Source organism: Apium graveolens, chromosome 1 (assembly GCF_009905375.1).
Source record: "Apium graveolens cultivar Ventura chromosome 1, ASM990537v1, whole genome shotgun sequence".
In the NCBI taxonomy this organism is placed as follows: domain Eukaryota; kingdom Viridiplantae; phylum Streptophyta; class Magnoliopsida; order Apiales; family Apiaceae; genus Apium; species Apium graveolens.
The window spans coordinates 194,532,832-194,604,920 of NC_133647.1; the positions used below are offsets into that span (position 1 = coordinate 194,532,832).

Here is a 72,089-nt window from a genome sequence, read left to right on the forward strand (position 1 = left end):
AGGCTATGAAGGAAAGATTGATATTATACGTTAAAGTTATAAAAAAAAATAAAAAAAAAATTATTAGGTTGAAAGATTCAAATGAGAAAAATAAAAGTGATATACTTAAAAAGTATCAGTATTATTCCTTAGTGTGATTCTGAGGACAGAATCCTTTTAAGGGGGGAAGGATGTAACATCCGGGAAATATCATATAATTATTTGTATCAATATATGATTATTATGTAAATATTATATGATTTTTTGGTGAATTATCTGATGATTGATAATAATATTTGGATGTTTGTATATAATAAAATGTGAGTATGTTAATTTTAATATGTCCAGAATAAAATATGGATATTTAAGGTATTTTTCAGGTAATTTATGGAGTGTTATATAATTTTATAATGATTTATAAATTTATTAATTATTTTTCTGAATAATTATAAAATTATTTTATAAAGCCGGGAATCGTCCGACTTCAACCGGTTTTACGTTTTAACAACCAGAAACTCTTTTGAAAACTCCTTCCTAACCTAATCTGGTAATTCCGGACATTTTCCGTGTTTTGACATTTTCGATCCGGATTATGATTTGACCCGTTCGCGGCCCGGCGCAAAATTTTCAATACGATAATCATTTTGATAAATCAACAAAACCCGTATTCTCAAAAGACGGGATAATATTACATTATTTTCGTATAAAGTATTTTATAAAAAGCCCGGTTGAGATAATTATCAAAAACTGATATCAAATCGGATCGTTATTGCAGTTACTTAGTGGCTAAGCAACTAATTTAATGATCCAGAACGATCCAGAACGAACCAATATTCCGTAAATATAAATAGAATATTTCTTATTTTATTTTATTCGTTTATTCATTACAACCAGCAAAAAATACAGTAAATACAGAGAAAAAACCCTAGAAACCGATATGTTCCTGAGAATCAAACGCACAAACGAAGGCGTTACCGAACTCCGATTTAAGCGTGTAATATATCAAAATAAAGCTCTCGAAAAGTACTTTCTGGATCAATCAACCATTTTAGTTCAGAAATTAAGGTAATTTTCTTTTTTTTTTATTTATTTATTTATATTCGAATTATTTGATGATTAAATTATGAAAATTTGTTCTTGGTGTTCTTCAAGAATTCTGAAAATCAAAGTCAAATTTGAAGGTGATGTGGATCTCATAAATCAAAGTATGAGTAACCGTTGTGAAGCCCTTGATTTGTTCTATTCATTTAAATCATCAAAATCATCTAACAACGGGTAATTTTTAATTCGAATTTCTAGGGTTCATGGGTCGAATTAAGTTTTTTTTGATTTTGTAGTTATTTGCTTGTTTTGATGATATGTATAGCTTCCTTGCATCATTTTCAATTGATTCATATACTTAATTGCATCAAACAATTACCAGAGGGTATAGATCGAGTTCTTGAATTTTAGAAAATTTTATTTAATTTATTTTTAATTATATTGTTCCTTGATTTTCGTCTAGAAACGATATAGTTCATCGTTCCGCCAGAAGTAGCTCGAACTCGCCGATATCCATGGCGTTGTGCCGGAATCGGGGTTCGATAGGCGAGTTGTGGGACGATTGGACTGCTGGATTGTTGTCGATTGCAGTGGGAACCGATCACAGGTCGTACCTGTTGCACTGGGAGGTCGAACAGAGTCCTCCGGAATCCGAGAATTCGCCAGATTCTACACATTTTCCAACGGGTTCTTCGGGTTTTTGTTGACCCATTTACCCGTTTTCTGACCCAGAATTAGACCTGGTTTCGATCCCCAGAACCCCAAACTTAATTCCTGAATTCAGTTCTTGAATTTTCTGTTTTAAAATAAATCAAAAATCTATTATTTAATTTCTAAAATTCATTTTTAATCCCTAAAATCATTATTTTTATTCCAAAATTCATTTTAAATTCAAAAACAAATCTGATTTATTTTATTAGTTAATTTTAGTTAGTTTTTAATTATTTTAATTAATCAATTAATTTAATATTAATTGATTAATTAACTTAATTAATTATTAATTGATTTTAATTGATTTAATAAATAGATTTAATTATTTATTTTTGGTTTAAAAATTTTGAAAAATAGTTTTGAGCTTTAAAATATTATTTTAAATTATTTTCAAGGCTCGATAATTATTATTTTCAAGTCAGGTTCGGGTATTGAACCCTATTATTTAATTATTAAATGATTCGGAGACTCGTTTAATTTCGAAAAATGTTCAAAAATTCATAATAAATCAACCGTTCGTCTGTTTAATACGAAATGAACGCCTCTAGACTCAGAAAAATAGTTTGCTTTTATTACAAATATTTTCAAGACCTAAATTCCTTTGTATCTAAAGGATGTCTGTTTTATGGATCATTCCGAGTCAAAAATTGATCGATAAAGTATTATTTTTGACCCAATTTCAATTCTAAACATATCGAGACCTACCTTTTGACGACTCAACTTATGTGCTACATGAATTACGTGATTATGTGTTATATGGATAATATGATTACATGCCCGATGTGTACTTATTATGTGAACAATGAGTCAGCATGTTTTTTAAATGTTATTTGAATGAGGTGTGATTCTTATCTATTATTATCGGGTGGGTAGACGATAGGGATAATTGTATAGACTAGTCAATTATATATTGTCAGTTCATTGAATAGTATTATTTGTGATAGATGCAAATAGTGCGAGACGTTCAAAGCCAGATAGAGACTGTAGAAGTAAAGCCTGATTGCGTGTAGTACTGAAACGAGTGGATTCAGAATAAAGATAAACCTAAGAGGGTAAATAATAAGAAAGGTCAAGTAGCCCATCAAGGGTAATACATATGCGACAGGACTGAGTGATATGGCAGCTAGTTAAAGATCGGAGGATTATCAATTGAGGCAAGTATTCCTAACCTTTCTCCTAAAATACTGCAAATATTTATTCGCTCTAATTCTAAGTTCAGAATAGTTAACTGTTTTATATTTTGCTGCAATTACTCTTATTATGCCAGTTCTTTTCAATATTGTTCCTATAATTCGATTGCTCTCTTGAGCAAATACCCATTCTTTTGGGTTATTTGCGAACCCTGAATTAGGATGTTTGAAATCAAAATGATTTGACATCAAAATACTCCACGGACTGGATGGTTATGATGCAGGCCGGGTATGAACCGGACCCCTTTAGGCCATAGTTGCCTGGGTGCCCCATATGTTAGTTGGGTCTATGCAGGTTGGGTATAGATCCGCACTATATCCTGACTGATCAGCAGGTTATAGTGCATATGTTTATTCTTGTGTCCATTCTAATTTATTGTTGATCTCCATTAATGGCATTCCTTCCCGAATAGTTCATAATTACAAACTTCAAAAGGATGAAATATTGAAACGATCACTGTGCATTTACAGAAAAATGTGATTTATGATTAAAGGCCAATGAGGGCCGATGTTTTGTTCGCTCAACTATTTAAACATGTAAAGATGTTTTTAAAATCATTCAACAATCGTTTCCAGGAGTTTTCTGATCTGATACCTGGAATCCATTTATGATACTTGCTGAGCATTTTTTGCTCACTCTTGCTTTGTGAACTTTTATTTCTTTCAGTATCAAATGAGAAAAAAAAAGTGAGTAGCTTTAACAGACAACAAAAGTAGTGAAATTCCAGTTGAAGAAATATGGAGGCGTCGGAGTGATCAATACAAGGAACATAGTAATAAGGTAATGAAATTATATCTAGACGATGTAAATTTTAGAAGGTTAGATTCTTGTTTCATACTATAACCTGTAAGCGATCCTGATTATAAGGGGTTATCTGTATATTTTTATTTATATACAGGTTTTTATTATTATCTAAAGTTGTGTAGTGACACCTAATCCTGACCCCGGATTTGGGGGCGTCACATTGAGCATACCAGAAATTTTATCAAGAGTAGTTTCAGCAAGGTCATAGTTGTCTCTTATGGTAGTAGACTTCAAATCCCAATTTTCATGAAGAGCTAAAAGGAATTTTAGATTTGAATCTTCAAGATCATATTCCTTGTCCACCAGTGACAGATCATTCAAGAGTTTGGAAAACCTGTCATATAAATCAGTTAATGACTCATCAGCTTTTGAGTCAAAGTGTTCATACTCTTGTGTGAGTATAGTCTTCATGTTATTTTTGATGGCTTCAGTTCCCTAGCATCTTGTCTCCAAAGCATCCCATATCTCCTTTACAGTCTTGCATCTAATTACCCTGTTTGACATAACATTGTCAATTGCACTATGCAGTAAATGCTTTACCCTTGCATCCTTGGCAATAGATAAGATGTCTTCAGTTCTGTAATCACCTTTCTCCTTTGGTATCATCTTTGCTGGTTGATCAGCAACTGCAACATTGAGCTTGGTAGGCTTATATGATCCATCATTAATTCTGTCAAGGTATTCTGGATCTATGGCTTCCAGAAACATAACCATCTTTACCTTCCACATAGGATACTCGGATGCTCTAAGTATGGGAACCCTAATCGTTTCATATTGACTGTGGGTTTGATTATTTTGAGAGTCTTGAGTTTTGGTGGGCTAAGGTGGAGTTTGTGTTTCTTCAGACATGATTGTAAACTGGATCTCACTGTTGTATATTAACAGAGAGGCTCTGATACCACTTGTTAGGTCACACAACGCTATAGAAGGGGGTTGAATATAGTATTTATACAATTAAATTGATTTAGAACACAAGTATGTAACAGTAATCAAGTTTATTCAATATAATAAGCTCTGTTACAAAGTAGTTTAAACTACTCTCTCAGTGATGAACAATATCACTAAGAGCTGCTAGGTTACAATGTATAATCTTTCTCGTGAATGATAACACATATAATGTAAACCCTAAGCTGTGTTTATATAGTACACAGTTACAAGATATCTTCTAATTGATATGGAATATAATTTGTCTCCTAAAATATATCAATTAGATATTATCTTCTGTAGTCTTATAGCTGTCCAACTTCTAAAGCATATCTTCCTTTGTTTTAGTCCAGATCCTCTCATGTAAATCAGCCGCATTCTTTATCTGAAGTACCCACACTTAAGTCCTGATATAAATCCCGACGACCTTAAATTCTGATATAAATTCTGACTTCAGTAAGTTCTGATTTCCAATAAGTCCTGATAAGTCCTAATATTAAGATCTGAAACTAAACACATCAGATTAGACATGACATCACAAATATATCTAACATCTAAGATATAAATATTTTATATCTCCCATATAAACCATACAACCCATCTTTCCCTTTATTAACCATCCACTAGGCATACCTAAACTGGGAAAATCCCTAATTGTCTACATTAATACTGCCTTCATATTAAAATTTTGCTTTAGCGATTGATCATAGGTTTTAACTCCATTTTGCCAAAAAAAATAAATAATTCATCCATGACTGGTCTTAGAAATATATTTAGATTTTTTGTTGGAGAGTTTGGACCCGGAATTAGAAGATTCATGAAAGGAAAGGGACTTTTTATACACATAGAAGGAGGAAGGTTATAAAAAAACGACTACATTGCATAATATGTACACATTACTTCCCAAATTTTTAAATAGATTAAAACCGTCACTTGACAGTCCAAGTCGAACATTACAGAACTCCTTAGCAAAATATGGGTATTTCTTGTCAAAAATTTTCATTCGTCCGCGGTGTTATTTAGTTCGCCTTCTTTTATTTCCCTATTCTTATACCACATTGTATATTTAGCTGTACGATCTGACATAAATAACCGTTATAGACGAGGAATAAGTGGAAAATGTCTCAAAATATTTTTCAGAATGTTGTTTCTATTTTTTCCATTATATCTTTATAAAGACTCAATTGCAAATGTCACACACAATTTTCTTTAAGTTGTTACCGTAAAATAATATAAAATCATTCTTACGTACATCAATCTTTTAAAGCCACATGGTTGATTAGTTATGGTTAAATTTTCGGTTAATGGAATTCCAGGGAAGTATTCTCGATTATCCAAGGTTCCGAGATAAAAATGTGGAGTGGGAGCCGCTGTGGCTTCGAGAGTGAGAGACACGCGGTATCAATTATTACAAATAATAGTGTTTTAAAGAGTTTCAGTTCATTTAGCTTATACTTGAAAACCCGTACATTATTATAACCCTAATTGAAAATGAAAAAAATGATACATAAATTTAATTAGATAATTATAAATGGATGCATACATAGGCACTTGTTGAAATATATTTTGGAATAAGTTGGTAAAAATACTTTGATGAAATCAATGACATAAGTGTAGCACTGCCTTACCCAAATATTTACCTAAGAGGTTATTTCTGGTTATAAGGTCATTTTTGAAACTCAACAATGCTTAATTTATAGAATTAGTTACTTTAAAGATTAAAACTTTCTCTTAATCAATGAGTTTTTCGTTATATCATAATGTAATTAATCAGAAAAAATAATGCAACACAGTTAAATTGTTTTAAGAAAAATAAATAAATTCCCTTACTTCCCGCGGGGATCCCCGTTCCTCGTTCAGAGTGGGGATAGTGGTGAGTTCGGCTATAGGTTTCATGTACTTAGTATTTCATTTCGAGTTGCTACTCTTACTCTTGGGGTTGAGTTCTTATGTCATGTTAAATACTTTGCTATTCAATTTTTTTGTTTATTGTTTTTAGTAATTTTATGCAGTACTATTAATGTTATAGCCCAATGATCCCTTGACAAATGACTGTCTTCTTAAAATCCTCTGTAAAAGTGCTTTCGAGAATAGTGCTCCGGAGACTCATGTAACCTTTTTTGACTTATTAAATTTCTTAAATTTGTATGCAACCCATACTGTAAGCTGTGACTTAAGTGTGATTATATATACTAAATAAAATCATAAATAATAAAATATATCAAAATATTGGACACCCACATAATACATAATGATATTTACAGAGTAAAACCTTAATTCCAACCATTTAAACTCCCATCATAAACAACAATAAAATCAACAAAAGTTAAAAACAGACTAGCGTCCTAATCACCACAGCCGTTGCCTTCTACATCCTCACTGTCGCTCTCCACGTCTTTACTGTCTCCCTCTATATCCTTTCCATCCTCATCGCAGCTGCTGCTGGTATTGTTGTCACAGCCTTGTCGTGCCACCTCTGAAGCCTATGTCCATAAGTCAGATGTTTTGTAAATAACTAATGTAGCTAAAATTCATAAAATAAAAATGTATTAATATCATAAAAAATGTCTGCAATTACAAGTGTACAATTTAATCTATTTATGTTCCGCCTCGTACCTCTTAGAGACCGAGGTTCATATTGTCCAACCAAAGAGGTGGACTCTCCAAAGATTCGCATTTAAGAAGGGCTTCGACACTACTAGAGAGATCACGTTGTATCTCCACTGCGGCATTGGCCATGGGTCGCTAAATCGGTTAAATAAATCCAGGCAGCTACAATGTCTCATGTTAGCTTGCAGTGTGGCACCCATGTTGTTTTTCTGTCGTAATTATCTGTCATAAAAAATATATGACAGACAGGTTTATCTCTGCTGTCGGTGTGAGATAAGTAGATGATGATGTAATTTAATTCACTAAAGTGAAATATGTGAGAAATGTGGTGCTAGCTAATTTGAATAAATTTTTCTTTTTTTATATGTTGGGATCACGTTATCGGTCAAAATTAGTTTTCATATATGCTTAATGATCAAGGATAAAATAACATAATATTGCTATTATTCTCGAATTATATTTCAATATAGTACTAATCTCCTAACTAATAAATTAGTCTTTTTTGCTAATAAAACAATTAACTTTTATTATTGTTTATTTTTTAAAAATTTTACAATTTATGCTGTGAATAATTATTTGGGGGCCATAGAGATAGAGATAATTGCTTATGAATTACATTAATATCAAGATCATTTGTCATTTAAATATATCTTGTAATTCAAAGTTACAAGAATGAAATTGACCAGGACAATCAAAAAATAATATGAAATCCAAAATCCATGGAATATATATAATAAATGACAAAAAAAAATCAGTGGGACCTCATCCCCAGCCGCATATGGCTAAAGTGGTACATAATCCATAACATTACCACCACCTTTCACCATCTTCCTGAATAAAATTAATATGGTAAAAAAAATAACGGCTGTGATGTGGCCTGTGTGTAAGGTGATGCATGTATCGTCGTTTGTTAGCCGCGAGCTCAGTTCAGTTCTTCAAGTCAGGAGAGTCGATAAGTAATAAGAGTAAAAAATATACATATATATTTATATTTTATAAATATTTATTATATATTATAAAAATTCGGTTATAGAATTTTTCTACTGAAAACCGAACCGAAATTATTTCGGTTATTTGGTTCGGTTTTCGGTTAAACGAACCGAATGCACACCCCTAGTCTTAGGTTTAGACGTGGACCTTCTTTATATACAAGAATAAGAAGAATTAATCCCAATCACCAATGAGTAATGACCATCTCGTTGAACCATTATAGAAGTTTAAACATTGTTACTAAAACTCCGACATTCCGGATTGATCACATTGAGCTCATTTTGATCATAACAAATCGATGCCCCTCGAATATATGTCCCCGTAAAATTATTACTCTGATCACTTATACCCAATTTTGCTACCACTACAAAATTTCCATCTTCTGATCTCTCCGATCTGTACTAGAATTCATGAATGAAGTGATCATGGTTAAAATATTATTATAAATTTGAGAGACGATACAAATATATCACATACATCTGAGGATTTGAGCATTCTTTTACTATAAATCAATTTTAGTTTCAAGAAACACCTAGAAAAATGGCTTCATCTGCAACTTTATCTATTATGGCTTCTTCTTCCCCACCAAGTGCTGCTGAGAGAAAACAAAGACTATGTTGAGGAATTAATTCAAGTATGATATTATATATACCAAGATATACGTGCAGTGTGAGTATATTGGTTTTAATTCATCTTTTTATCTTCAAGGATATATATCTCAATAAATCTAATGTCTCAGTCACAATGTTTGTGACATGGTCTTTTAATCTGTTTATCTGATGTCTCTATATATCTGTATGTATGTGACAGGCCCAGATACTGAAATTGTCGCACTCTCACCCAAAACTCTATTTTCCACATATAGGTTTTCGTGTGATGTGTGTGGGAATTCGGAGGGAGCAGAACTTGCAGCTCCACAAAAGGAGACACAATTTTCCAGGGAAGCGCAAACAAATGATAAGACATGGAATCTGGAAAAAGGTTTTTATTTGCCCTATAATGGGTTGTGTCTATCACGATCCATCAATGGCTCTTGGAGATATTACTGGAATCAAGAAACACTTTTCTAGAAAACATTGCGAAAAGAAGTTTAGCTGCCATAAATACAAGAAGTATGTCGTAGACTCTTACTTTAAGGCCCATAATAAGATTTGTGGTACTAAAAAATATAAATGTTAATGTGGAAATATCTTTTCTAGGTGATAATCATACCACAAGTCTCTATTTTAATTCTTTTCGTTTATATAAATAATTTTCTATTTTCGTGTTACTTGGGATGTATCCAAGTAATTAGGAGTGTAGTTTGTTCTTAGCACTGTAATTTAATAGTGGAAGAGATTTCATAGAGTTCTTTTTTTTGGAATCTCTTGCTATAATCTCTTTGCTTGAAAATTGCATAAAAAATGTTTTAATATGAATTTTTTTCAATCTAAAATTATTTAAAGATTAAATAATTACTTGTTGTAGGCGTGAGAGTTTTACCTACCATCGTTTTATATGTGATGCTGCTTGTATTTTCGCAAATGCTAGTAACCCTGGCTCCATGTGCTTGGGCAGCTTCTGCTAGGACAAGGGGCCTCAAATCCAAATTTGTTTACTAATTTGCTATTTTGACAATCCATATGATCTGCTATTAATAGCTATGAGGGAGCTTTGGGAGATAGAATGAGCAGTGCTAGAGGATATGAAGGTGGTCGCACCTTGGAAGAAATGTACAAGAATTGGAATGTGGGTGGTGGGAGTTATGGATGTGGTGGAGGAATGATGTCCTATATGATGTTGAATATGATAAAGAGAAGCAGCTATTTGACAAATCATCACATGACATCAGCACACAAACAGCTCAGCATGCAGTTAGTTATTAAAGCTCAGCAAATAAATAAACTCTCTTTCCTATATAAACAAAGACTAGTGCTAGTTGCTTAGTAAGTAAGTTTTGCATAAATGAGTTTTAGGAATGTCGATTGATCTCTCTCTCCCTCTCCCCCCTCTCTATCTCAATCAGTAAACTCTCTCTCTAATTCATCACCGTATTTTATCAAAACATAGGTTCAACTTTGTAAAGAAATTTTATACCGTAAGCTTCATTTACGATAACTATATAAGTTTGTTTTGGTAGATTTCACAATTTACGTCTATACTTTGTTATCAATTGTAAATTGTAACATGGTATCAAAGCAACCAGAATCGATTCTGAGCATTTGTTTTGATCAAGATTTCAAGTGAAGTATTTTGACATTTTTTCGTACATAAATTTGAGGTATTTCATTCCCTTTTCAAGCTTTTTCAGCGATCCTTCATCATATGTTCTTTGTTGATTGATTGTTTTACACATTATCAATTAGATCTAGTGAGATGATGAATTCTTTTAATGATTTTTGAGTATTAAATGCGAGAGCCTTATTTTATAGTAGAATACACACACTTTTGTGTATATAACACATATTTCTCTCGATTCGAATCTTTCTTGTGTAGATTTCTCTAAAATATAGCAAATACTGCAAATGTTGTTGTTGTTAATCCGTCTTTAGATCCTTCATCACCATATTATATACATCCATCTGATAATACGGGAATAAAACTTGTATCGTTGAAATTTGATGAAGATAGTTATGCTAATTGGAAAAGATCTTTGTTGATTAGTTTAACAATAAGGAATAAGATAGGTTTTGTTGATGGGACGATTGATAAACCAATCGCAACTGATGTGTTTAAGACTAAGGCTTTGAATAGGCGTAATAACATGTTAATCTCATGGCTGTTGGGTGTTTTAGATCAAGATATAGCTCGGAGGGTTCTATATTTCACAAGTGCTAGAGACATCTGGTTGAATTTGGAAGAAAGATTTGGTCAGGCTTCTGGCACTTTATTATATAAGGTTAAATAGTCATTGACAGAAATCAGACAAAGAAGTGACAGTAGATCTGGATTTTACACAGGGATTAAAATACTATAGGATCAATTGGATTTGATTGATGCAATTCCTGTTTGCAAATGTGCCAATGCACCTGTGACATTCCTGCTAAGATGATCAAGGCAAGAGAGGATGGCAGATTGATTGATTTTTTTGATGAAGTTGAGTGATGGATATGAAATCCTGAGGGGTAACATTCTTGTCATGAATCACAAGGATTGGTGCAGTCTGTGGCTTGCATTACAAATCAGAAGGTTTAATCAAGACAAGTTTCGATCACAGTCAAGGTAGAATAATAATTTCCCTACTGAGCACATAACTAACAATATGTTTTACTATGAACATTGTAAGATGCCGGGTCACACTGTACATAGATGTTATAAGTGTTGGGTTTCAACCCAAGATGATTGGTGGGGCTTCATGATACAATCACTACAAGAAAAATGCCATCAGACAACACCCATCAGACAACGCTTGACCAAAAAAGTGTTGCCCAGAAATTTTACACAACAGTTTTTTAAAAACCAGAAAACGGGTGTTGTGTGAATCCCTTTACTACAATAGGTTTAAAACTGTTGTCTAGCATATCGTATCAGACAACCGTTTTATGAGATAAGGTGTTGTTTAAATAAAAAGATTTCATCATTCCTACAATGCTTTAAAAACTATTGTCTAGGTAATCGACACAGACAAGCCTTTCTAAAGATATGTTGTGCAAATGAGGTAGTTTGTACAACAGTTTAATTTTGCATTGTCTGAAAGTAATGGAGACAACGTTGTGAAACACCGTTGTTGGAATGAGACAAGTGTTTTCTCAATGGATTAGTTAAGCTGGAATCAAACAACGTACTTCCATTGTGTTGTCTAAATATCACTTGACATACAAGTGTTTTTATTCTGTTGTATGTCACGACATCACACAAGCGTTTTGCTCATAAAACCATTGTCACTTGTATTGGTGAGCTGGTATAATGAGAGACGTTCATTAAGAGGAGATGAGGTGGCACCATGTGATTGGTGAAAAAACATTCACTTGGATTGCTGTGTTGGTGTAATAAGAGCAGTTGATTGAAAGTATATTTAATATCAGCCATTAGATTAAAAAACGCTGCTACGCTTACACAACAGCTTTTGTTCAAATAAATGTTGTCAATGTTCATCTAAGACAACCTTTTTTCATAGAAAACCGTTGTCTGTAAGTCTGATTCTTGAAATTTCAGAAGCATTGCTTGTGATGAGGTGGCACCATGTGATTGGTGAAAAAACATTCACTTGGATTGTTGAGTTGGTGTAATTAGAGCCGTTGATTAAAAGTAGATTTAATATCAGCCGTAGGATTTAAAAAAGTTGATCATCTAAAACAACGGTTTTTTTTCAAAAAAACTGTTGTCACTATTTATTTCAGACAAGACTTTTTCATAGAAAACCGTTGGATGTTGCCCCGTACTAGATTTTTTTCCATACCCGATAAAAGAGATAATTTTTTAAAATTATTTTTTAGATGATCCAACCGTACGGATGGTAAGAAATACTTATTTTAGTCACATGAAAAAAGTATTAAAATATTTGAAATTCATCTCGAATGTCAGGATTAGAAAAATCTGGTAAAAGTACCCCTCCCGACAACGAGACTCGTTCCCGATTTACAGGATTAATTTTTTAAAATGATTTTTCGACGATCCAACCGTACGAATATTAGGATATATCGATTTTAGTCATAAGAAAAAATTATTAAAAAATTTGAAATTCATTTTGCATGCCAATATTAGAAAAATCTGGTAAAAGTACCCCTCCCGACAACGAGACTCGTTCCCGATTTACAGGATTAATTTTTTAAAATGATTTTTCGACGATCCAACCGTACGGATGTTAGGATATATCGATTTTAGTCATAAGAAAAAATTATTAAAAATTTGAAATTCATTTTGCATGTCAGGATTAGAAAAATCTGGTAAAAGTACCCCTCCCGACAACGAGACTCGTTCCCGATTTACAGGATTAATTTTTTAAAATGATTTTTCGATGATCCAACCGTACGGATGTTAAGATATATCAATTTTAGTCATAAGAACAAATTATTAAAAAAATTGAAATTCATTTTGCATGCCAGGATTAGAAAAATCTGGTAAAAGTACCCCTCCCGACAACGAGACTCGTTCCCGATTTACAGGATTAATTTTTTAAAATGATTTTTCGACGATCCAACCGTACGGATGTTAAGATATATCGATTTTAGTCATAAGAAAAAATTATTAAAAAATTTGAAATTCATTTTGCATGCCAGGATTAGAAAAATCTGTTAAAAGTACCCCTCCCGACAACGAGACTCGTTCCCGATTTACAGGATTAATTTTTTAAAATGATTTTTCGGCGATCCAACCGTACGGATGTTAAGATATATCGATTTTAGTCATAAGAAAAAATTATTAAAAAATTTGAAATTCATTTTGCATGCCAGGATTAGAAAAATCGGGTAAAAGTACCCCTCCCGACAACGAGACTCGTTCCCGATTTACAGGATTAATTTTTTAAAATTATTTTTCGGCGATCCAACCGTACGGATGTTAAGATATATCGATTTTAGTCATAAGAAAAAATTATTAAAAAATTTGAAATTCATTTTGCATGCCAGGATTAGAAAAATCTGGTAAAAGTACCCCTCCCGACAACGAGACTCGTTCCCGATTTACAGGATTAATTTTTTAAAATGATTTTTCGGCGATCCAACCGTACGGATGTTAAGATATATCGATTTTAGTCATAAGAAAAAATTATTAAAAAATTTGAAATTCATTTTGCATGCCAGGATTAGAAAAATCGGGTAAAAGTACCCCTCCCGACAACGAGACTCGTTCCCGATTTACAGGATTAATTTTTTAAAATTATTTTTCGGCGATCCAACCGTACGGATGTTAAGATATATCGATTTTAGTCATAAGAAAAAATTATTAAAAAATTTGAAATTCATTTTGCATGCCAGGATTAGAAAAATCGGGTAAAAGTACCCCTCCCGACAACGAGACTCGTTCCCGATTTACAGGATTAATTTTTTAAAATGATTTTTTCGACGATCCAACCATACGGATGCTAAGATATATCAATTTTAGTCATATGAAAAAATTATTAAAAAATTTGAAGTCCATCTTGCAAGACAGGATTAGAAAAATCTGGTAAAAGTACCCCTCCCAACAACGAGACTCGTTCCAGATTTACAAGATTAATTTTAAAAATGATTTTTTTGACGATCCAACCGTACGGATGTTAAGATATATCAATTTTAGTCATATGAAAAAATTATTAAAAAATTTGAACTTCATCTTGCATGTCAGGATTAGAAAAATCCGGTAAAAGTACACCTCCCGACAACAAGACTCGTTCCCGATTTACAAGATTAATTTTTAAATGGTTTTAGGATCATTTTGCATAATATTAATATATATTAACGTTAGTTATATAGAAAAATAATTGAAATTTTTTCAAATTTGTTTCAAATAATTTTATATAAAAAATTATGTGAAATTATTTAAAATAAATATTATTCTATTAATATAAAGTACAATAAAGATAAGTATTTAATTATAATATATAAATAAATAAATAGGAATAGAAAAATTTGGTAAAAGCGCGACTTCCGAACACGAGACTCATCCCCGATTAACTAAATAAAATTTTTAAATGATTTTTTCGACGATCCAGCCGTACTGATGTGTACATAAATTATTATTTTTTTGCTAAATGATACATAAATTCATTTAATTCATATAAAAAAGTATTAAAAAATTTCAAATTTATCTTGAATGTCAAGATTAGAAAAATCTGGTAAAAACACTACTTCTGAATATGAGACTCGTACGATAAATTTTTTAAATGATTTTTTCAATGATACAAGATGTTTAGATATACTCATTTCATTCATATTAAATATTATTAAAAAATTTCAAATTTATCTTGAATGAAAGGAATATAAAAATCTTGTAAAAGCACTACTTTTGAACACCATACTCATCCCCGATTAACGCTCCAATGGTACTGATGTAGTGATTTTATTTATTTAAAAGTATTTTAAAATTTTTACGTTACACCTGAACAACAAAAAAATCTAGTAGGAGCACTATTTTTTTAAATGAGATTGCTTAAATGTGCGTAATATTAAGATCTTGAAATTAATTTTAATTCTGTTTCATAAACATATAATAAAAATAACTAAATTTTCTAACAATACATGTAATCAAAAATTATTATTTTTTTCCTTTATCACCTAAATTTAAAGTTTTTATTTAGTAAATTATTTTAAATTCCCTCGTATTGTTTCATCCCCCTTTGTCAATATTTCAGTTCCCCTTAAATTACAAATCCCCCTTTTATCTCTCACAAACACTACGCCCATAACCCTAAATATGGGCCGCTCTATCTTTTTCTCTCATAGCTGCTCTTTCCCTCTCCCACCCTCTCCCCTAACTCCTCTATCTCCCATTTTTCTCCACCTCAATATGTCACCGTCTTTGCTATTAGAACCCTATTTTATCCATGTCAAATTTTCTCTAAACTCTCATCTCTTTCAATTCAAATTGAAAACCAGGTCTCTTAAGGAATAACCCCAACTTAATTTATTCAAAAGCTAGATTCTCAAACACAAACCATTGTTCGATTTGTTAAGCGAAAGGTATTTACTTGTCTTGTTTTTTTTTGTTTTTTGTTTACCTTGTATTGAATTCTTATATATTGAATTTGGGGGTTTTTATCGGTGTGTGTTTTAATTAGTTAAAAACCGATTTCTGTTGTATATTTTTCCTTTTTCCTTTATGGTTAGGGAGCTCTGTTTTGTCTCTCACCCTGTTCTTTTAGCCTTATGTTCCCAATGCTCTTGAGTTTGTGGTTTTATTACAATTTCTTAACTTTTTATGCTTTTTTCATGGTTGAGTTGGTAAACTAAATTAAAGCAACAGAGATTATCTTGCAATTGCTGATTGATTCTAATTTTATAGTCCGTAGATGACGAAAGTGAGGGCGAGTTCTTAAAACTGAAAGCAACCATTGAGTGGCTTCTTTGTGACAACACTGCACCAGTCAATAAGAAAGTAATGTATGAGGTTGGTTGTTCTTTATTTTTTTCAATCTTCCCGCTTCTATGTTACGGTATCATTACTCCTATTCATTTGCTTCATAAAAAGTCAAAACAGTCATCAGTATTAGCTTTTAGCATGCTAAACCCCTTATACTTGTGGTCATGAAACAGGAATTTCAGAATGACAAACAAAGAAGGAAGAGACTGAAACTCCTCAAATACGAAACTGTATGATATGGCCTGAACTGTATCACATCTTTACTTGTATCTTTCATTTGTTATTCATTTCTAAAATTTTCTCGCCAGTTAAGATATTAAAGAAATAGTCTAGTTCTTAGTTGACTTCATTTAGTAACTAGTAAGATTGAAATTGTGATATTAAAATGATCTGTCTTGAGACAACTGTTGAATGATTTTGCAATGACAGATGGTTTCTTTTTATTCAACTAGTGAACAAAACAAGATATGTTACTAGTAGTGTCTACCAGTAGGTATAGTTAATCTAGCAGGCTTATTTGTTCTCCTGGAGCATAAGTTGATTAAGGTGCAGTCTGGATTGCGACTTAAGAGCTATGAGCACCCGTGGGGATACATTTTTATAGAATTCCTGATATTTCACTTTTGGAGAATGTACATAACAAATTATTCTTGTTAATAATGTATATAGATTTAGTGTGACTAGCTCTTTTGCATCCTGCAGTTCGTATTGTTCTCCCACTCAGCTAACAATATTCATAATTGTGTCCCCTGAATTTTAAGTTCAGTTCCCCCATAAAGTATAACATTTATTTATTTTATGCGTAGAAAATATCCGTGAAAGAAAAATATAAGTTGTTATATTATAGTGTTAAGGGAGTTCTTATTTCTTAGGCAAAATAATATGTATCACTTTTACTTCATAAGTTTAGTGTACAAGTGAAGGTATGACGTAGCAATGTAGCTTAAGAAGTCTATGTACTGATTTATTAGCAACACTAATGATGATGTGTTGAACAGGTATTTTCAAATGATGTACTGATGGGAGAACATTATGCCAGTAGTATTGTACGTTTCTGTAGTAGTGTCTGTAACCTTAAATGTTGAAATATGGACGCTTATTTTAAGGGTTTTTGAAACTATTTTTAGGTAATCAGCTAGCTACAAAGCAGCTGAACTATTTACGAAAAAAGAAGCATAATTATGGATTACTTTACAAATCTATGTGCCCTGGTTTACAAATTGCCTTCTGTATATATTTGTGGCCTCCTTTTATTTGGAAATTTTGAGAACCTAGCATGTAGTTTGTCAATCTTATTTTAAGTGAATTTTATGTGTACTTCGACTTTCTCTACAGATTGTCGGGATAGATGATTTGAAAAAGGAGGTTGACAAAAGAGGAAAAGATGAAGTTGTAACAAGCAGGACCTCCCAATCTTCACCAAGAGAAACTGCGAGGAAAGGTGGTATCTTTACAAAGCAGGACATTGACAGTCTCTTCATGGAAGTGAGCCAGGTGACACTATGGGCATTTGTTTATTTTCTATTACGTCTTGGTTTGATTTCACTTTATATTAAGAGATCCAGTTCTTTGTTTTTCTTATAATGCAGGAAGGAAAAGAATATTAACTTAAGAGTGGTTGTCGATTTATTTTGAAGATTGTTTTCTCCAGATTGGGAAATTGCCTATCACAAGCTGTAATGATATTACAAGGACAACATAGCTCTTGCGGAAAACGTGAAGAGAACCTGAAAAGGCCAAGTGAGCTCTGAGTAGCCAACATCAAATCCTTGTAGACTCTATATTTTCTTTAATTTTTAGTAGAAATCTTAGACTCATGAAGGCAGTGATATCAATATGCTTTAAGCTTTTGTATAACTATGTTGTTGTAATTTTCAATCATGGATTAACTTTAGAACTTTTGTTTAGATTTGCAAAGTTAATTTCATTTGATTACTTGTTATATTTTGTGAAAGACAACGCTTTTAAGAACCAAGCTTCATTAAAATATCATGTCTTTAATACTAAAACAATGCTTTCGAACACAAAACTTTGGTGCAAAATTAACTTTCACAACACTAGTAAACCATTGTCTATATAATATTAAGATATTGTATCAAAGGTATTCATGCAATACGTTTGGACAAATAAACAGTTGTATGTATCTGATCATGCCATACATTAAAATCCAAAACTGTTGTGTGTAGAAATTTATTACAAGAGTTCTACGAGCTCAATTTCATTTTTGTTGTCTATCTGAATACACAACAACGTTTATACAACAATAAGTGTTGTAGGATTGGCTTTAATGTTATACCTTACACAACGGTTTTCTGAGTTTCTGAGAACCCTTGAGTAATGTCGCTTGTTACGACGAAAACAAGCAAAAAACGTTGTCTTTTCTGGATGTAATACAACGGGCTTAATCCATAATCATTGTCTGTATAATCTCAGACAATGTTTTTTAGCCGTTGTCTGATCCAACTAACAGACGGCGGCTCAATAGTCAACGGGAAAATAGGGTATCAGACAACGGACATAAACCGTTGTTGAAGCTTGTTTTCCTTGTAGTGAATACATAATTGAATTGGATAATAATTATATGTGTAGATAATTATTATCATAATGAGATTGGGTAATAATTGTATGGGTAGACAATTATTACCAGATTAGGCATGTCTTGTTGGCTAAGTTTATGATGGCTATATATATAGTCATGTTATTATTTTCATGTATGCTTAAGAGATGTAGTCGTCTTGGGTATCGAGCGGGAGATGGTTGAGCATTGGTTGACTCAAGTATCAGTTTGAGACACCATTGAGGAATTCTATATTGATATATTATTGTTATTTTTTTGATTAATAATACAAGTTGGGACATGGGTTTTCCGCGTCAATATATTGTTATGTGTGTAATATGTATTGATATAATTGAATCTCGAATATATGTGCGTGTTTCCTCCTAACAACAAGATATAAGGGCACCCATCGAGTTTTAAGGACAAAAGACAGGCAGCTTTTATGCAGCATACTAAGAATCAAAAAGTTAAAACCAGGCATGATCAACAAATTGATCAACAACATTCTACAACAACATTTATTGCAGAGCAGTATCAACAAATCATGCAACTAATTGGAAATGACAAAAATGATCATATTCTGGGCTTCAAGTCTGCTACTACAGCAGGTAAATTTTGTCTTACTTCTATGAATGGTAATCATTGGATTGTAGATAGTGGTGCAATAGATCATATGTGTTCACATCTGTTTTTGTTTAATTGTTATGCCGAAGATACATAACTATACCAGATGGGAAACAATCTTTGATCACACATATGGGAACAATACACATAAATAAAAATATCACTTAGCTAATGTGCTTTATGTGCCAGATTTCAAATTAATATGGTATCAATACCTAAGATTTGCAAGGATTCTAACTGCTCAGTAATATTTACAAATGATGCTTGTTATCTCCAGAGCCCTTCAATGAATCCACTTGTTCTTGGTAGCTTGAAGGATGGGCTATACTACTTGGATGCCAAACATTGCCCAAAAGTACAGGTCACATCTAGTTCTTCTTCTATACAAACTATTTCTTCTTATGTAAATACTATAAATAATATAATATTGTGGCACTTGAGAATGTGACACATGCCCGTACATATGTTAAGACATATCAAAATTTTGGAGGACAAGGTTCTTAATCATCTGGATTGTATTTGTCAGATTTGTCATCAAGCTAAACAAGTTCAAAATAGTTTTTCTAGCAGTGTTTCAAAGGTAACTCAGGCCTTTGATCTTATCCTTGTGGATACTTGGGGATCATACAGAGTTCCTACTTATAATGGGTACAGATTCATTTTGACAGTATTGGATGAATATACAAAGATGACTTGGGTTTTCTTCATGAAAACTAAATCAAGAGCTGATGATCTATTAGAAATATTTACTGCTCATGTGCATACTCAGTAAATAGAAACATTAAGGTCATTAGAAGTGATAATGCCTAAGAATTGTGTGAAGGAAAAATAAAAATTTTATATCAAAAGAAAGGGATTCAACATAAAAAAAGTTGTGTCAATTCTACACAGCAATATGGTATAGTAGAAAGAAAGCACAAACATATATCAGAGGTATCAAGATCACTCTTCTTTCAATCAGGTGTTTCTATTCAGTTTTGGGGAGAATGTGTATTGTCAACAATACATCTGATTAACAGAATGATATTACAAGTACTATATTTTTAAGTCCTTATGAGAAATTGCATGAAGAACCTGCAGATCTGTCATATTTAAAGTGTTTGGATGCCTTTGCTTTGTGAGTACTTCTGCTACTAACAAAAGTAAATTTGATTCTAGAGCAAATTAATGTGTTTTTCTTGGATATCCTGCTGGTCATAAAAGATATAAAGTTCTTAATATATAGACATGGCATATCTTTATTTCCAGATCTAATATTTCATGAGCACCATTTTCCTCTCCATCACAAGCAAATTTCTGGGAATGCACCTTCTTTCTTTTTACCAGTATCTACTGATCACAAATCTCTTCATGATTCAGAATTTTCAGATATCTTTCAGTTTTTTGACAGTCCCGAAGTCACCATACCTATGGATTCTTTGGATAATTCTTCCCTGACACTTAAAACAGATTTTCATCAAGACAATTGATCTAATGATCATTGTACAGACAATGCATCTTCAATTGATAATTTGAATCTAAGAAGGAGTACTAGAAATGTGAAGTTACCTTTTGTCTTGTTAGAATAATATAAGATCATGTAAAGGGCCATTCTCTAACACCTTGAGGTTTTGGAGTAACTAGTTCCTTGACATGGTATCAGAGCTCGGGCTGACAGAGGACTCGGGTTCGATCCCTGCCACCCCTAACATTTCTCACAATTTATGAGGGACACGAAAGGAAAATTTAAGCCCCAAAGATGAGCGCCCGTGATCCAATATTCGACCCATAAATGGGCTTTCAAATGAGGGGTAGTGTTATAATATAAGATCCTGTAAATTCACAAAAATAACAAAGATTGTCTACTCATTGATGTAACCTGAAAACATATTATGCTTTACCATCACCTTTTCATGCTTTGGTGTAACCTAGAAACATATTCTGCTTTACCATCACCTTTTCATGCTTTGATTAGCCAAACAAGTTCTTTAACAGAACCAACTACATAAAAGCTGATGGCACTGTTGAAAGGTTCAAAGAACGTTTGGTTTCTAAGGGTTATAATCAGAAATGGGGAATAGAGTTAGAAGAACCATTTTCTACCGTGGTGAAGATGACCACAGTCAGGTGTCTCATTGTAGTAGCATCTCATAAGGGTTGGAAGTTACATCATTTAGATGTTAACAATGCATTTCTGCATGGAGATTTACTTAAAGAGGTATATATGCTGGTTCCGGAGGGATTATCTAATTCATGCAATAAAGATTGCATGTTACTTAAATCATTGTATGGATTAAGGAAAGCTTCTAGACAGTGATTTGCAAAGCTTGTTGGAGAATTGCCTCATAAAGGTTTTCTCCAATCTAAGAATGATTATTCATTGTTCATCTAGAAAAACCAATGATAGCATTACCATTGTTGCAGTATATGTTGATGACATAATTCTCACTAGTAATGATGCACAAGGTATTCTTGATCTCAAGATACATTTATACAAGACATTCAACATCAAAGATTTAGGGGAACTAGGTTTTTTTTATGGGTACAGAAATTGCTTATACTGCTTCAGGTCTCACATTAACCCAAAGAAAGTTTACACAAGAATTGCTGAAGGAAGCTAATATAACAGATTTCAAGACTAAAGCTACTCCACAGCCTTTGAACTTAAATCTTTCAGCTGATAAAGGAGAATTATATACTGATCTTAGCTATTACAGGTGCTTAGTAGGAAAACTTAATTTTCTAAGTCAATATATCTAAGTCAATATCTAAGTCAATATCTGCAGTCCCCTAAAGTCTCACATTTTGATGCACTTATGCATGTGTTGAATATGTGGCTTCCACATCAGCAAAATAACAAACTCTCTTTCATGTATAAATAAAGACTAGTGCTAGTTGCTTAGTAACTAAGTTTTGCAGAAATGAGTTTTAGGAATGTAGATTGATCTCTCTCTCACTCTCTCAATCAGTAAACTCTCTCTCTCTCTAATTCATCACAGTATTGTATCAAAACATGGGTTCATCTCTCTAATGAAAGTTTATACGGTAAGCTTCATTTACGATAACTATGTGAGTTTGTTTTGGTAGATTTCACAATTTACGGCTATACTTTGTTATCAATTGCAAATTTTAACAAAATGCTGGTAGAATGTTGGTTGGTCATGAAGTAAATAACAACGTTTTGGGGGATCCACAGATGAATGTTGAGAGTGAGTATCCTAATAGGCTTACCATGGATTTTCTTGGCTTGGGAACTGGGATGAACAGCGTGAGTGGAGGTGGAGGGGGGATGGTGATCACAGTGGTAATAAGACGACCAACTCATGGGACAGGGAAGCTACCATATCAGCCGAGGCCAGGCCTTTCATTCACCACTGTAACCCTAGTTTTCAAGCCATCCATGCTTCAGGGCAGGCCCCCGTGTCCCTCTCCATCTCAATGTTTATACCACATCGTATATTTAGTTGTACGATCCGACATAAATAACCGTTATAGACGAGCAATAAGTGGAAAATGTCTGAAAATATTTTTGGGAATGTTATTTCTATTTTTTCCATTATTATCTTTATAAAGACTCAATTGCAAATGTCACACACAATTTTCTTTAAGCTGTTACCCTAAAATAATATTAAATCATTCTTACGCACATCAATCTTTTAAAGCCACATGGTTGATTAGTTATGGTTAAATTTTCGGTTAATGGAATTCCTGGGAAGTATTCTCGATTATCCAAGGTTCGGAGATAAAAATCTGGAGTGGGAGCCGATGTGGCTTCGATAGAGAGAGACACGCGGTATCAATTATTACAAATAATAGTGTTTTAAAGAGTTTCAGTTCATTTAGCTTATACTTGAAAACCTGTACATTATTATAACCCTAATTGAAAATGAAAAAAATGATATATAAATTTAATTAGACAATTATAAATGGATGCATACATAGGCACTTGTTGAAATATATTTTGGAATAAGTTGGTAAAAATACTTTGATGAAATCAATGACATAAGTGTAGCACTGCCTTACCCAAATATTTACCTAAGAGGTTGTTTCTCGTTATAAGGTCATATTTGAAATTCAACTATGCTTAATTTATAGAATTAGTTCTTATGTCATGTTAAATACTTTGCTATTCAATTTTTTTGTTTATTGTTTTTAGTAATTTTATGCAGTACTATTAATGCTATAGTCCAATGATCCCTTGACAAAGGAGTGTCTTCTTAAAATCCTCTGTAAAAGTGCTTTGGAGAATAGTGCTCCGGAGACTCATGTAACTTTTTTTTGACTTATTAAATTTCTTAAATTTGTATGCAACTCATACTGTAAGCTGTGACTTAAGTGTGATTATATATACTAAATAAAATCACAAATAATAAAATATATCAAACTATTGGACACCCACAAAATACATAATGATATTTACAGAGTAAAACCTTAATTCCAACCATTTAAACTCTCATCATAAACAACAATAAAATCAACAAAAGTTAAAAAGAGACTAGTGTCCTAATCGCCACAGCCATTGCCTTCTACATCCTCACTATCGCTCTCCACGTCTTTACTGTCTCCCTCTATATCCTTTCCATCCTCATGGCAGCTGCTGTTGGTATTGCTGTCCAATAAATAATCAAACTAAACATTAATTTTCTATCAAATAATGGTGTTTTCGGATATTTTTGTTCTTTTTTTTACACTACAAGAAAAAAGGCTAAATTCGACCGAAAAAAATCGGTCGAATTTAGCTTAATTCAACCGTGCGCGGTCGAATTTAACTAAATTCGACCGATTTTGAATCGGTTGTAATAAAGGGAGTCGAATTTAGGATTTCGGTCGTATTTAACTAAATTCGACTGTCTAATTATGACCGAATATTTACGACCGCTTAAATTCAACCGAAAAAATTCGACCGAGGATAATCGAATTTAATTTTTCACCTAAAATTTATAAATCATGCCCAAATAATTAAATATTTTGAAAAAAATTTAAAAATCCCGCCCAAACAATTAAATTTTTCGAAAAAATTTAAAAAACCCGCCAAAATATTAAATTTTACCGTATATAATCGAAAATTAATTTAAACGTAAATTCAACCGAATTCGATCAATTTAAACTAACAACAGATTTTTGAAAAAACGGCAAAATGCTGCTCAATTCCATTTTATAATTTCAACCTAACCAAACTAGAACATCTTGGAACGTATCATTTCAACAACCCGAATTCTACATAATATTATCTGCAACTAATACAATACAAATGTAAAAAACAGTGTCAACAAACAAATTTAATGGCTCAAAAAATCCGATAATTACTATTACAATACACTAAAATCTATCTCTATTTTTCAGCCAAGCATTGCATCAAACATCTTGTGTGCGCTGACGATTCTGGTGAATCTGCATCCTTGACGTTGCTAGTACTCCCGCAGCTACACACATCAGACAAAACAGATCTAATTATAATTACTCATTCACCGCTACTCAAACCACCAAGTTTAATGAAGGAAGAGCTTAACATTCTCAAAGTGAAAATATTAATCTCTTTGAAACCTTATTTCTAACAAGATCATAACCTTACAGACTCATCACAAATCTCTTCAGTGTGGTTAAAGCAAATCATTCATCATAGAGCATCTTCAAATATCAATACTATAACATAATCCTCTCTATTATTAACAAGAAATTATTAAAATTTATATATACTATTGAACTGAAAACAAGATAGAAAAATGTTGAACCTACGAGAAAATGCCAAAAATCCAGAGAGATAAAGAGGAAGATGCAAGTCCATAGGGCCTGTATGTTTGATTTAGCATCTTTATATGATTGTTTAAGCATAATTCCTTCTGTTTATTGTATCGAAACAGAGGAATTTGCACGAGATGCTTTAACTTTTAGATTTGAAATTAAAAAAGAAGAAAATATAAAAACTGAAAACTAAGAAGAGATCTTGTGCGGCTGAGGAAAGGTATGGATGATATTTGTAGAGTTGGTTTAGGGTTTTAAGTGGATGTTTGTTAGAGACTTGGACTAAACTGTGGGTAAAGTGAGCCCAGATCCGTTAAGTGAGCAGACCTCAGTACATCACCATTTTAAACTATTGGGCTGACTAAATTAAAAATTGAAGAACACTAAATAAAAATTTAATAGAAAATACAGAATACTAAAGAAAAATTTATAGTACATACATAAAATAATACCGAACAGTAAAAAAATTTTACAGTACATAAAATAATTAAATATAAAAAACATACCACTAAAAAAATTACAATACAATATAAAAAATACTAAGACTAAAGAAAAATTTACATGACACAAAATATTTACAGAACGTGTAAAATTTTCACTGGACATGTAATTGACCATAAAATTTATAAATCATGCCCAAATATATAAAATTTTCGTGTAGAAAACTAGATAATACAAAAAATAATTGACCATAATACAAAAATAATTATAATCTAATGTGTAAAAATAATTATGTAGAAAACTAGTAAATAATTTTTTGTTTTCCGAAAAGCACTTGTAAAGAATATATCACACACAAAAATAATTAAAGAACATTAAAATATATATTTACAGAACACATATTAGCACAAAAAATTTAAAGAACACTCCTTATGAAAATATAAATATTTAAAATAAAAAGAACACGCATACAAAAATATATAAAAAGTACATGATAAAACTATACATAAGCACTAAAAATTTTTAGGTGTAAACCTGCCATTAAAGGTGATGAATGTGCGGCAGATACGTGTACCTATCATAATTAGTTACTTAGTTACCGAGTAATATGAGTTGCCATTTTAATAGTCAAACATCAGTTTGACTATTACAACTAACTAGTGTTTAGTCATGAATTGGTGTTTCGATTTTTTCAAAAATATTTTTTATCGATCCACCCATATGAATGTCAATAGATATATATAGTAGTGATATAACCAAAATTTTAGATTAAAATAATTTTATTTGGTTTGACATTTTAATAATCAAACACTAGTTTGACTAGTACACCTATCTAGTTTTTAGTCCGAATTGGTGTTTTGATTTTTTAAAAATATTTTCAGGGATCCAACCATATGGATGTCAATAAATATATATATTAATGATATAATCAAAGTTTCAGATCAAAATAATTTTATTTGGTTTTTCATTTTAACAATCAAGTATCAGTTTTACTAGTACAATTAACTAGTGTTTAGTCATGAATTGGTGTTTCAATTTTTTCAAAAATATTTGTCATCGATCCAACCGTATGGATGTCAATAGATATATATGTTAGTGATATAACAAAAATTTTAGATCAAAATAATTTTATTTGATTTGCAATTTTAACAGTCAAACATTAGTTTGACTAGTACACCTAACTAGTTTTTAGTCCCAATAGGTGTTTCGATTTTTACAAATATTTTCAGGGATCCAACCGTATGGATGTCAATATATATATATATATATATATTAGTGATATAACCAAAGTTTCAAATCAAAATAATTTTATTTGGTTTGTCATTTTAACAATCTAATATCAGTTTGACTAGTACAACTAACTAGTGTTTAGTCATGAATTGGTGTTTCAATTTTTTCAAAAATATTTTTCATCGATACAACCGTATGGATGTCAATGGATATATATAGTACTGATATAACCAAAATTTTAGATCAAAATAATTTTATTTGTTTTGCAATTTTAACAGTCAAACATTAGTTTGACTAGTACTCCTAACTAGTTTTTAGTCCGAATAGGTGTTTTGATTTTTACAAATATTTTCAGGTATCCAACCGTATGGATGTCAATAAATATATATATATATATATATTAGTGATATAACCAAAGTTTCAGATCAAAATAATTTTATTTGGTTTGTCATTTTAACACTCTAATATCAGTTTGACTAATACAACTAACTAGTGTGTAGTCATGAATTGGTGTTTCGATTTTTTCAAAAATATTTTTCATCGATCCAACCGTATGGATGTCAGTGGATATATATATATATATATATTAGTGATATTACCAAAATTTAAGATCCAAATAATTTTATTTGGTTTGTCATTTTAACAGTCAAATATTAGTTTGAGTAGTACAACGAGTTTTTAGTCCGAATTGGTGTTTCAATTTTTTTTAAAAATTATTTTTGAGGGATCCCACCATATGGATGTCAATAAATAAATAAATAAATATATATATATATATATATTAGTGATATAACCAAAGTTTCGGATCAAAATAATTTTATTTGATTTGTCATTTTAAAAGTCAAGCATTTGTTTGACTAGTACAACTAACTAACATCAATTTTATTTTTTAAACAAATAAATTTAACTAATTTTTTTTATTTGGATAACTTTTATTCTCTCCCATATTCATAATTTCAAAATAGTTACTTGCATTTAAATAAATTTTTGTATTAAAAAATATAATTTTTAAAAATCATAAATACAACCGAATTCCATTGAAATATAACTTCGAAAAGGGAGGAAAATTTCCCTCACTTTGTTTTTGAAAATTTTAAAAGTGTGGGTAAATTTCCCGCCATTTTTAAATATAAAATTTGACAGAAATCAGTTGAATTTAGGAGTGCCAAATAAATAGTTTTGGGGAAAATTTCCTCCACTTTTTTAATTGGGGCTAAATTCGACTGAAAAATTTTTTGGTCGAATTTAGGGGCTAAATTCGACCGGTTTAATTTCGACCATTTTAATTTCAACCGTTTTCAGTTAAAATTGATTATAAATACGACTGTTTAAATACGACCATTTAAATTCGACCGATGCCGGTCGAATTTAGCCGTGTCCAAAGAATTCGACCGCATGCGGTCGAATTTAATCCCGGTCGAATTTAAATCAGTTGTATTTAACCTTATTTTCTTGTAGTGTTATTATGCTCTACTCTGAAGTGAAAAATGTTATTTTAAATCAAAGGCTAGTTTTATATTTTTTTTCATTTTGTTTTGAAAGTTGATTTAGATCTTTATTAGTTCTCAACTTTATATATACATTTTGTTTTAAAAGTTGAATTTATTCTTTGAAATTTAGAATTAAGTCACTTTTCTTATTAGATTTATACTAAATACTTGTACAATCCACAACATATACACACTTAACTTGAATAAAATTTAATTAAAAAAGTTAATTTTTACATATGAAATTTTGATTATATAATAAATTCCTAATATTCCAATGTCTAAATTGTTTAATTAAATATTTGAACATAGTAAGTAATATTTCAGGTCTCTTTAAATATTTCACGTCTCTTTAAGTTTGTAAATTTGTTATTGAATAGACAACTTGTTAAAATTTGTAAATTCTAGAGTACCCTTAATATCAGACAACTTATTTACATACATAATTCTAGGGTACAGTTGATAAAATGTTAGATAGAGGCCATGTGTAGAACCAAATTATCACCCTCCATCAAAGTATTTTGTGTCATAAAAACCTTTAAATTTTCTTTGACTTGTCATATATAATTATATATCACTTTAATTAATTGTTTTCCATGTTTTATAGAAGCTATACGAAATAAATTAAACTACTTATTTTCATATAAAGAAATTAGGATAGAGGACAACCTTTGTTTTGTGTAATAATTTAAATATTTTAAATGATATAAATAAAATTAGGATAGAGGACAAATTTTGTTTTGTGTAGTAATTTAAAAATTTTAAATGCTCATTTGCATGCATCTCCTGTTAATTTAGAGATATAGTACTTAAATTTTGTCATTTCTTCTTTTATCTCTTTTACCATCTTTTTGAATTTCAAATTGGTTTTATGTCATCTCTCCTGCAACAAACCTTATTCACATGATATTTTTATGCTAAAGTCTTACAAACCGTTCAAATATGATAGAAAAATTTAGTCATTTTTTTGAAAATTAAGTTAATATTTTTGTTAGAAGTAGAGATTTAGTAACAAATTCCTATGTTAATTTCAACAACATAATTAATTACAAGAAACACCGTCCCAATTGTGATTTCATATAACTAATAATTGTCTAAAATGAACAAAAAGACTTTCATCAAATTAATAAGAAAAGTAAATTATACAGAATGATTAATAATTTACTTAAATTAACGGGTCCTAAGTTTAAATTTGAGTTTGCACTCTACTTATTTTTTCAATTTAAATATAGAATAGTAGCACAAATTCAAGTTTAATGTGACATTTTATAACAATCAAAAGTTAAAAATATCATAGCATATAAGAATATTTTTTTGATCGCCAACTTATATATCACTTTTTAATTTTCCTATATTTAGAAATGCAACATCCATGGGAAATATAAACATTTTTCTCGTGAATTTTTTTAGTTCTGCAAAATACACCAAACTTGGCTTGATAATTACTGATTTAATGTAGTTGTTTTTTTTACAATTTTTGTATTTAAATAAAATGATTTAATAAATAATTTGGTTTAGTGTATAACATTTATTTTTCATGTGTAATCAAGTGTATTTAATATTTTGTAACAAATATATGCCGGAGAAAATAATAATAATTGTGTTTGGTATATTTTTGTTTTAATTTTTATTATGTTCTACTTTGAAATGAATGACCCTTAATTTTTGACCGTTCATTTTGAGTAGTGGCCAGTTTTATAATATGCTCATTTAGAATCTTTATAGTTTTTAACTTATATAGTATATATTTTATTTTGATTTGGTAGTTTCATTTGTGCTTTGAAATTTGTAATTAGTGTAAAATTTTACATCTATTTAAATTTGGTAATTTGTTACATATACTATGCAGGGCTCATGAAATAGTTAACTTGTTTTTACATAACTGTAGGGTATATACAACCTTTTCTTTGTCGGGAAATCATTATATTCATTTAACTCAAATATACAACCTTAACTCAAATATTATAACTCTAACTCAAAATATATACATTTGTGACTCAAATGTTACAACTTTAACTAAAAATTATTTCCTAATAGTTAAACACCTACACCTTTAAATCTACAACCCTAACTCAAATATTATGATTAAACAAAATATCAAACTTTAAACTAATCAAAGTATAAAAAGTACTCCCTGCATCTCATATTATGTGTCTTCTTTGGATTTTTGTTGGTCAAATTGACTTAAGTTTGATTGAAATTTATTAACAATTTATAATTGAACAAAAAAAAAATATTACATCACCGGAAAGTAGATTTAATTTACTTTAATATATAATTTTTAGTTTTTTGAAATAATATACAAGTAATGTTTAATGGTTAGTCAAAAGTTGGTAAATTTGACTTCTATAAAAGAAATGTGACACATATTAGATGGAGGGAGTATATAACACAAACCCATAACCCTATATTGATGCTAAATAAACTATCAACGGTTAAGGTTTAATAAAGTGTAAAAGTGAGCTAAACAAAAAAAAAATTACTATATCAATTTTAAAATAACAGTTAATTTAACTTAATATATATTTTTTTTCAAATAAAAAATATGTAAAAAAAACCAGGCACCTAAACAAACAAAATCTTAACTATATAATTTTTTCAAGAGAAAATTACATTTTGCACCCCTTAAATTTGTCCAAAAATCAATTTTGTATACCTACTTTCAAATATTGCAGTTTGCATCCCTTTCTTTGAAATCGGATTCAAATTGCACCCTTTTTGCCAAATTTTGTCAAATTTTTAGCCCAAATTCTTGTCTTCAATAACATACTTAATCTATTCTTGAAAAGGAAATATGAGATATATTCTAGGAGACAACAATTATGACTATATGATTTGGTAAAAATGGTGCATGTTGAATCAGATTTCAAAGGAGGGGATGTGAACTGTAATTTGTATAGTTTAATTTAATTTCTACAATTTTAGAATAAAAACAATAATATATATTTCAAAATAAATGTTACAAGGGTTTTTCTAAATTACCCAAGTCTAATAATATTTTTGCAAAAATACGGTTATTTTTTAAAAAAATTGCAAAAATATTTTTTTTATTTGTAAAAAATACTATTTTTCATTTTTTTTGCAAAAATATGGTTTTTGGAAACTCGAATCAACTGAACTACTTTCTGCAACTACATGCAACAAAAAAACACCATTCAACTAGTTGCATATATGTTTAATTTGGTTGATTTTGGTTGAGTCCAAATTTTTGGAAAAAAATTGAGAATATAGTAAAATAGCAAAAAAACTTAGAAAAGTTAGTATTTTTGGTAATTTCTATGTTACAATTACCTCAACTTTAAATTGACATAAAACTTGTGATGTGCACTTTTTAGGGCAACATGCACACTCGTATACAAAAACAAAAACAATATGCACATTCCTTTTTCTTTAAATTTAGTTAAAAACACTTTCACTTTTTTTTCGGTAACATGCCCAGTGTATTGTATACAAAAACAACACGCAACTTCCTTTTTTTAACTGTCCTTGCACAAAATAATTTAAACTTAACATCTTGGCCAACTTAAAATAAATATTAAAAATGTCATGATGATATTTTTGGGTCAAGAAGTATTTTCGACTACCCAAGGTTCCGAGGCAAGGATGTGGACGGGGAGCCGCCGTGGTTTCTCGAGAGGGAGCCGCCTTGGTCTCTCTCGAGACAGACATGAGATATCAATTATTACATATAAGAGTATTCTAAAGAGTTCTATTGATTTAGCTTATACTTAAAAGCTTGTTGTTAGATGCTCAGGTTTATGATGATTGCAGATAAACAGAAGATAAACAGAATGCAAGTAACGAGATTCAAGCTTTGCAGTTTGTTCAGATTTTCCAGCAGTGGCTATTTCTCAGGATTAGGTTTGTTAGGGTTTTGTGTAAATCTTGTTTATCTGGATAAACCTTATCTCAAACAAACTCACCACCTTATCTTATAAATCAAGTTTAAATCTCTCAAGCCTTATCTTTTTACTTGATTTATCTTTTTCAAATGTACTAACAGATTAGTTTCAAAGTTTCATTCAAATATTTTCAAACAAACTTATCTTCCAACCTTATCTTGTGTTTGAAAATAAATCTGTTAGAACTTTGCTTATAAATACAACTCTTCATTTCAGATTTGTAGCTAACATTTTCTCGAGAATCCTTCATCATCTGAAATCATTTTCTTGTTTCATACCCGAGATATTCATATCTAGAAAAACAAGAAACTTAGCTTGAGTTGTAATCAATTTGTTTATTCTTGTAACTGAATAGTGTATTCATATCAACTTTGTGCCGGGTTGTGGCAAGCTTGATTTCAAAGTATAGCAAGGTAGCTAGAAGGCTAAGGAATAGCAGTGGGCTAGGTAGCAAGGTAGCTTGGGAAAGGGTTTCTTTCAGGTGCTATATTTGTAATCAAGGAAAAGACTGTAAGTTCTTTTATTAAAGTTGATATAATACATTCTCTATGCTAGTTGGCATGGGGACTTGGATGTAGGCCATAGACTAGGTGTAGGGGCCGAACCAAGTGAAAACTTCTGGTGTTTTTTTTTTTACTTTTCAGTTTTCAGCATTCTGCATTTTATTTCTGTCATTTATTTTCTGCAGTGTAATTGAGACTGTCTCATACCCTGTCTCATTTGTAAAGGGACTGTCCCATTTGCATAAGAGACTGTCCCATTTGCCTTGACAGTTAGAATATTATTTTATCTATCGAGCTATCGAATTTCATTTGGTATCAGAGCAGGTGCATTTAATTCTCTTGTTTAGTGTTTATTTTGCTAGCGATCCATGGCTCAACCAGATAGGTATTCAAACAATTATCCACCACTGCTTCATGGTGCTGAAAACTACAATGACTGGAAGTTTCGAATGAAAATCTTTCTCCAGCGTGATGCATTTGAATGGGATGCTGTAGAAAATGGTTTCACAATTCCTATGAAAGAAGGAAAGCCAAAATCTCTCAAGGATCTCTCTCCCGAAGAAGTGAACGCAATGAATTCCAATGCTAAAGCTATGAACTCACTTCTCAATGGCATGGTAGCTACAGAATTAAGAAAAGTTTCAGCATGTACTACTGCCAAGCAGATTTGGGATACGATCAAAGTCAGCCACGAAGGCACGTCTAAGGTACGTGAAGTAAAATTAAGTATGCTAATGAGTGACTATGAAGGTTTCAGGTTGGAAAGAGATGAAAGCGTGCGAGATGCTCAAGGGAGGTTTCTGACATTGATGAATTCCATCTCACTTCTGGAAAGGATCATTCCTCAATCTGAGATAAATAGGAAAATCCTCAGAGCAATGCCAAAGAAGTTTGCTCCAAAGGTTACCATTCTGCAGGATTTAACACTGCTTTCGACTATGGATACTCTAACACTGTTCAGTGAATTGGAGGAATTCGAAAATCAGCTACGTAGATATGATGAAGAAGATGAAGCTCCTCGTAAGAAAACTCTTGCACTTAATGCAGATGCAGATGAGTCTCCTGACGATTCTGATGAAGATATTGCTCTTCTAACAAAGAAGTTTCATAAATTTCTTGCCAAACGGAATGCCTCCAAACGACCTGTGAAATCGCAGTTTATGAAGAAGGACTTCAAATCTAATCCGAGCAAGGAGGTTAAAGTGAATCAAAGCAAAGATACTTGCTTTGAGTGTGGAAAGAAAGGGCACTTCAAAAAGGACTGTTACAAGCTGAAGAACAAAAAGAAGGCATTAATTACTTGGAGTGATGATGAATCTGACGTGGAGATCGATTCAGACGATGAAGTTGTTCAACTTTGCTTTGCTGGACTAGAGGACAACTCCAGTGACAATGATGAGGTACATAATATTAAGTATAATTCAAATATATCTTCATCTATGTTGAATTTGCAGGTCCAGGTTAAAAAGTTAAAAGAAAAGAATGCTTATTTAAAACAAGCATTAAGTGAAGTTCTTAGTGAAATGGATGACCCCATGAAGGAAGAAGCTTTAGTTGCTGAGAACAAATCATTGCTTGAAAGGGTTTCAAAACTTACTGAAGAAAATCTATATCTCAAAAATGAGATTGAGATGAAAGATGTATGTCTTGAAGCCTTGAAGAAAGAGTCAATATCTGTTGATTCAGAAACCGTTAAAGAAGACAGTGTTCCTGATCCCCTGGTTCCTGAATTAAAGCAGAAAGTCGAACAGCTTGAAAAGGATTTAGCTAAATATTTTCATGGAGAAGGAACTTTGAATGCTCTTCTTGGTGAACAAAAATATTCTCTTGATAAAGGAGGTTTAGGATGTGAGTCAATCAAGAAACGTGCATTTCAAGGCGGTTACAAGCGAACTCCTATGAAGTATAAGATGCCTTATGAGAAATGTCGAGATTGTGGGAAAGCTGGCCACCCTACATCTGAATCTAGATTATGTGGTATCAAGGGCCACTCTTCTAACTCATCTTATAAATCGTCTGCTAGATATAAATCTACTAATACTTCTGTTAATATCGTTCAGATGTGGATTAAGAAATCAGATAGACATTTATATAAGATTTGTGATACTAACCAACCAGGACCCAAGGTTAAGTGGGTACCTAAGACATAAAGCAATTCTTGCAGGTTTGTTTGAAGGTCCATGTTCCGCGAAATAAATGGATCATCGACAGTGGTTGTTCACGTCACATGACAGGTGATAAATCCAAGTTTTTATCTCTAGTTTCCAAGAAAGGTGGCTTAGTTACTCTTGGAGATTCAAACACCGTCAGAATTATTGGAAAAGGCACTATTGGTAATAACAGGTTTGCCATTTCTAATGTTCGTTTAGTTGATGGTTTGAAATATAATCTTATTAGTGTAAGTCAACTTACTGATGCTGGTCATAAGGTTAAGTTCGATAAAGATGTATGCTATATTGGTACTCATACTAACGAGTTTGCTTTAGTTGCCAAAAGAAAAGGAAATATTTTCGTATTAGATTTTGATGAACAGCAAGAAGAAATTTGTCTAGCTACCGTTCAAGAACAACAAGATCTGCGGCATAGACGTCTTGGCCATGTTCACATGGATCTTCTTCGGAAGATATCTTCTCATGATCTGGTTCGAGGTCTACCAAAGCTGAAGTACAAGAAAATAGAACCTTGTTCAGCTTGCCAACTTGGAAAACAGGTGAAAACTTCCTTTACTGCTAAGAATAAAATATCAACTTCTGTTCCTTTGCAGCTCCTTCATCTAGATCTTTTTGGTCCAGAAAGGTATGTAAGCTTAGGAGGTAAGAATTATGCTTTTGTTATAGTTGATGATTATTCTCGTTTCACTTGGGTATTATTTTTACGAACTAATGATGAAGCTTTTGTTGAGTTTAAGGATCTTATTACTAACCTTGAGACTAAGTATTCATTTAAGCTCAAGACTATTCGTAGTGATCATGGAGGTGAATTCGAGAAGGATTTCATAACCTTCTGTAAATCAAGAGGAATCACTCATGAATTCTCAGCTCCTCGAACTCCTCAGCAGAACGGAGTAGTAGAACGCAAGAACAGGACTCTACAGGAAACTGCCAGAACTCTACTGCATGAGAGTAAGCTTCCAAAAAAATTTTGGGCTGAAGCGGTACACACTTCCTGTTATGTTTTAAATAGAGTACTTATCCGTCCTATTTTGCTTAAAACTCCGTATGAATTGCTTAAGAAAAGGACTCCTAACATTAGTTATTTTCGAGTATTTGGTTCCAAGTGTTTTATTTTAGATACTCAAAATAATCGAGGCAAGTTCGATGCGAAATCCACGGAAGGAATCTTCTTGGGATATTCTACAACAAGCAAAGCTTATCGTGTTTATAATTCTGTCAAGAACAAAGTAGAAGAATCCGTCAATATTACATTCAATGAATCCTCAAGGAATATATCTCAAATTGATGAAGACACTGCGGATCTATCGTCTCATTCCCAAATGAGACAGTCTCATTCTGAAAAGAGTCAGTCTCATTCTGACAAATCAAACAGTCAAGAATCTCCAGGTCCATCTCAGTCTTCTGATAATTCTGCAGGATCTACTCAAGCTTCAGATGAATCTTCTGGCTCTCCAAAGACTCCTGATAGTGTTTCAAATGTGTATTCTGTTACTCCTCTGGATAAATCTTCACAAGCGGAAATGAGGCAGTCTCTTTTGAATGAGACAACTCCTATTCATTTCCAGGCAGACAATTCTAATGAGGAAGAAATGAGTAATATTCAACTTCCTAAGTCTTCTAGGACTGTGAAGAATCATCCACCAGATAATCTTCTCACTGATTTAGATCAAGGGATTTCTACTCGAAGCAGACTTCATAATCTATGTGCATTCTGTGCTTTTGTTGCTGAATTCGAACCAAAGAATGCTCAAGAGGCAGTTGCAGACGAACATTGGTCTGTTGCAATGCAGGAGGAATTGAACCAGTTCGAGCGTTGTGATGTTTGGGAACTCGTCCCACCTCCTCAGGATGCCAAGATCATTGGTACTCGCTGGGTTTTCAAGAATAAGAAGGATGAAGATGGCAACATTATTCGAAATAAAGCTCGTTTGGTTGCTCAGGGATACAACCAGCAGGAAGGAATCGATTACGACGAGACATATGCTCCAGTAGCTCGTTTAGAAGCTATTCGAATCTTAATGGCCTTTGCAGCTCACAAGAAGTTCAAGCTCTATCAGATGGACGTCAAAAGCGCATTTCTAAATGGCTATCTCAAGAAAGAAGTCTACGTGAAGCAGCCTCCAGGTTTCATTCACGAGAAGTACCCTAACTATGTTTACAAGCTCAAGAAATCTGTCTATGGATTGAGACAGTCCCCTCGTTGTTGGTACGAGCGTCTCAGTCAATTTCTTGTGAACAATGGTTTCATTCGTGGTACACTCGATCCAACTCTCTTTATTTTTCATAAACGTGATAACTTTCTTTTAGTACAAGTTTATGTTGATGATATAGTATTTGGATCTTCTAACGAATCTCTGTGTAAATGGTTTTCTGATTGCATGCATAAGGAATTCGATATGAGTTTGATGGGTGAATTGCAGTACTTTCTAGGTTTGCAAATTAATCAGTCTAATGCAGGAAAATTTATTCACCAAGGCAAGTACATAAAGGATCTACTCAAAAGATTTGCACTTGATCATGTCACACCTAAATCAACTCCGATGAGTACTTCAGTTAAGCTTACTAAGGATGAACAAGGTACACCTGTAGATGTCACTAAATTTCGAGGTATGATTGGTTCATTGTTATATTTAACTGCCTCACGACCTGACATTATGTATAGTGTATGTTTGTGTGCTCGTTTTCAATCTCAACCTAAAGAATCTCATTTGAATGCCGTTAAACGTATTTTTAAATATTTGAAAGGTACGAGTGACTTGGGATTATTTTATCCAAGCTCCTCTTCCTTTGACTTAATCAGTTTTTCAGATGCTGACTATGCAGGGTCACAGGTTGATAGAAAAAGCACAAGTGGTGCTTGTGAATTTTTAGGAGATTGTTTAGTTGCATGGCATAGTAAAAAGCAAACTTCAGTAGCTCTCTCTACAGCTGAAGGAGAGTACATTGCAGCTGGAAGTTGCTGTGCTCAAATTTTGTGGATGCAACAAACATTGCAGGATTTTGGTATTTCTTACTCAAATATTCCTATATATTGTGATAATACCTCTGCAATTAATATCTCTAAAAATCCTGTTATGCATTCTCGTACTAAGCATATTGATGTTCGTCATCATTTTCTACGAGATAATGTTTCTAAAGGTAACATTGAGCTTATTTATATTTCAACTGAGAAACAGCGTGCAGATATCTTCACTAAGCCTTTAGCTGAAGATAGATTTTGTAAAATGCGTCGTGAATTAGGTATGTGTTCTCTGTAATTTATTACGTGATTTTATGTAATTTATGTGTTTAAATATGAATTATGTCATAATACTTAAATATATGTTGTGTATTTATTATTTGAGTTATTAGGTTCCTGTTTATAAATTTGTGGTTTTTTATTTTATTTGTCCGTGTGTTTATGCGTGTATATAACATTAGATTTTGTAAATCTTTTGATTAGACTTTTCATTTCCTTGAAACTCGTGCATGTATCATTCATTCAATACATCACTTCTGTTTTGCACCTCTTCATCTCCTCTTCCATCTCTAACTCTTCAGTTTCTACTTCTTTTTAAACTCTCTTTCTTAATCTTTTCATTTTCTTTTCTCACTCTACTCTCTCATTCTCTCAAAATTCTATCCTTTCTCTCTTAACCCTAAAATCTTCTTTCTTCCATGGCTCGCCGTTCAAGATCCACCGCTAACCAAACCCCGACCCCTGATCCGTCTGGTTCGAAGCGTCGTCGTATGGCCGCAGTTGTTTCTGAAGCATCTAGTGAAGCATCTCCTAATTCTTCCGAGCGTCATGCAAAGGAAAGCACTACTAAGGCATGGAACAAGTCCATTCTGAAAGAAAGGTTGTGTGATACTGATCTTCTCTCCAAGATTGGCGTATCATCGTTGTTTGAAGCTGTTGGGTGTGTTGGGTTGTTATCGCCGTCGGATGTGATCTATCCAGATTTGGTAAAGGAGTTCTATGCAAATTTTTCGATTTTGGCCGACAATATTGTGTTCTCTTCGGTGAAAGGAAGTCCAGTTTGCTTTAAGGCAGATTTGCTGGCCAGGCTCACAAGCGTATCCGATCAAGGTCCCTGCCCGTTTACCACTCATCAGGCGTTTGATGAGATTCCTGGATTGCAATATGAGGAACAACTCAAAGCTATTCTCGGTAATAACTTTGTTTCTGTGTCTGTCAAACCATTGGTAACTGATTTAACTCCTATGTGCTTATTATTGTTTAAACTGTTTCATTCGAATGTTTTGCCTCGTAAATCTGGTCGTGATAGAGTCACATTTCAGGATTCTATTCTTCTGTCTGTGTTTGTTAAGAAAACCCCTTGTAATTTGGCTTCATTAATTATTTCCAACATGAATCATTGTGCTAAACATGAATCCATGCATCTTCCATACCCTGCTTTGTTAACAAAGATTTTTCAGTATTTTCGTGTTCCTTTTGAGTCTGCTAAATCAGAAAAATTGAATGTTGTTTTTGACTTGTCTGTTTTAACTGCGAATGGTCTCGTAGTTTCTGAATCAAATGAGTTAGTTTTTGATGATGCTTCTAGAAATGTTGGTGGTATTCCTAAGTCTCCTAATTATGCATCAGACCCCTTTGATCAGCCTACCAATACTCTTCTTAATTCTCTGTTGATCAAATTAAATGAAAATTCTGCTGCTTTGGCTAATCTAAATCAACATTTTGCTTCTGTCAAAACTCTTGGATCACTCACTTCTGAAGTTAGTATTCTAAATGCTTCCTTTGAGTTGTTTAGGAAGTATGTTTGTTCATCTTTGGATGATATCAATGCTAAACTCTCTGTATTGCATACTTCTGATGTCAAGTTGTCTAAGACCATAGATTTTGAGTTTGGGACTCTGCAGGAAGGGATGGTTTCCTCTGCTAAGGCATGGGAAAAGGAATTTGTTAAGTTGTTTTTTAAGCTTGGGTCAGAGACTAAGTTTTTATCTCAGCAGTTGTCAGCCATGCAAGACAAGAGCAAGATGTATTGGCACAAGAAAAGAGACTGGATTGGAGATTGTACTTTAGAAGAAATCACTGCTCCTCTGCCACTCCCTGCCATTCCTCCACCTTCAGTTTTTGGTATGACCAGAGAAGAATACAAGGCTAAGATATTTGAATGGCTTCGTGAACGGGACGGGAAGGCACCAGCTAAGGAAGCTTTTGACAAGCTATTTTCAGAGTATGGCTCAGCTCTGGTGTTTCCTTCATCCCAGAACAAGGCTTCTGGTTCAGGCAAAGGCAAAGGCAAGGCTCCAGTTTTTGTTGATGACGATTCCGATTAAGGACCCTTTTATGATGAAGGGGGAGAAATTATGAGATGTTTTTAAGACGTTTGAGACTATGTTTCTTTGATGGGTGTTTGGTACTTAAGTCTATGTGTTGGTGTTGGTGTTTGAACTTAATTTTTTTGATGGATGATTTTATGTGTTTAACTATTGCAACTGGACATCCTGGTTTAGGGATGGGTTGTTTTGTTTTTAAGTGTTTAATGTTTGAGACTGTTTCTTTTATGCATATTATTCTGTTGTCTCATTCATTCTTTAGTTGTCTCATTCTCATATAATTGCACATATCATAAACTGCAATATATTCTGTTGGTTCTAACTTTGTTTTACAGGCCTTTAGTGTTTTTGATAGGGGGAGCATTTATGCTTTCTTTGTCATCATCATAAAAGGGGGAGAATGTTAGATGCTCAGGTTTATGATGATTGCAGATAAACAGAAGATAAACAGAATGCAAGTAACGAGATTCAAGCTTTGCAGTTTGTTCAGATTTTCCAGCAGTGGCTATTTCTCAGGATTAGGTTTGTTAGGGTTTTGTGTAAATCTTGTTTATCTGGATAAACCTTATCTCAAACAAACTCACCACCTTATCTTATAAATCAAGTTTAAATCTCTCAAGCCTTATCTTTTTACTTGATTTATCTTTTTCAAACGTACTAACAGATTAGTTTCAAAGTTTCATTCAAATATTTTCAAACAAACTTATCTTCCAACCTTATCTTGTGTTTGAAAATAAATCTGTTAGAACTTTGCTTATAAATACAACTCTTCATTTCAGATTTGTAGCTAACATTTTCTCGAGAATCCTTCATCATCTGAAATCATTTTTTTGTTTCATACCCGAGATATTCATATCCAGAAAAACAAGAAACTTAGCTTGAGTTGTAATCAATTTGTTTATTCTTGTAACTGAATAGTGTATTCATATCAACTTTGTGCCGGGTTGTGGCAAGCTTGATTTCAAAGTATAGCAAGGTAGCTAGAAGGCTAAGGAATAGCAGTGGGCTAGGTAGCAAGGTAGCTTGGGAAAGGGTTTCTTTCAGGTGCTATATTTGTAATCAAGGAAAAGACTGTAAGTTCTTTTATTAAAGTTGATATAATACATTCTCTATGCTAGTTGGCATGGGGACTTGGATGTAGGCCATAGACTAGGTGTAGGGGCCGAACCAAGTGAAAACTTCTGGTGTTTTTTTTTTACTTTTCAGTTTTCAGCATTCTGCATTTTATTTCTGTCATTTATTTTCTGCAGTGTAATTGAGACTGTCTCATACCCTGTCTCATTTGTAAAGGGACTGTCCCATTTGCATAAGAGACTGTCCCATTTGCCTTGACAGTTAGAATATTATTTTATCTATCGAGCTATCGAATTTCTCTTGTATATTATTACATATACCCTAATTAAAAATGAAAAAAAAATGATACATAAACTTGTACGCCAATGATCCTTTGATAAACGACTTTCTCCTTGAATTACTAGGTACAAGTGCTTTCGAGAATAGTGCTCCGGTGACTCATATTATTGAATCTGTCAGCAAAGTCAAGACAATTATAAAAAGAGATAAGGATATGAACCTATTTTTGACTTATTAACATTCTTAAATTTTTATGCAACCCATGTTATAAGCTGTGACTTAAGTGTGACTATATATACTACAAGTAACATGACCTTTATCGGCCAAAAGTAATTCAATAAAAATCAGCCGGTATTACTAGAAATTGTAGTCATTTTTTGGTTTATGAATCGTAAAAATGGTTGCTTTTAGTTATAATCTACCAGACTTATTTTTACTACAATTCGTGTAACCCTTATGCCATTGCGTACATAATTAATGCCAATCATCCAAACATGTTCATATCACTTACAAACCACAACACAAAAATATTAAACTAAATCAAATCATAAACAATAAAACATACTATGAAACTATTAGACTATTAATAACCCACATAATACATAATGATATATATTTACAGATTAAACCTTAATTCTAATAATTTAAATTCCCATCATAAATAATAATAAAATTAACAAAAGTTTAGAACAAACTAGTGACCTAAGCGCCACCGCCGTTGCCTACTACATCCTCATTATCGCCCTCCACGTCTTTGTTGTCGCCCTCTATATCCTCCCTATCCTCTTCGCAGCTCGTGCTAGTATTTTTGCCACAGCCTTGTCGTGCCATCTCTGATGCCTATGTCCATGAGTTAGAAACTTTGTAAATAACTAAAATAGGTAAAATTTGTAATCCAAAAATATGTAAATATTATAAAAAATATCTCAAATGATAAGTGTATAATTTATCTATTTGTCTTCTGCCTCATAACCGAGGTTCATATTGTCCAACCAAAGAGGTGGCCCGCAGCGGCTACTCTTAGGGTGCACACTGGGTAAATCCCACAAGTTCACGCAATAGCCTGCAAATCACGTGAACCAAGATAAACTACACTTAAGCGTTAGACTCTGGTTCATGAGGCATAATCATTAATTTTCCTCCCGTGGGATTCGAACTTGTAACCAAGAGGATAATTATCCCCATTTTAACCAACTGAGCCAACCCTTGCGGGCGCATTTGAGAAGGTTTCAGCACTACCGGAGAGATCACGCTGCATCTCCATTGGCCATGGGTCGCTAAATCGGTTAGATAAATCCATGCGGCTACAATGTCTCATGTTAACATGCAGTGTGGAACGTATGTTGATTGTGTGTCGTTAAAAATATATGACAAACGGATTTATCTCCGCGGTCGTTGTGAGATAAAAAGATGATGATATAATTTAAGTTACGAAATTGAAACATTTGAGAAATTTGGTGCTAGCTAATTTGAACAAATTTTTTCTTCTTTTTGATTATCTTATTGGTCAAAATGAGTTGTCCTATATGCATAAAATCGAGGACAAAATGACATAATATTTCTATTATTCTCTAAATATATTTCAATGTATTACTAATCTCCTAAACTAATAAATTAATCATTTTTGCTAATAAAATAATTAACTTTTACTATTGTTTATTTGTTAAATTTTTTCAATTTACATTGTGAATAATTTTTTAGGGGTCATTGAGTTAAAGATAATTGCCTATGAATCATATAATTAATATCAAAATCATATGTCATTTAAATATATCTTGTAATTCAAAGTTACAAGAATGAAAGTGACCAAGACATTCAAAAAGTAATAGAAAATCCAAAATCCAGCTTCAATCTATGTAATAAATGACAAAAAAAAGTCAGTGGGACCTCATCCCCAGCTGCAAATGTGGCCAAAGGGGCGTGCATAATCCATAACATTACCATTACCTTTCACCACCTTCCTGTTTACTACCTTCCTGAATACAATTAATATGGTGAAAGAAATGTTTTTAAATATTTTTTTAAAATTAATTGTTGCTAGAATTAACCCTGGAAGGTACCTGAGTCAAGTGACCATGGTTAAAATGTTATTATAAATTTGAGAGAGGATACAAATAGATCACATACATCCCAGGCTTTGAGTATTCTTCTACTACAAATCAATTTTGGTTTTAAGAAACACCTAGAGAAATGGCTTCATCCAACTTTATCTGTTATGGCTTCTTCTGCCTTACCAAGTGCTGCTGAGAGAAAACAGAAAAAACGTCGAGGAATTAATTCAAGTAAGATATTATATATACCGAGATATACGTGCTGTGTGAGTATTTTGGTCTTAATTTATCTTTGTGTCTTCAAGGATATATATTTCAATAAATCTAATGTCCGGGTCAGAATGTTTGTGACATGGTTTTTTAATCTGTTTATCTGACGTCTCTATATATGTGTATGTATGTGACAGGCCCAGATGCTGAAATTGTCGCACTCTCACCCAAAACTCTGTTGGCCACAGATAGGTTTTCGTGTGATGTGTGTGGGAAGGGTTTTCCAAGGCAGCAGAACTTGCAGCTCCACAGAAGGAGACACAATTTGCCAGGGAAGCTCAAACAAAAGACAAGCCATGAAATCCGGAAAAAGGTTTTCATTTGCCCTGAAATGGGTTGTGTCCATCACGATCCATCAAGGGCCCTTGGAGATATTACCGGAATCAAGAAACACTTTTCTAGAAAATATTGCGAAAAGAAATTTAGCTGCCATAAATGCAACAAGAAGTATGCCGTAGACTCTGACTTGAAGGCCCATAATAAGATTTGTGGTACTAAAAAATATAAATGTGAATGTGGAACTACCTTTCCCACGTGATGGTCATACCACAAGTCTCTCTTTTAATTCTAATTGATTACATAAATAGTTTTCTGTTTTCGTGTTAGTTGTGATGTATCCAATTAATTAGCATTGGAGTTTGTGCTTAGCACTGCAATTTAATAGTGGAAGTGATTTCGTAGAGTTCTTTTTTCTGGTATCTCTTGATATAATCTCTGTGTTTGGAAATTGCAGAAAAACTGTTTAATATGAACAAATTATAATTTTCTATCTATAATTAACTAAAAATTTTATAATTACTTGCTGCAGGCGTGAGAGTTTTACCTACCATCGTTCCATGTGTGATGCTGCTTGTATTTTCGCAAATGCTAATAACCCTGGCTCCATGTACCTGGGCCCAGCTGCAGATTCACAAATTCCAGGGAGCCATCAGCTACTCTTGACTCGGCGGCTAGAACAAGGGGCCTCAAATCTAAATTCGTTTACTAGTTTCCTATCAGGACAATCCATAGGATCTGCTTTTAATAGCTATGGGAGAGCTCTGGGAGATAGAATGAGCAGTGTTGGAGTATATGGAGGTGGTCGCACCTTGGAAGAAATGTACAAGAATTGGAATGTGGGTGGTGGGAGTTATGGAAGTGGTGGAGGATATGGCGGTGGCATGGAACCTTTAATTGATCAGATGAATGCTCCACGTGGAGGAATGATGTCCGATGTGAAAAATGCTGGTGGAATGTTGGTTGGTCCTGAAGTAAATAACAATGTTTTGGGGGATCCACAGATGAATGTTGAGAGTGAGTATGGTAATAGGCTTACCAGGGATTTTCTTGGCTTGGGAACTGGGATGAACAGCGTGAGTGGAGGTGGAATGGGGGGTGATGATCACAGTGGTAATGGGACGACCAACTCGTGGGACAGGGAAGCTACCACATCAGCTGATGCCAGGCCTTTCATTCATCACCGTAGCCCTGGGTTTTCAAGCCATCCATGCTTCAGGTCAGGCCCCTGTCTCCCTCTCTATCTCAATGCTTATATGCTCTGTGCTGTTTTTATAGCAATATGTACGCTATGTGTTTGCATGACCGTATAAATGTACATAAAATAAGATCTATGTAGCGAAAAGGGGAAAAATATGGCAGATTATTTTACCATACATATACCAACTTTCATATTTTTTTTTTTGAAAAAGAAGGAGCTAGTGTTATTATTTTCATATTTAAATATATATCCACTAACACATTTGATGTAAATTAGGGTTCAGGGAAATAGTCACCTCTCTTTTTAAATTACTTTTTATCATAATAAAAAATTATTACTATATATTGTAAGTAGCTAGTCTAGGGTAATGAGAATGTAAAATTTTATAGAACAAAAAAAATAATTGCATTACTATTTATTTTCCATGTGCAATCAAATATACTTAATATTTTGTACAAATATTTGCTCTATATATTTTTGAAGTGGCTAACTATTAGTTTTTTTGTGGAGGAGATCTTAGCTATTTGGTGATCAAGGCAGGTGTATGGAGTTGATTTCCCTGACCTTAGAACCACAACATCCATAAACTTATCAAGCTAATTATTAATCTTCTATCAAATAATGGTGTTTTGGGATTTTTTTTTTCTTTTTTTTCTAATATCCTCTAGTTTGAAATGAAAAATGGTTGGTTTAAATCAAAGGCTGATTTTATATTATTTTTTTTCATTTTGTTCATAAAGTTGCATTTATGCTTTGAAAGTTGATTTGAATCTTTATTGATCTCAACTTTATATATAAACTTTTTTTTTAAAGTTGCATTTATGCTTTGAAATTTAACAATTAAGCCCCTTTCCTTATTAAATTTACAATAAACACTTGTACAATTAAGAACATATATATACAAACTTAACTTAAATAAAGTTTCATTAAAAAGTTATTTTTAACAAATAAATTTGGTTGTATATTAAATTCATAATATTCCACGTCTAGTTTGTTTAATTGCATATTACAAACAAAATAGAATGCATTCATTAAAATAAAGGAACATAGTCCCAACAAACCTGCAATTGATAATACAACCTGATTGGCAAACAAATAAACTAATAAAATAGTGGTCTTATTTTCACATTGCTTAACAAATAGAATAATATTCTTTGAAATAAAAAGATTATAATAACTTTCCCACCAATTTAGCCAACACAACCCTTAAGATAGCCTTCACATTAATGGCCCAATATTCAGAATTTTTAGTTAGATCAACTAAAATTGGAGGAACAAATACCCCAAACTATTAATAATCTTTAGTTGTGAAAAAGTAAGCACCTGAGATATTCACTGTCTCAGTTTAGATGCAAGAAATCCAAATCCTAAAAACCATATAAATTGTTTCTAAGGGAACCATTGCAAAAGACACAAATAGTTTAAACAAAACATACTCACACCCAAAAAAGATTAGGGACAAACTTGATAAAAAGGTACAAGAAAGATGTCATCAAAAAGAATTAGATCACACCCATAAAAGATGTTTATTCTAAATTTTGAAAAACAATAAAATAAAAGAGAATATGGAAGAGTGAAAATGATTAAAGGCTGATAGAGTATTGTAGATATACTGAATGAAGGATAGGATGGGAAAGAGCGGCCTACTCTCATTGGAGAGAGTACTAGGGTAGAGAGAAGATGGAGTAAAAATATGAGTTAGTTAATTTGTTGATTTTGTGAATATTTAATTGCATATTTGAATATAGTGAGTTTTATACTTTGTTATCAATTACAAATTGTAACATGGTATCAAAGCAACTAGAATGGATTATGAGCATTTTTTTGATCAAGATTTCAAGCAAGTATTTTGACATTCTTTCGTACACAAATTTGAGGTATTTCATCCTTTCTTCAAGCTTTTTCAGCGATTTTTCTTCATATGTTCTTTGTTGATTGATTATTGTACACATCATTAATTAGATCTGTTGAGATGATGAATTATTTTGATGACTTTTAAGTATTAATTGCGAGAGCCTTATTTTGTAGAGCAAATTAATGTGTTTTCCTTGGATATCCTGCTGGTCATAAAGGATATAAAGTTCTTAATATGTAGACATGACATATCTTTATTTCCAAAGATCTAATATTTCATGAGCAACATTTTCCTCTCCATCACAAGCAAATTTCTGGGAATGCACCTTCTTTCTTATTACCAGTATCTACTGATCACAAATCTCTTCATGATACAAAATTTCCAGATATCTTTCAGTTTTTTGACACTCCTGAAGTCACCATACCTATGGGTTCTTTCTATGATTCTTCACCTGACACTTCAACAGATTTTTATCAAGACAATTCATCTAATGATCATTGTACAGGTAATGAATCTTCAACTGATAATTTGAATCTAAGAAGGAGTACTAGAAATGTGAAGTTACCTTCTGTCTTGTTAGAATAATATAAGATCATGTAGGTTTTAAAAAGGGTCATTCTCTAACACCTTTAGGTTTTAGAGTATGAGAGCTCAAGATGGCGGAGAACTCAGGTTCGATCCCTGCCAGCCCCAAAATTTCTCACAATTTATAAGGGACACGAAAGGAAAATTTATGCCCGAAAGATGAGCGCCCGTGATCAACTCTTTGACCCATAAATGGGCTTTCGAGTAAGAGGGAGTGTTATAATATAAGATCCTGTAAATTCACAAAAATAACAGAGATTGTCTACTCATTGGTGTAAAGTGGAAACATATTTTGCTTTACCATCACCTTTTCATGCTTTGGTGTAACCTGGAAACATATTCTACTTTACCATAACCTTTTCATGCTTTGGTGTAACCTGGAAACATATTCTGCTTTACCATCACTTTTTCATGCTTTGATTAGCCAAATAAGTTCTTTAACAGAACCAACTACATAAAAGCTGATGGCACTGTTAAAGGTTCAAAGAACGTTTGGTTGCTAAGGGTTATAATCAGAAATGGGGAATAGATTTAGAAGAACCATTTTCTACCGTGGTCAAGATGACCATAGTCAGGTGTCTCATTGTAGTAGCAGCTCATAAAGGTTGGAAGTTACATCAATTAGATGTTAACAATGCATTTCTACTCATTGGTGTAACCTGGAAACATATTCTGCTTTACCATCACCTTTTCATGCTTTGGTGTAACCTGGAAACATATTCTGCTTTACCATCACCTTTTCATGCTTTGATTAGCCAAACAAGTTCTTTAACAGAACCAACTACATAAAAGCTGATGGCACTGTTGAAAGGTTCAAAGAACGTTTGGTTGCTAAGAATTATAATCAAAAATGGGGAATAGATTTAGAAGAAGTATTTTCTACCTTGTTCAAGCTGACCACAATCAGGTGTCTCCTTGTAGTAGCAGCTCATAAAGGTTGGAAGTTACATCAATTAGATGTTAACAATGCATTTCTGCATGGAGATTTACTAGAAGAGGTATATATGCTGGTTCCGGAGGGATTATGTAATCCATGCAATGAAGATTGCAGGTCACTTAAATCATTGTATGGATTATGGCAAGCCTCTAGACAGTGATACGCAAAGCTTGTTGACGAATTTCCTCATAAAGGTTTTTTTGCAATCTAAGAATGATTAATCATTGTTCATCAGAAAAACCAATGATAGCATTACCATTGTCGCAATATATGTTGATGACATAGTTCTCACAAGTAATGATGCACAAGGTATTCTTGATCTCAAGGTACATTTAAACAAGACATTCAACATCAAAGATTTAGGGGAACTAGGTTTTTTTTTGAGGTATAGAAATTGCTTATACTGCTTCAGGTCTGACATTAACCCAAAGCAAGTTTACACAAGAATTGCTGAAGGAAGCTAATATAACAGATTTCAAGACTGAAGCTACTCCACTGCCTTTGAACTTAAAGCTTTCAGCTGATAAAGGAGAATTATATACTGATCCTAGCTATTACAGGTGCTTAGTAGGAAAACTTAATTTTCTTACTCACACAAGGCTAGATCTTGCCTATACTTTTCAACATTTAAGTCATTATCTGCAGTCCCCTAAAGTCCCACATTTTGATGCACTTATGCATGTGTTGAATATGTGGCTTCCACATCTGGAGTACTAGGAATTCCCTTGAAAGGAGTTGAGCAATTAACACTAAAAGCATATTTTGATTCATACTGGAGAGCTTGTCAGGATTCTAGGAGGTCAATTTCTGGCTATGTGCTGTTGTTAGGAAACTCACCAGTAAGTTGGAAATTAAAGAAATAAAGTGTTTTCTCTTGAAGTTCCTATGAAGCTGAATATCGTATAATATCATCTGCGGCTTCAGAGATCACTTGGTTGGACAGATTATTAGAAGAACTAGGGGTTACAAATCTTAAGCCAGTTACTCTAAATTGCATTAACCAGAGTGCCATACACATTGCTAAAAATCCAGTGCATCATGAGCGCATAAGGCATATATAAATTGATGTGCATTATACAAGGGATAAGGTGTTAGAAGGATAGCTTCAGCTATATTATGTTCCTACTGCTTCACAACTTGCAGAATTCTTCCCTAAACTTCTTCATTTTGGACATTTTCAAGAGTTACTCTCCAAACTAGGAATGTTCTAATGTCATTCCTGTATGATAAAGAGAAGCAGCTACTCGACAAATCATCACATGACATCAGCACACAAACAGTTCAGCATGGAGTTAAATATGACAGCTCAGCAAAATAACAAACTCTCTTTCATGTATAAACAAAGACTAGTGCTAGTTGCTTAGTAACTAAGTTTGCAGAAATGAGTTTTAGGAATGTAGATTGATCTCTCTCTCACTCTCTCTCAATCAGTAAACTCTCTCTCTTATTAATCACAGTATTGTATCAAAATATGTGTTCATCTCTCTAATGAAAGTTTATCCGGTAAGCTTCATTTACGATAACTATGTGAGTTTGTTTTGGTAGATATCACAATTTACGGCTATACTTTGTTATCAATTGCAAATTGTAACAAAAATGCTGGTAGAATGTTTGTTGGTCATGAAGTAAATAACAACGTTTTGGGGGATCCGCAGATGAATGTTGGAAATCTTGGCTTGGGAACTGGGATGAAAAGCGTGAGTGGAGGTGGAGGGGGGATGATGATCACAGTGGTAATAAGACGACCAACTCGTGGGACAGGGAAGTTACCACATCAGCTGAAGCCAGGCCTTTCATTCACCACTGTAGCCCTGGGTTTTCAAGCCATCCATGCTTTAGGGCAGGCCCCTGTCTCCCTCTCTATCTCAATATTTATACACTCTGTGCTGTTTTTTTAGCAATATGTCTATGTAGCCAATAGCCCAAAAATATGGCAGATTATTTTACCAAACATATACCAACTTTCACATATAAAAAAGGTGCTTATTGTTGTTGTTTTCATGTTTAAATATATATCCACTAACAAATTTAATGTACATTAGGGCCAAGGGGTTATATTATGAAATAATCACCTCTCTTTTTGAATTACTTTTTATCATACTAAAAAATTATTTGTATACATTATAAGTAACTATTTTACCGTTAGGAGAATGCACAATTTTATAGAACAAAAATAATTGCATTAGTATTTTTTTTCATGTGCAAGCAAATATACTTAGTATTTTGTACAAATATTTGCTCTATATATGTTTAAAGTGGCAAACTATTAGCTTTTTGTGGGGGCGATCTTAGCTAGTTGTTGATCAAGGAAGGTGTATGAAGTTGATTTCCATCACCTTAATTACAACAGAACATCCAAGAACTAATCAAATTATATATATATATATAGAAATTGGTCAAATGAAAACCCCAATTATAATAAGATATGAGATCTAATCTCAGCCCTCCATTTTATAATATTTTTTATTTTTCTTTTAATCTTTACCACACATTTCATTTTCCCACCCAACTCTTTTCTTATCAATTCTCTCAACACCCACCCCACCCACCTACCCAACCACAGCACTCTCTCCACCCACACTACTCGATGCCGCCACCGCCACTCCACCACTCATGACCGGACTGTTCACTTCCTCCCCCCGCTCTCTCCCCCCTCCTTCACAACGGATTAAATACACACACCACCACACTTTCCATTCGAGCTCAGTTCATTCCCCGTTAGATCCGCTGTTATTGATTTGTCCACTATTAACTTCACCGATCAGAGCTTCCCATCGAATATTGGCTCTACAATTGCTTCAATCTGTATAGATTGAAATCTGTTGCTCAATATCATAGGTAATTTTCATAAAATTCTGGTGATTCTTCCGATATGGGGGGTCAGTGGATGGTGGTTGTTGTGGTGGTGATTATGAGATGGTAGATTTGATTGTGGTGTTTATAGTTAATATGGTGATTTTTGTTATAATAGTGGTGATCGGAGTTGATGAATTGAGCTGGTGGTGGATCTGGTGGGTATAGGTAGTGGCCGGTTGTGGTGATTTGTTTATTCCGGAGGTTATTTTTTGTTTATCAGTTGTCAGTTGCAGTGATTTTTTATTTTTTGATGGTGATTTCTAGTTTTTCGGTGGTGATTTTTTATTTGACGGTGGTGATTTTATGTTTGACGGTGGTGATTTTCTGGTGGTCGCCGGAGGCGGTGGTGGCCAGAAATGGTGGTTGCCGGTTGTTGGAGGTGGTGGTGGGTGGTTAGTAGAAGAAGATGGAAGAGATGGTTGCAGAAGATTATGAGATTTAAAATGAATGATCAAGATTAAAAATAAATTTAAATTTTTATGGTTGAGATTAGATCTCATATTTCACCAAAAAAAAGTTCTCAATGGAGTAAGACCTTATACATAAAGGGAGTTGCTCAAATGAGAACCCCAATTAAAATGAGATATGATATCTAATCTCAGCCATACATTTTTATCCCTAAATATAATTACAACCATACATTTTAATTTTATACTTCATCTCTTTCATCCACCTCTCTGCCCACTACACCCACCAATCACCCACCATCACTACCCATCACCACCACGTACCAGCCACTGCTCCGACCGCCATCATTCCGCACCCGCATATCAGATTCTCACTCTCTCTCTCTCTCTCTCTCTCTCTCTCTCTCTCTCTCTCTCTCTCTCTCTCTCTCTCTCCCTCCCTCCCTCCAAGTGCATCATCATCATTCGTCGCTTTTTCGGCCAAACAATCGTGCGTCTCCGTACCGACCGGAGTGTCATCGTTTTTCCGATGCTTTAGTCAAATTTTGTTCCTTCGTCATTTGAATGGTTGTCACCGGAGATGGTGGTGGTTGATGGATGGTTGAATTTGATACAAGATGGAAGAATATTAAAATTTATAAATATTAAATATTAAATCAATGGCGAGAGATGAATATGTTGTATTTGAATGAGTGGATATGATTAGATCTCATATCTCACAATACTAGAGTTCTCATTGGAGTAAGACCGTATATATATATTGTTTTGAAAGTTATATTTTTGCTTTGAAGTTTAGAAGTAAGCCACTTTCGTTATTAAATTTACACTAAACAATTGTACAATTAAACTCATGTACACACTTAACTTGAATAAAATTTCATTAAAAAGGATATTTTACATATAAAATTTTGGTTGTATATTAAATTCTTAATAATCCATATCTAAATTATTTAATTGCATATTTGAACTTCATAAGTAATATTTCACATCATCTCTTTAAGTTTGTAAGACAATTTTAGGATAGTGGTGATGAAATAGACAACTTGTTGAGGTTTGTAATACTAGGGTATAATTGATATTGATAATATATGAAATAGACAACTTGTTTACGTGCATAGTTAAGGTACAATCGAGAAAATATTTGATAAAATGGACAACGCTTGTTAAATAGGGTTTATATGTAAAATCAAATTATGACCCCGCATAATTATATTCCATACCCTAGCAACCTTTTTTTGGATTCACATATATATAATATCATGTCACTTTAATTAATTATTATCTATGTTTTAAGTATAAAATTGTAAATAGTGATAAATTTTCATATTTATTTATCTTTTAACTCATACCCAAATGACATTAAAGTATTTTTTCTCTAAAATTAGTTTGTAATTTATCATAACAATACAATGTATTGAATGAGAAAATTCAGACTTTTTTAGAATATAATGTAGAGCCATTTACTTTACCAAAGTCACAAAATTCACGATATAATATAAATTTATCAAAGGAACCGCAATGCATTGGCTAGTATGCACGGGGATTGAGGTGGCAAGCATTGGCTAGTATGCACAGCGGATCGAGGCGGAAAAATATCCTATACAATGGTGGCTCGAGGCAAAAATACCATAAATGACAAGACCTCCTAGAAATAAACTGACTGATTTTTCAGAAGTTCCGACATCGACACTCCTCCCTGATCTTGCTGCGAATTATAAAACTCGACATGTCGAGGCATCAGATTTTCTAGCCACGCTTCGACGGATCCGTTGTGCCGGATTGTATTTTTTCAATATGGTCGAGGATATGATGAAAAATGCAAGAGTAAATTCATATACATCTCATGTGGTACCCACAGAAGAGCAAGTAAATGCTTTCCTGAGTCGTGGTTCAAATATAACAAAATCTACAAGCTAGTGCCATGGCCTTTTACAAAAAGTATGACATAGAGAACCAAAGATTTCTCAATTTAGATTTAGTAGTGTTATTTTAAAGCGTTTTAACATAATATATATTTAGGCTATAAGAAAGGTTCAAGAAAGTGGCGATGATGACATCAAAGCCAGCCCTGAGACCAAACTCTTTGTGCTAACGAATGAGGGTATCGGAAAAATTGAACTTTGAGGGGAAATTTTTTTGTTATATACATGAATGATCAAAAGAAAAATATTAAGAAATATAGGCATAAAATAAAATTTAGGGGCCAATTTTTAATTTTTTTCGAAAAGATCACTTAAAAAATAAGATATTTTTAGTACTTAGTTGAACCGACATAAATATTATTGATATCTTACTTTTTATCATTCTTTCTATTTATTATCCCCAAAAAAAAATTCGCTTGGAGCTTTAAATATCTCTAGGTAGACCTTGGATGACACCACCATCAGCGGCAGCGAGGATGGAGATGAAGAGGATGTCGAGCATGGCGAAGAGGATGTCGAGCATGGCGAAGACGAGGAGAGTGGCGCGAAAAGAAACAGTGGTGCGAAGAGCGCTATTTAATTTTATTTAGTTTTTGGTTTAAAAATGCTTTGAGCAATTATTTGAATTTGCATGTATACATTTAGTTGTCTGTGTGCTTCGAACATTTGTCTATTAATTTGATTGGTTGCTTAATGTAGTACAATAAGCAAATGTAGTTACTTTAATAATTGGTTGATTAATGTATATAGTTTTTATTATTTTTACTTGTTGTTGACATTAATGTTAGTTGGTTATAATTGTGGTGTGTTAGGAGTTGATATTGTACTTGTTTGCATTTGAGAAATGTCAATTGTCGAACCCAAAAAAGTTATTCTAGAGGCAATACAGGCTTATCTGCAGAAATAACAATCAAAATTAATTATTTGTGGGCATGAAAAACCGACCAAATTAATAACATAGCGAGTCGATTCATACAAAAAAATGACCGTCTCTTTATGAACGGTAGGTATAAGTTGGTCGTTTTTGAGTTTAACACTAAAAAAATGTTGACACGATATCAACCAATTCAGGAGCTCATAGGCGTTTTTCTTGTAATATTCAATTATTATGGATATAAAATGACCGAATTTTTGATCGATAATTCAGTTGGATTTAATTGACGTATAAGGACATGTGTTACTGGACTCATATTTTTAATCTAGAATGACGGATTTGGTGTTTAGCCTGTTTCTTTTAGTTGGAGTTATCATGATATATATATATAATCTACTTATATAATAAATGTCATGAAATAAAAAAATACAATATACAAAGACAAGGGGACCGGTCCGTCACAATGCATATATGGCCAAAAGGTAAGTGTAACGTCCAACATCTACACTACCTTCCTCTTTATGGCTTCCTTGCACCTAAATTTTCATTAAATGTGACTTTTTTTGAGATATTTTTTAAATATATTCATTTATAAGAGAAATGGTTTGTAAATTCATGTGTACCTCCAACCTTCAATAATTTGCAAAACAAATATATAAGAAATAATAATCTAATGTGGGGGTTTCATGGTTGAAAAATTGTTATAAATATGAGAGTATGTATTGAGATTTGTGTTACATATATATGGTACCTGCAAATTTGAGATTTTGTATGTTTTTCTAGTAAAATAATAAAAATCAATTTAAGTTTCCATAAAATCTAGTCCTGCCATAGCTTCCTCTCCATCAACTACGTCTAAAACAAGAGGGAGATATCTTTGGGGAAATCTAAGTAAGATCTGATGTATATATTGTGGGTGCATGTGTGTGTATGTATTAAGTGTCAGTTTATATATTTTTTTCTTTTACCCTTACCTGGAAATTTCAAGGGGATGAGTCAGACATATATGGTTTTTGAATTGTTTTTCGATTGTTTAATTTGTTCATTTGATGGTTTGGGATATGTGTATATATGTAAATGACAGGTCCTGATGCAGAGGTTGTAGAACTTTCCCCACAAAGTCTAATGGCAACAAATAGATTTTGGTGTGAGGTGTGCAATAGAGGTTTTCAAAGGGAGCAGAACTTGCAGCTCCACAGAAGAGGACATAATTTGCCCGGGAAGCTGAAGAAAAAGACAAACGATGAAGTCAAGAAAAGGGTTTACATTTGCCCTGAAGTTGGTTGTGTTCATCATGATCCCTCAAGAGCACTAGGAGATCTGACTGCTATCAAGAATCATTTCTCTCGAAAACATAGTGGCGAAAAAATTTGGCTGTGATAAATGTAAGAAGAAGTTTTCTATGCACGGTGACTGGAAGGCTCATAATAAGATCTGTGTTATAAAGGAGTATATTTGTGAGTGTGGAACTACCTTCTCCAGGTGATGAGTATATTTGGTTTATCTTTTAGTTGTGCTCTAGGTGTAATTAACCGAGTTTGTGCTTGAAATTGTGATTTGATCTAGAATTATTTTATGGAATCTCTTTCTCTATATAATATGTTTTAGAAATTGCATAAGAACTGTTTGAATATGAAAAGAGTTTGAAAAATTCTCTTAAAATACACTATAAGAAAGTAAGCCTAAATTCAGCTGCATAAATTCAACTGGCCTAAATTCGACTGATTTTGCTTGTTTCATTGGGCACGGCGGTTGTATTTACAAATAAATGCGACCGGATTTTTTGTGTGGTTGAATTTGACTTCATTAAAAAATGGAGGGAATTTCTCCGCCAACCGAATTATTCAGCGCTCCTAAATTCCACTGCTAGCGGTCGAATTTAGCCTTACCAAAATGGCCTAAAAAATTTGCTTTACCGATTTTAATTTTATTTTTTATGAGTTGAAATAAGCCCTGCAAAAAATCATTATCTTAGCGAGGTTATAATATTCTCGATATTATTATGAGTAGTGCTACGTGCACAAAATTGTGTACAAAAATTTGCACAAAATGACATGACAATTGACTTGTGATATTTTAATTGGGGCTGTTGATGTGAATACATGTGCCATTCTAGTTAAAACCAAACACATATCATTTTGTATACAATTTTGTATACAATTTTATGCACCAAACATTTTCCTATTATTATTCCTTTTACCTTAGACTCCATTTCTTTTCTTCTTTACAACATATTAATTATAATTTCGTACTCTAAGACTTGGAATTAAACTAGAATTAGAAACAGTGCACATTTGACCATAAAGAGCTTGTTTTAAATATAGTTTTCTTCATGTATTTATACCTACAAAAAGTTTTTTTTCAATTATGTATCTTAATTAATATTTACTTATACAAAGAATGTTATTTAAAGATTAAATAATTACTTATAGCAGGCCTGAAAGTTTTACCCATCATCGTTCAATTTGTGAGGCTCTTGATGAAAAGATGGCAAGGCACAAAACAAATTGCACCCCCTATAGCTGCATGGCTTCTGGCATTGTCGCCAATGCTAGTAATACTAGCTCCATGAGCCTGGGCCCGGCTGGAGGTTTACAAATCCCATGGAGCCATCAGCAACTCTTAACTCCCATGCTTGGACAAGGGGCCTCAAGCCATTATTCGTTTACGAGTTTGCTATCAGGCCATGGGTTGGATCTGCTTTTAGTAGCTATGGGGGAGCTTTGGGAGATGGAACGAGTGGTGGTGGTGGTAGAGGGGGTGGAAGTATCTTACAACAGTATGGAGGTGGCATGGAGCCTTTAAGTGATCAGATGAATGTTGCATATGGAGGAATGATGTGCCATGTGAATAATGCTGATGGAATGTTGATTGGTGAGGTCAATAACAATGTTTTAGTGGAGTAGCAGATGAAAGTTCAAAGTGAGTATGGTGATATTCTTACCAGGGATTTTCTTGGCATGGGAAATGGGATGAACAACTTGAGTGGAGGTGAAGATCAGAATGGTGGTAATGGAATCACTACAAGAAATTTACAATCAGACAACGGTTGACAAACAACGGTTAAAAAAAAACGTCATCCTAAAAACTCATACAACGGTGAATTGATTTTGCAGAAAAAACAGTTGTGTGAGCTCCAGAACAAACAACGGATATTCATCTTTTTAAACTGTTGTACGAGTTATATCCTCTCATCGAGTCAGACAACAGTTTTTTAAATATAGTGTTGTTGTAGATCTTTAACACAACGATTACAAACCGTTGTTACTATGTTAATGTATAGGGATATAAGACAACGATTTTGACATTACATTGTGTAATTGAGATAACGTTTTTTAGAAAGGTTGTCCTCTAAACCATCAAACAACGGAATGAAACCGTTGTCTGAGGAATTTCAATGGGTACAACATATTGAGGTGGCAGCACGTGATAAGTGGTAAATCATTCACAAGGATTGCTGAGGTGGAGAAATGACAGCCCTTTATTGAAATGAGATTTGATATTGGCCGTTAGATCGAAAAAAAGACGAATTCTTATACAACGGCTTTATGTTAAAATAAAAGTGTTGTCTTAGTTGGTCTCATACAAGCTTTTAGATATTACGTTGTGTAATTCACACAACAGTTTTTAGAAGGGTTGTCTTAGAAACCTTCATATAAGGAATAAAACAGTTGTCTGAAATAGTTATTTTATAATTTCAATGGGCATCACCTGATGAGGTGGCACCCTATGATAGGTTGTAAACATTTTACTCGGATTGCTCAAGTGTCTGATTGATAGCCCTTGATTGAAATGAGATTAGATATTAGCGGTTAGATTGAAAAAAGCTAATATGCTTACACACCGGTTTTATAATAAAAAAAGTGTTGTCTTATTTTATTTTTACATAATGGTGTTTAAAGGAAACCATTGTAAAAGTATTACTCTACAAAATGAGATTTCCGGTTTACAAGATTAATTTCTAAAATGATTTTTTCAACGATCCAACGGTACGGATGTTAAGATATATCAATTTTAGTCATATGAAAAAATTATTCAAAAATTTGAAATTCATCTTGTACGTCAAAATTAGAAAAATCCGGTAAAAGTACCCCTCCTCACAACGAGACTTGTTCCCGATTTACAAGATTAATTTTTAAAATGATTTTTTCGACAATCCAACTGTACGAATGTTAAGATATATCAATTTTAGTCATATGAAAAAATTATTAAAAAATTTGAAATGCATCTTGCATGTCTCAGATTAGAAAAATTCAGTGAAAGTACCCCTCCCGACAACGAGACTTGTTCCCGATTTACAAGATTAATTTCTAAAATTATTTTTCGATGATCTAACCGTATGGATGTTAAGATATATCAATTTTATTCATAAGAAAAAATTATTAAAAAATTTGAAATTCATCTTGCATGTCAGGATAAGAAAAATCCAGTAAAAGTACCCCTCCAAACAACGAGACTCATTCCCGATTTACAAGATTAATTTTTAAAATGATTTTTTCGACGATCCAAACGTACGGATGTTAAGATATATCAGTTTTAGTCATATTAAAAATTATTAAAAAATTTGAAATTCATCTTGCATGTCAGGTGTAGAAAAATCCAGTAAAAGTATCCCTCCCGACAACGATACTTATTCCCGATTTACAAGATTAATTTTTAAAATGATATTTTCAAGGATCCAACCATACGGATGTTAATCTATGTCAATTTTAGTCATATGAAAAAATTATTAAAAAATTTGAAATCCATCTTGCATGTCAGGATTAGAAAAATCCAGTAATAGTACCCCTCCTTACAACGAGACTCATTCCCGATTTACAAGATTAATTTTTAAATAATTTTTTTGACGATCTAACCGTACGGATGTTAAGATATATCAATTTTAGTCATATGAAAAAATTATTAAAAAATTTGAAATTCATCTTGCATGTCAGGATTAGAAAAATCCGGTAAAAGTACCCCTCCCGACTACGAGACTCGTTCCCGATTTACAAGATTAATTTTTAAAATGATTTTTTTGACGATCCAACTGTATCAATGTTAAGATATATTAATTTTAGTCATATGAAAAAATTATTAAAAAATTTAAAATTCATCTTGCATGTCAAGATTAGAAAAATCCGGTAAAAGTACCCCTCCCGACAACGAGACTCGTTCCCGATTTACAAGATTAATTTTTAAACTGATTTTTTCAACGATCCAACTGTACCGATGTTAAGATATATCAATTTTATTGATAATAAAAAATTATTAAAAAATTTAAATTCATCTTCCATGTCAGGATTAGAAAAATCCGGTAAAAGTACACATCCCGACAACGAGACTCGTTCCCGATTTACAAGATTAATTTTAAAAAGATTTTTGCGATTATCCAACCGTACGGATGTTAAGATATATCAATTTTAGTCATATAAAAAAATTATTAACAAATATGATATCCATCTTCATGTCAGGATTAGAAAAATCCGGTAAAAGTACCCCTCCCGACTACGAGACTCGTTCCCGATTTACAAGATTAATTTTTAAAATGATTTTTTCGATGATCCAACTGTACGGATTTTAAGATATATCAATTTTAGTCATATGAAAAAATTATTAAAAAATTTGAAATTCATCTTGCATGTCAGGATTAGAAAAATCCGGTAAAAGTACCCCTTTGTACAACGAGAATTGTTCCCAATTTACAAAATTAATTTTTAAAATGATTTTTTCGACGATCCAACCGTACGGATGTTAAGATATATCAATTTTAGTCATATGAAAAAATTATTAAAAAATTTGAAATTCAACTTGCATGAAAGGATTAGAAAAATCCGGAAAAAGTACCCCTCCCGACCACGAGACTCGTTCCCGATTTACAAGATTAATTTTTAAAATGAGTTTTTCAACGTTCTAACCGTACGAATGTTAAGATATATCAATTTTAGTCATACGAAATAATTATTAAAAAATTTGAAATTCATCTTGCATGTCAGGATTAGAAAAATCCGGTAAAAGTACCCCTCCCGACAACGAGACTCGTTCCCGGTTTACAAGATTAATTTTTAAAATGATTGTTTCGATGATCCAACCATACGGATGTTAAGATATATCAATTTTAGTCATATAAAAAAATTATTAACAAATTTGAAATCCATCTTGCATGTCAGGATTAGAAAAATCTGGTAAAGTACCCCTCCCCACAACGAGACTCGTTCCCGATTTACCAGATTAATTTTTAAAATAATTTTTTGCATGATCCAACCGTACGGATTTAAGATATATCAATTTTGGTCATATGAAAAAATTATTAAAAAATTTGGAATTCATCTTGCATGTCAAGATTAGAAAAATCCGGTAAAAGTACCCCTCCCGACAACGAGACTCGTTCCCGATTTACAAGATTAATTTTTAAACTGATTTTTGCGATTATCCAACCGTACGGATGTTAAGATATATCAATTTTAGTCATATAAAAAAATTATTAACAAATATGATATCCATAGTGCCCCTCCCGACTACGAGACTCGTTCCCGATTTACAAGATTAATTTTTAAAATGATTTTTTTGACGATCCAACTGTACGGATTTTAAGATATATCAATTTTACTCATATGAAAAAATTATTAAAAAATTTGAAATTCATCTTGCATGTCAAGGTTAGAAAAATATGGTAAAAGTACCCCTCCGTACAACGAGAATTGTTCCCAATTTACAAAATTAATTTTTAAAATGATTTTTTCGATGATCCAACCGTACGGATGTTAAAATATATCAATTTTAGTCATATGAAAAAATTATTAAAAAATTTGAAATTCATCTTGCATGAAAGGATTAGAAAAATCCGGTAAAAGTACCCCTCCCGACAACGAGACTCATTCTCGATTTACAAGATTAATTTTTAAAATGAGTTTTTCGACGATCCAACCGTACGAATGTTAAGATATATCAATTTTAGTCATATGAAAAATTTATTAAAAAAATTGAAATTCATCTTGCATGTCAGGATTAGAAAAAACCGGTAAAAGTACCCCTTTGTACAACGAGAATTGTTCCCAATTTACAAAATTAATTTTTAAAATGATTTTTTCGACGATCCAAACGTACGGATGTTAAGATATATCAATTTTAGTCATATGAAAAAATTATTAAAAAATTTGAAATTCAACTTGCATGAAAGGATTAGAAAAATCCGGTAAAAGTACCCCTCCCGACAACGAGACTCGTTCCCGATTTACAAGATTAATTTTTAAAATGAGTTTTTCAACGTTCTAACCGTACGAATGTTAAGATATATCAATTTTAGTCATACGAAATAATTATTAAAAAATTTGAAATTCATCTTGCATGTCAGGATTAGAAAAATCCGGTTAAAGTACCCCTCCCGACAACGAGACTCGTTCCCGGTTTACAAGATTAATTTTTAAAATGATTGTTTCGATGATCCAACCATACGGATGTTAAGATATATCAATTTTAGTCATATAAAAAAATTATTAACAAATTTGAAATCCATCTTGCATGTCAAGATTAGAAAAATCTGGTAAAGTACCCCTCCCCATAACGAGACTCGTTCCCGATTTACCAGATTAATTTTTAAAATAATTTTTTGCATGATCCAACCGTACGGATTTAAGATATATCAATTTTAGTCATGAAAAAATTATTAAAAAATTTGGAATTCATCTTGCATGTCAAGATTAGAAAAATCCGGTAAAAGTACCCCTCCCGACAACGAGACTCGTTCCCGATTTACAAGATTAATTTTTAAACTGATTTTTGCGATTATCCAACCGTACGGATGTTAAGATATATCAATTTTAGTCATATAAAAAAATTATTAACAAATATGATATCCATAGTGCCCCTCCCGACTACGAGACTCGTTCCCGATTTACAAGATTAATTTTTAAAATGATTTTTTTGACGATCCAACTGTACGGATTTTAAGATATATCAATTTTACTCATATGAAAAAATTATTAAAAATTTTGAAATTCATCTTGCATGTCAAGGTTAGAAAAATATGGTAAAAGTACCCCTCCGTACAACGAGAATTGTTCCCAATTTACAAAATTAATTTTTAAAATGATTTTTTCGATGATCCAACCGTACGGATGTTAAAATATATCAATTTTAGTCATATGAAAAAATTATTAAAAAATTTGAAATTCATCTTGCATGAAAGGATTAGAAAAATCCGGTAAAAGTAACCCTCCCGACAACGAGACTCATTCTCGATTTACAAGATTAATTTTTAAAATGAGTTTTTCGACGATCCAACCGTACGAATGTTAAGATATATCAATTTTAGTCATATGAAAAAATTATTAAAAAAATTGAAATTCATCTTGCATGTCAGGATTAGAAAAAACCGGTAAAAGTACCCCTCCCGACAACGAGACTCGTTCTCGATTTATAAAATTAATTTTTAAAATGAGTTTTTCGACGATCCAACCGTACGAATGTTAAGATATATCAATTTTAGTCATATGAAAAAATTATTAAAAAAATTGAAATTCATCTTGCATGTCAGGATTAGAAAAATCCGGTAAAAGTACCCCTCCCGACAACGAGACTCGTTCTCGATTTACAAGATTAATTTTTAAAATGAGTTTTTCGTCGATCCAACCGTACGAATGTTAAGATATATCAATTTTAGTCATAAGAAAAAATTATTAAAAAATTTGAAATTCATCTTGCATGTCAAGATTAGAAAAATCCGGTAAAAGTACCCCTCCCGACAACGAGACTCGTTCCCGATTTACAAGATTAATTTTTAAACTGATTTTTTTGACGATCCAACTGTACCGATGTTAAGATATATCAATTTTATTCATAATAAAAAATAATAAAAAAAATTTAAATTCATCTTCCATGTCAGGATTAGAAAAATCCGGTAAAAGTACACATCCCGACAACGAGACTCGTTCCCGATTTACAAGATTAATTTTAAAACGATTTTTGCGATTATCCAACCGTACGGATGTTAAGATATATCAATTTTAGTCATATAAAAAAATTATTAACAAATATGATATCCATCTTGCATGTGAGGATTAGAAAAATCCGATAAAAGTACCCCTCCCGACTACGAGACTCGTTCCCGATTTACAAGATTAATTTTTAAAATGATTTTTTCGATGATCCAACTGTACGGATTTTAAGATATATCAATTTTAATCATATGAAAAAATTATTAAAAAATTTGAAATTCATCTTGCATGTCAGCATTAGAAAAATCCGGTAAAAGTACCCCTCCGTACAACGAGTATTGTTCCCAATTTACAAAATTAATTTTTAAAATAATTTTTTCGATGATCCAACCGTACGGATGTTAAGATATATCAATTTTAGTCATATGAAAAAATTATTAAAAAATTTGATATTCATCTTGCATGAAAGGATTATAAAAATCCGGTAAAAGTACCCCTCCGGACAACGAGACTCGTTCCCGATTTACAAGATTAATTTTTAAAATGAGTTTTTCGATGATCCAACCGTACGAATGTTAAGATATATCAATTTTAGTCATATGAAAAAATTATTAAAAAATTTGAAATTTATCTTGCATGTCAGTATTAGAAAAATCCGGTAAAAGAACCCCTCCCGACAACGAGACTCGTTCCCGATTTACAAGATTAATTTTTAAAATGATTGTTTCGACGATCCAACCATACGGATGTTAAGATATATCAATTTTAGTCATATAACAAAATTATTAACAAATTTGAAATCCATCTTGCATGTCAGGATTAGAAAAATCCGGTAAAAGTACCCCTCCCCACAACGAGACTCGTTCCCGATTTACCAGATTAATTTTTAAAATAATTATTTGGATGATCCAACCGTACGGATTTAAGATATATCAATTTTAGTCATATCAAAAAATTATTAAAAAATTTGAAATTCATCTTGCATGTCGAGATTAGAAAAATCCGGTAAAAGTACCCCTCCCGACAACGAGACTCGTTCCCGATTTACAAGATTAATTTTTAAACTGATTTTTGCGATTATCCAACCGTACGGATGTTAAGATATATCAATTTTAGTCATATGAAAAAATTATTAAAAAATTTGAAATTCATCTTGCATGTCAGGATTAAAAAAATCCGGTAAAAGTACCCCTCCGTACAACAAGAATTGTTCCCAATTTACAAAATTAATTTTTAAAATGATTTTTTCGACGATCCAACCGTACGGATGTTAAGATATATCAATTTTAGTCATATGAAAAAATTATTAAAAAATTTGAAATTCTTTTTGCATGAAAGGATTAGAAAAATCCGGTAAAAGTACCTCTCCCGACAACGAGACTCGTTCTCGATTTACAAGATTAATTTTTAAAATGAGTTTTTCGACGATCCAACCGTACAAATTTTAAGATATATCAATTTATGTCATATGAAAAAATTATTAAAAAAATTGAAATTCATCTTGCATGTCAGAATTAGAAAAATCCGGTAGAAGTACCCCTCCCGACAACGAGACTCGTTCTCGATTTACAAGATTAATTTTTAAAATGAGTTTTTCGACGATCCAACCGTACGAATGTTAAGATATATCAATTTTAGTCATATGAAAAAATTATTAAAAAATTTGAAATTCATCTTGCATGTCAAGATTAGAAAAATCCGGTAAAAGTACCCCTCCGGACAACGAGACTCGTTCTCGATTTACAAGATTAATTTTAAACTGATTTTTTTGACGATCCAACTGTACTGATGTTAAGATATATCAATTTTATTCATAATAAAAAATTACTAAAAAAATTTAAATTCATCTTCCATGTCAGGATTAGAAAAATCCGGTAAAAGTACACATCCCGACAACGAGACTCGTTCCCGATTTACAAGATTAATTTTAAAAAGATTGTTGCGATTATCCAACCGTACGGATGTTAAGATATATCAATTTTAGTCATATAAAAAAATTATTAACAAATATGATATCCATCTTGCATGTGAGGTTTAGAAAAATCCGGTAAAAGTACCCCTCCGTACAACGAGTATTGTTCCCAATTTACAAAATTAATTTTTAAAATGATTTTTTCGACGATCCAACCGTACGGATGTTAAGATATATCAATTTTAGTCATATGAAAAAATTATTAAAAAATTTGATATTCATCTTGCATGAAAGGATTAAAAAAATCCGGTAAAAGTACCCCTCCCGACAACGAGACTCGTTCCCGATTTACCAGATTAATTTTTAAAATAATTTTTTGGATGATCCAACCGTAAGGATTTAAGATATATCAATTTTAGTCATATGAAAAAATTATTAAAAAATTTGAAATTCATCTTGCATGTCAGTATTAGAAAAATCCGGTAAAAGTACCCCTCCCGACTACGACACTCGTTCCCGATTTACAAGATTAATTTTTAAAATGATTTTTTCGACGATCCAACTGTACGGATTTTAAGATATATCAATTTTAATCATATGAAAAAATTATTAAAAAATTTGAAATTCATCTTGCATGTCAGGATTAGAAAAATCCGGTAAAAGTACCCCTCCGTACAACGAGAATTGTTCCCAATTTACAAAATTAATTTTTAAAATAATTTTTTTGACGATCTAACCGTACGGATGTTAAGATATATCAATTTTAGTCATATGAAAAAATTATTAAAAAATTTGAAATTCATCTTGCATGTCAGGATTAGAAAAATCCGGTAAAAGTACCCCTCCCGACTACGAGACTCGTTCCCGATTTACAAGATTAATTTTTAAAATGATTTTTTTGACGATCCAACTGTATCAATGTTAAGATATATTAATTTTAGTCATATGAAAAAATTATTAAAAAATTTAAAATTCATCTTGCATGTCAAGATTAGAAAAATCCGGTAAAAGTACCCCTCCCGACAACGAGACTCGTTCCCGATTTACAAGATTAATTTTTAAACTGATTTTTTCAACGATCCAACTGTACCGATGTTAAGATATATCAATTTTATTGATAATAAAAAATTATTAAAAAAATTTAAATTCATCTTCCATGTCAGGATTAGAAAAATCCGGTAAAAGTACACATCCCGACAACGAGACTCGTTCCCGATTTACAAGATTAATTTTAAAAAGATTTTTGCGATTATCCAACCGTACGGATGTTAAGATATATCAATTTTAGTCATATAAAAAAATTATTAACAAATATGATATCCATCTTCATGTCAGGATTAGAAAAATCCGGTAAAAGTACCCCTCCCGACTACGAGACTCGTTCCCGATTTACAAGATTAATTTTTAAAATGATTTTTTCGATGATCCAACTGTACGGATTTTAAGATATATCAATTTTAGTCATATGAAAAAATTATTAAAAAATTTGAAATTCATCTTGCATGTCAGGATTAGAAAAATCCGGTAAAAGTACCCCTTTGTACAACGAGAATTGTTCCCAATTTACAAAATTAATTTTTAAAATGATTTTTTTCGACGATCCAACCGTACGGATGTTAAGATATATCAATTTTAGTCATATGAAAAAATTATTAAAAAATTTGAAATTCAACTTGCATGAAAGGATTAGAAAAATCCGGAAAAAGTACCCCTCCCGACCACGAGACTCGTTCCCGATTTACAAGATTAATTTTTAAAATGAGTTTTTCAACGTTCTAACCGTACGAATGTTAAGATATATCAATTTTAGTCATACGAAATAATTATTAAAAAATTTGAAATTCATCTTGCATGTCAGGATTAGAAAAATCCGGTAAAAGTACCCCTCCCGACAACGAGACTCGTTCCCGGTTTACAAGATTAATTTTTAAAATGATTGTTTCGATGATCCAACCATACGGATGTTAAGATATATCAATTTTAGTCATATAAAAAAATTATTAACAAATTTGAAATCCATCTTGCATGTCAGGATTAGAAAAATCTGGTAAAGTACCCCTCCCCACAACGAGACTCGTTCCCGATTTACCAGATTAATTTTTAAAATAATTTTTTGCATGATCCAACCGTACGGATTTAAGATATATCAATTTTGGTCATATGAAAAAATTATTAAAAAATTTGGAATTCATCTTGCATGTCAAGATTAGAAAAATCCGGTAAAAGTACCCCTCCCGACAACGAGACTCGTTCCCGATTTACAAGATTAATTTTTAAACTGATTTTTGCGATTATCCAACCGTACGGATGTTAAGATATATCAATTTTAGTCATATAAAAAAATTATTAACAAATATGATATCCATAGTGCCCCTCCCGACTACGAGACTCGTTCCCGATTTACAAGATTAATTTTTAAAATGATTTTTTTGACGATCCAACTGTACGGATTTTAAGATATATCAATTTTACTCATATGAAAAAATTATTAAAAAATTTGAAATTCATCTTGCATGTCAAGGTTAGAAAAATATGGTAAAAGTACCCCTCCGTACAACGAGAATTGTTCCCAATTTACAAAATTAATTTTTAAAATGATTTTTTCGATGATCCAACCGTACGGATGTTAAAATATATCAATTTTAGTTATATGAAAAAATTATTAAAAAATTTGAAATTCATCTTGCATGAAAGGATTAGAAAAATCCGGTAAAAGTACCCCTCCCGACAACGAGACTCATTCTCGATTTACAAGATTAATTTTTAAAATGAGTTTTTCGACGATCCAACCGTACGAATGTTAAGATATATCAATTTTAGTCATATGAAAAAATTATTAAAAAAATTGAAATTCATCTTGCATGTCAGGATTAGAAAAAACCGGTAAAAGTACCCCTTTGTACAACGAGAATTGTTCCCAATTTACAAATTAATTTTTAAAATGATTTTTTCGACGATCCAAACGTACGGATGTTAAGATATATCAATTTTAGTCATATGAAAAAATTATTAAAAAATTTGAAATTCAACTTGCATGAAAGGATTAGAAAAATCCGGTAAAAGTACCCCTCCCGACAACGAGACTCGTTCCCGATTTACAAGATTAATTTTTAAAATGAGTTTTTCAACGTTCTAACCGTACGAATGTTAAGATATATCAATTTTAGTCATACGAAATAATTATTAAAAAATTTGAAATTCATCTTGCATGTCAGGATTAGAAAAATCCGGTTAAAGTACCCCTCCCGACAACGAGACTCGTTCCCGGTTTACAAGATTAATTTTTAAAATGATTGTTTCGATGATCCAACCATACGGATGTTAAGATATATCAATTTTAGTCATATAAAAAAATTATTAACAAATTTGAAATCCATCTTGCATGTCAGGATTAGAAAAATCTGGTAAAGTACCCCTCCCCATAACGAGACTCGTTCCCGATTTACCAGATTAATTTTTAAAATAATTTTTTGCATGATCCAACCGTACGGATTTAAGATATATCAATTTTAGTCATATGAAAAAATTATTAAAAAATTTGGAATTCATCTTGCATGTCAAGATTAGAAAAATCCGGTAAAAGTACCCCTCCCGACAACGAGACTCGTTCCCGATTTACAAGATTAATTTTTAAACTGATTTTTGCGATTATCCAACCGTACGGATGTTAAGATATATCAATTTTAGTCATATAAAAAAATTATTAACAAATATGATATCCATAGTGCCCCTCCCGACTACGAGACTCTTTCCCGATTTACAAGATTAATTTTTAAAATGATTTTTTTGACGATCCAACTGTACGGATTTTAAGATATATCAATTTTACTCATATGAAAAAATTATTAAAAATTTTGAAATTCATCTTGCATGTCAAGGTTAGAAAAATATGGTAAAAGTACCCCTCCGTACAACGAGAATTGTTCCCAATTTACAAAATTAATTTTTAAAATGATTTTTTCGATGATCCAACCGTACGGATGTTAAAATATATCAATTTTAGTCATATGAAAAAATTATTAAAAAATTTGAAATTCATCTTGCATGAAAGGATTAGAAAAATCCGGTAAAAGTACCCCTCCCGACAACGAGACTCATTCTCGATTTACAAGATTAATTTTTAAAATGAGTTTTTTGACGATCCAACCGTACGAATGTTAAGATATATCAATTTTAGTCATATGAAAAAATTATTAAAAAAATTGAAATTCATCTTGCATGTCAGGATTAGAAAAAACCGGTAAAAGTACCCCTCCCGACAATGAGACTCGTTCTCGATTTATAAAATTAATTTTTAAAATGAGTTTTTCGACGATCCAACCGTACGAATGTTAAGATATATCAATTTTAGTCATATGAAAAAATTATTAAAAAAATTGAAATTCATCTTGCATGTCAGGATTAGAAAAATCCGGTAAAAGTACCCCTCCCGACAACGAGACTCGTTCTCGATTTACAAGATTAATTTTTAAAATGAGTTTTTCGTCGATCCAACCGTACGAATGTTAAGATATATCAATTTTAGTCATAAGAAAAAATTATTAAAAAATTTGAAATTCATCTTGCCTGTCAAGATTAGAAAAATCCGGTAAAAGTACCCCTCCCGACAACGAGACTCGTTCCCGATTTACAAGATTAATTTTTAAACTGATTTTTTTGACGATCCAACTGTACCGATGTTAAGATATATCAATTTTATTCATAATAAAAAATAATAAAAAAAATTTAAATTCATCTTCCATGTCAGGATTAGAAAAATCCGGTAAAAGTACACATCCCGACAACGAGACTCGTTCCCGATTTACAAGATTAATTTTAAAAAGATTTTTGCGATTATCCAACCGTACGGATGTTAAGATATATCAATTTTAGTCATATAAAAAAATTATTAACAAATATGATATCCATCTTGCATGTGAGGATTAGAAAAATCCGATAAAAGTACCCCTCCCGACTACGAGACTCGTTCCCGATTTACAAGATTAATTTTTAAAATGATTTTTTCGATGATCCAACTGTACGGATTTTAAGATATATCAATTTTAATCATATGAAAAAATTATTAAAAAAATTGAAATTCATCTTGCATGTCAGCATTAGAAAAATCCGGTAAAAGTACCCCTCCGTACAACGAGTATTGTTCCCAATTTACAAAATTAATTTTTAAAATAATTTTTTCGATGATCCAACCGTACGGATGTTAAGATATATCAATTTTAGTCATATGAAAAAATTATTAAAAAATTTGATATTCATCTTGCATGAAAGGATTAGAAAAATCCGGTAAAAGTACCCCTCCGGACAACGAGACTCGTTCCCGATTTACAAGATTAATTTTTAAAATGAGTTTTTCGATGATCCAACCGTACGAATGTTAAGATATATCAATTTTAGTCATATGAAAAAATTATTAAAAAATTTGAAATTTATCTTGCATGTCAGTATTAGAAAAATCCGGTAAAAGAACCCCTCCGACAACGAGACTCGTTCCCGATTTACAAGATTAATTTTTAAATGATTGTTTCGACGATCCAACCATACGGATGTTAAGATATATCAATTTTAGTCATATAACAAAATTATTAACAAATTTTAAATCCATCTTGCATGTCAGGATTAGAAAAATCCGGTAAAAGTACCCCTCCCCACAACGAGACTCGTTCCCGATTTACCAGATTAATTTTTAAAATAATTATTTGGATGATCCAACCGTACGGATTTAAGATATATCAATTTAGTCATATCAAAAAATTATTAAAAAATTTGAAATTCATCTTGCATGTCGAGATTAGAAAAATCCGGTAAAAGTACCCCTCCCGACAACGAGACTCGTTCCCGATTTACAAGATTAATTTTTAAACTGATTTTTGCGATTATCCAACCGTACGGATGTTAAGATATATCAATTTTAGTCATATGAAAAAATTATTAAAAAATTTGAAATTCATCTTGCATGTCAGGATTAAAAAAATCCGGTAAAAGTACCCCCTCCGTACAACAAGAATTGTTCCCAATTTACAAAATTAATTTTTAAAATGATTTTTTCGACGATCCAACCGTACGGATGTTAAGATATATCAATTTTAGTCATATGAAAAATTATTAAAAAATTTGAAATTCTTTTTGCATGAAAGGATTAGAAAATCCGGTAAAAGTACCTCTCCCGACAACGAGACTCGTTCTCGATTTACAAGATTAATTTTTAAAATGAGTTTTCGACGATCCAACCGTACGAATTTTAAGATATATCAATTTATGTCATATGAAAAAATTATTAAAAAAATTGAAATTCATCTTGCATGTCAGAATTAGAAAAATCCGGTAGAAGTACCCCTCCGACAACGAGACTCGTTCTCGATTTACAAGATTAATTTTTAAAATGAGTTTTTCGACGATCCAACCGTACGAATGTTAAGATATATCAATTTTAGTCATATGAAAAAAGTATTAAAAAATTTGAAATTCATCTTGCATGTCAAGATTAGAAAAATCCGGTAAAAGTACCCCCTCCGGACAACGAGAC

General features: G+C 32.2%; 2 long non-coding RNA genes across 4 annotated transcripts; one reads left to right on the forward strand and one right to left on the reverse strand.

Annotated features, from left to right (window-relative positions):
- The first annotated feature begins 10,246 nt into the window (after positions 1-10,246).
- LOC141723595 (uncharacterized) lies at positions 10,247-19,770 on the forward strand. 3 transcript variants are annotated; one of them, XR_012576315.1, is made up of 5 exons: positions 10,247-10,510; positions 11,025-11,099; positions 11,190-11,451; positions 19,312-19,392; positions 19,686-19,770. It is a non-coding gene; the product is annotated as an uncharacterized LOC141723595 (long non-coding RNA). The 3 variants fall into 3 exon arrangements; XR_012576314.1 differs by having other exon boundaries at positions 11,025-11,451; XR_012576313.1 differs by lacking the exon at positions 10,247-10,510 and having other exon boundaries at positions 10,834-11,451.
- Positions 19,771-24,525: 4,755 nt separating this feature from the next.
- LOC141674866 (uncharacterized) lies at positions 24,526-25,430 on the reverse strand. The gene is made up of 2 exons (XR_012555848.1): positions 24,955-25,430; positions 24,526-24,810 (listed from the first exon to the last, which is right to left on the reverse strand). It is a non-coding gene; the product is annotated as an uncharacterized LOC141674866 (long non-coding RNA).
- Between the last annotated feature and the right edge of the window lie 46,659 nt (positions 25,431-72,089).